This window comes from Dermacentor variabilis, chromosome 11, assembly GCF_050947875.1.
Source record: "Dermacentor variabilis isolate Ectoservices chromosome 11, ASM5094787v1, whole genome shotgun sequence".
Taxonomy (NCBI): domain Eukaryota; kingdom Metazoa; phylum Arthropoda; class Arachnida; order Ixodida; family Ixodidae; genus Dermacentor; species Dermacentor variabilis.
Window position 1 is genome coordinate 77,869,606 of NC_134578.1, and position 72,089 is coordinate 77,941,694.

The following is a 72,089-nucleotide window of genomic DNA, read 5'->3' on the forward strand; positions in this document are numbered from 1 at the left end:
GAAGTTGCCGTCGTAGCTCATTGAATGCATCTGCTTCTTCACTTTCCGAGACGAAAGGCATATCTTGTTTCGTTGATCGCGTTAACGGCTCGGCAATATTTAAAAAAAATTTTGACGAAACGCCTGTAGTAGGCACAAAGTCCTAGGAATCGCCTAACGGCCTTTTTATCAGTTGGTCTAGGAAACTTTTCTACTGCTGCGGTCTTCACAGGGTCAGGACGGATGCCTTCGGAGCTAATCAGATGGCCGAGGAAAAGGAACGTCAGACTTGCTGAACTAATAGCTTTGTGCACAGTCCTTAGTCGTTCCACATGCTCAGCAAAGGTGGTAGAAAAAATAAAGACATCGTCAAGATAAACCAGACAGGACTGCCACTTTAACCCGGAGACCACAGTGTCCCTCATGCGCTGAAAGGTGGCAGGAGCGGAACAGAGGCCGAACGGAAGTACTTTGAATTTGTATAGTCCGTCTGGTGTTACGAATGCTGTCTTCCCACGATCTCGTTCGTCCACTTCTATTTGCCAGTATCCGCTTTTCAAGTCGAGAGAGGAAAAGAATTTCGCATTCTGTAGTCTATCGGGGTGCCATCGATCCTCGGAAGTGGATAGACATCCCGCTATGTGACGAGTTTATGCTTCCGATAATCAACGCAGAAGCGCAAAGTCTGATCCTTTTTCCTTACTAGCAACAAAGGCGAAGCCCACGGCTTGGTCGATGGTTGCATTACGTTGTCTCTAAGCATCTCTTCGGCTTGTTTGCTGATGATCTCTCTCTCCTTCGGTGACACTCGGTAGGGATGCTCGCAAATAGGCCTCACAGCTTTGTCGACAATGATATGGTGTTTGGCGATGGATGTTCTCTGGACTTTCGATGTCGTTGAGAAACACGAGACGAATTCTCGTACAAGGTTCTCTATTGGCTGCTTCTGACTCGGTGATAGTGCTGCTTCGATGTTTACGGATGCGAGTATGGAGTCTACGTTGTCACACTCCAGTAATGCAGCATCGGAAGAGCTCAAATTCGTAATCTGTTCATAATCGTTAAGGCGGGCAATGACCGTTCCCTTCGCAACATGCTGGACTTCATTTCTAAAATTAGTCAGGAAGAGAGAGAGAGAGAGAAAAACATTTATTCGGACCATCGAGGTGGTTGCTCTTGAGGTCGAGTGGGTGGTGTCCTCATTCCAGGACTCCACTGGCCATGGCTGCTCGACGTACTTGCTGGACGAGAGCTTCTTGTCCCGCCAGGGTATCGCCGGTCAGCTGTACCTCCCACCGCTCAAATGACGTGCTAGGAGTCTTTAAGTGTTGAGGTTTGCAAGACATTTGAACACATTCCTCCATAGTCGCTGAATACGGTGCTTCTTACGGCGACAGCTACGCTGGATCTTGGGGGTATCGTGAAGTCGTCGTCTATAATGTGAATCGCATCTAATTGTTCTTAACCCTCGAACGTTGTGACGGCGTGCTTCGTTGCGAACGACACACAGGATTCCTGCAAGTTGATAACTGTACCGCTCGTCTGCAAAAAGTCCATTCCAATAATTAAATCCCTTGAACATTCTGACAGGACAATGAAACTGGCGACGTATGTAAAACCGCGTATTTCAATTCTAGAAGTGCACCTGCCCACCGGTTTGCAAAGGTGTCCTCCGGTGGTTCGAATTTGCGGTCCTCTCCGAGGAGTCAGCACTTTTTTCATTCTTCTGGCAAGTAATTTACTCATGACGGAATGGTCTGCGCCTGTGTCTACTAAAGTAGTAATTTCGCAGCCGTCTATAAACACACATAAATCGGAAGCAACGTCGCTCTTTTCGCATCTGCTCTCGCGTCCGTCGTTATATTTCAGAATTAGCACTGGAGGCTCTGTTCTTGCGTCGACAGCGGCCTCACCTCCACAGGTCACCGGTATTAGTTTTCCGGACGTGGGCTTTGAGGGCGTCGCCTTGGGGAGCTTGAGGATGGACGCGGGCTCGGTGATCGATACCTCAGCGGTGCTGTTGACCGAGGTTGATGTTGCTGTTAAGTCTGCGGGCTTTGGCGCCTTGACAAATACTCCTAGATCTCGAAAGGGCGTTCACCGTTTCTTGGGCAAGGAGCATTTACGGAAAACCCCCGAAGTACCGCTCTGCGGTATTCACACATCCTGTAGAGATGACCAGCTTCGCTTCAGTGGTAGCACAGTGGGATTCTATCAGGAGTGCGCCATATGTCAGCCTTCCGGAATCACGTCTCCGGCGGAGACGGAAAGAACCGAAGTTCAGGTACATGCGTAGTTGCCGCGACGAAAGTACGTCCTGGAGATCCTCTGAGTACCTCGGCTTACGATACCGTCGGCCGTACCGGTGACGACGCTTGCGGCTGTGCTTGCGGATGCTGTTCACGGACTGCTTGTCTCACTTCTTCGCCAACCACTTCTGCTAACGAATAGACCGCTGTGGGACCGTTGTTCAGCTGTTGTCTCTGGAGCTCTTCTCGAACCACAGATCTTACGAGTTCTCATAAGACCTCGACGCTGTTCCCGAACATTGCCGACATAGCATCCATAGAGGCGACGTTCATATCGCGGTTGTAGAGTTTCGCTCGCTGTTGAAGAGTCCTTTCCATAGTTGTCGCCTCGGAGAGGAATTCGGCGACGCTGCGTGGAGGGCTGCGAACCAAACCGGCAAAAAGCTGCTGCTTCACACCGCGCATCAGGTGCCGAAGCTTCTTGTCCTCGCTCATTCTCGGATCGGCCCCGCGGAATAAGCGGGGCATATCTTCGAGATACATTGCCACGTTTTCGTTGTTTCGTTGGCTTCTTGCTTGCAAAGCCGCTTCAGCTTTTTCCCGGCGGTCTGTGCTCGGATACGTGGCCAACAGCTCCCGTCAGAGGTCATGCCACGACCGGAGGACTGCTTCATGGTTTTCAAACCACGTTCGCGCACAGTCTTGCAACGCGAAGTAAACGTTGCGGAGCTTCCGGTTTTCGTCCCATCCATTGTAGTCAGCGACGCGCTCGAAGCCATCCAACCAGTCCTCGGCGTCCGCGAAGGTGTCGCCGTGAAAAGGCTCGCGTGTCCGCGGCTGATCAACAACGATGCGGGTTGAGGCTGTCTGGGATGTCATTTCAGAATTGTCTGCTGCTGCTATTACAGTTTGCTCCGGCAAAAGAGGACACTCAGGCGGCTCACCACGTAGGCGACGGCTCGTGCGCTGGTTGACAGGCGTGAGTTCGTTGGGTTTGAGATGGCGCGGTTTTGGACTGCTTTCTCCAACTCGAATTGGGCTGTAAATCATTACCCAGCACCTCCACCAGAATTGTAACGGAGAACTAAGGGAGTCCAGACACAACTATTTATTGTGGGCTAACTTGTGCCCTGGGGGTAAATAAAAAGCACTGCCGCGTTCTGAACAGGAGATCAAGAATGCCTTCTTCTTCTCTCCCGAGCGTCGCTTCACCTCTTCTTCTTGTAGACGCTGACAACGAGCATGTACGATGCGAGTGCGTGCGGCGAAAACAAGTGCGATTATTTCACAGTCTTTTCCTCCACTACGCCGTTGTCCCCTTGAGCGGGCGCACGAACCTGCGCGCGTTGTTTAAATATGTTTCTGCCTCTTATCAATATCATCATGATCGTGCAGTGCTCATCGTGCTGTGGTCAATCCAATGTGAAGACGCCGTCGTTGTCATGTCGTTCGTGGTTTATGTCGTCGTGATGCCGTCGTGGTCGTTCTATCCATGTTCCCTCCAGCTTTGCCATCCGACTGTCGCCATAGCATTCTCTTCATATCACATACTATCGCCATTAAGTCAGAAGGTTCCTTCATTCGTCATTCGTCGAGATATCGCCCTCGTGATGCCATTCTCTTCATTCCGTCATCATCGCCATTACGGGCTCGTCGTTCGATTGTTGCCGTGCCGTGGTCGTCAAGTCATTACCATCATACAGTTATCACCTGCCATTGTCGTCACGCCGTCATCGTCATGCTATTGTCATCAATACAGATTCCTCATCGTATTGCGGTCAGACCAACGCCATCGTAACGTCGTCGTCGTATCATCGTTGTCGTTTCATTGTCTTATGTCATTATTCGTCATTCTATCTCTGTGATGCCGTCATGGTCGTTCAGTCGTCTCATTTAGTGGCAGCTATTCTGGTTTCGTCCTGCCACTGCCGTCCCGCCATCATTGTTATACCAATAAAAATGTGTCCAACTTGGTCGTGCGCGTCCAAATTGCAAATACTAGTTGTTGTTTTTTTTTTCGCCAACCCCAATGAAACTTAAGCTTAACCTGGTTCCCACAGCGCGTAGGATCTGCAGTTTTCAATCATTCTTACATAGCCATGAAAAAGTGTTTATTTGGGAGAGGAAGTAATACCAGCAGTCATCACCCACGAGCGTTGTGCTCTGAGAGGCGCATGTCTACCTTATACGACGGTCTTTCGGGTTGGTTTGAGTAAAAACGTGGACTCCGTGAAGTATTTTCCATTTCTACAACTAAAATATGCCTTTTTATGTTGCCGGGCTTTAATACAGTCCACCTAGAATAAAATAAAGCTGTACCGGAAGCGGCCAAGCACAAGAACAACCAACCTGACCGTAAAAATACACCAATACATAACACGAACGATTCGGAATTCTTTGCGATTGTTCCCTTGTAGAAAAAGAAACGATAATTGTTTTGTACATTGGACAGTGTGGGCAAATGCCAATGGAAATAAGATAGCGTTGCGATGAAATGGCTACCCACTACGTTATTTTCGGAAAGTTGTATGTAGACTACACCTTATATGGAAAGTAAATGCCACAAAAAAAACAGCACTGCCGGAAATTACAGCATTTATTTTGACCAAACTTGCAGGTGTATGTAAAGTAAAAAAATAAACTACTGTATCTGCTTTGCTGAAAAGAGGAAGCCTCTCAGTGATGATGATGACAGTAATACCGTAATAAATGTTATTATTATACTTTATTTTCATGAGTGCTCTGTTATGCAGGAGCTGAAAACTGGCGCCTCTTAACTCCCATACATATAAGGAAGCACGCATTCTTTTTACAGTCGTATTCACTTTGGAAGGCGTTTATAACCTAGAATAAAATAAAGCTGTATCTGGAGCTGCCAAACACAAGGCGCCTTGATGACCTAAAACCAACGTGCGCGTTAAAGTTCGAAATAAAAAAGAACTTCAGACGAACAGCATGTATTGGTTGGCGATATATCGCCAACCAATACATGCCGTTCGTTCCTTATTTATTAGTTACCTTATTAAAAAAACGAACGATAACTTTTCTTTGTAGACTGGACAGTGTGGCCAAATACAAATGGAAGCAAGATAGCGTTGCCATGAAATGGCTACCCTATACGTTACTTTTCGAAAAGTTGTGTGTAGACTACATCTTACATGAAAAATAGGTGCTACAGAAAAGGCTGCGGTATTTATTTGAGAAAATTTGCATGTGTATTAAGAGTAAAAAAAACAAACAAAAAAACACTGTATCTGCTTTGCTGACGAGTGGAAGCCTCTCAATGATGATGATGATTAGGATGATGATGATGATGGTAATACAGTAATGAATGGCATTATTATAATATTTTATTGTCGTCACTGCTGTGTTATGGTGGAACTGAGGACTTGCGCCTCTTAGCGCCATTGGGTATAAAAGGGCATGCATTCTTGTTCGCAGTCCCATTCACTTTCGAAGGCGTTTAGTACCGGCGAGAGATCTGCCCTCGAGACAGCCGAATCTTCTACTTTGACGCATTTCTCCGTTTGAGAGTCATAGTAGTACCATGGTTTAATGTCTCCGCCGTACCTCCAACCTTTCTTCAAACAAGGCGATGCATCTGCCAAATTAGAATCAATGTGCTATTTATGATGGAAAAAACATTTGTTTGGTACTTAAAATGACAATCAAGAGAAACGCAGCATCTTTGCGACGTCTATTTCTCGTTTTTTTTTTTTTTTGGTGTGTGGAAAGAAGATTGCGTGTTAGGTAAGTGCAATATCGTTTTCGCAAGAAGTTATCGCTTTAGACACTGAGCGTCATCGCACCAATAAGGCTCACCTCGAAGCCCACGTTTGCAAACCATGTAACAAGGTATTTTTTGGAGCAAGAAAAGGTAAACAACGTCTATGAAAGCAGAAGTTCACAATGCCACACAAGTAACGTTCCTGTCACCTGAAAAAAATTCTCGGTGTATACAATGACATTCTATAGATCAAATGCATTAGGTACCTAACCGTGGTAGTCAACCAGAAAAGTAATTTTTATTGACATTATATTATAGTTTTTACCGCCATTTACAGGTGCCATCGACGTTAAATCGCTGGGAAAGAAAAACAAACGTGTCGACAAATAGTGAGTCAAATCAGAAAGCAAGAACGCAAAGTTGCGCATATGAGCCGAGGAAGCCATAGGAAGTTAACGTACGCAATCGCATAAGGACATACAAGGACTTCGTATTCTACAAGAGGATACACAAGAGCAATGTTTTGCAAACGAGTGCACAAAATGTAAGTACACATACATACGTAAAACGTAGTGGCTTGACAACATGACAAGCCTACACTGAAGTCCCACATATATGTTTCAAAGAACTGTCAAATTTACTGCAAAAGAAGGATATTAGTATATGACATGAAAAGTTTTAAAGTGACAAGCGATTTTCTCTTAGACCCAATGTTGGCCATGGAAAAAATATTTTTTCAAAACCAATGGCCATTGATATAAAAGCGCTAAATCATTCTCTCATTGTTAGCTTTGCAGCTTCATATGCTAACCACTTGAGAAGAAGGCGGCGCACATCTTCCTTAAGGTGGCCACAAGAGCGCGGCAGGCCCGGGGCCCGTTTTAGGCAGCTCAAGTAGTGTTGAGTATACGTTGCTTCAAATATTTTGTTATCACTTAGAATTGATTCAAGTCATAGTTTTTTCCATAGGTCGATAAATAATATTTTGGAATTGAAGAATGGCACATACCTACTCGTGTCGTCACACAAGCTGGCAGTCAAGAGATTCATAGATCAGCACAGACGGATTGACACTGTACGCAGTGCTTTAAGTCGGTGTCAAAGAGATACCGCAGCTACAGTGACACTTCTCGGCGTGAAGGAAGGAAGGAAGGATAGAGAAAAGCAGATGGCAGGGAGGTTAACCAGAATAACACCCGGTAGACCACCCTACACCGCGGGAATGGGAAAGGGGAAACAAAGATGAGTGGGAGAGAGCGGAGGGTAGGAAAGAAGGAAATTAGCGGCGAGTTCGCTGACGCATGTGGGCTAATAGTAATTGCACAAATAGTAACATACGTTCACACAAGCCCGTCGTACTCAAGAAGCCCAAAAGTGCCTTCACGGCTTTATGAGCCGACGAGCGATGGCCCCCATCGTTCGTCGGCGAGAGAAGCGTAGCTTCACGTCGAGGAAGTCTGAATGGAGGTCGGAGTTGCAGTGAGGGGTTTAATCGATGCAGTCGTGTAAGTCTTAATTTTGGGGAGTTCCATTCGGTCAGTGAGAGACTGCGCGCCAGGTGTTGAAGCTGCCTTGCGGCGTCTCTCTTCGAAAGTGGAATTAGAACGCTGTGCTCTTCTTGATGTGATGTGCGAGAAGCGTTATCGGCGAAATGATAGCCACTGATTCCACAATGGCCAGGTACCCATTAAAAGACAACCTCGTAAACTTTTTGTTGAGCGTGATGGTGAAGTTTCACGATTTCGTATGTCAGCATGTCATCCGCGTTGGAGAACTGACTGCGTACACTATAATGCCGGTTTTGAGTCTGAGAACGCAACCAATTTTCTAGTTTTTTCAGTATCAATGAATTCCAGAGCACGACGCAGAGCCGTTAGTTCTGCCACCCTTGACGTTGTGACATGCGATGTCTTGAACCGCAGTGTTCTTCCTGGCGTTAGTATAACCACCGCACCTCCAAAACTGATTGACCTAGTCGAACCATCGGTTAGAAGTCCACCTTGTTGCTGTATTTTAATGCAAGAGGGGCGAGCTCAGTTGTTTTAGAACAGGGGCCGGTAGATCTGAATCCTTCTGTAGTCCAGGAATCATTAAATGTATTTGTGGACGGCTGAAACACCATGGAGGAAACTCTGGCTTGGCCGCAGGTGCGTACCCTGAAGTAAACGACGCACGATATGCACTAAGAGTTGCGCTAAATGTCGAGCAGGGCCTTTCCGGAATGAAGCTCGCCAGGTGGTGGGAAGGTGTCCTAGCATAATGTCGGACATGCATATGCATTGTCTCAAGAATGCGCGTCGTGATTGGGTAATCCTGCGTGATGGCAATGGTTTCAGCCGCTGACGCACTGTGTGGTAAGCCAAGACATATCTTAAGGGCTTGGGCTTAAATGCTCCGAATCGTACGCTGGTTAGTCTTGCAGGTGTTGGATATTGGAAGCAGGCAGCACCGGAATCCAAAGAAAAACGCCATGTACAGCTGAAACATAGCGTGTACAGATACTCCGCAACTTTTTCCTGCAAGGCAGCTGAACAGGTGACAGATAGCAGTCAGCTAATTTTTCACGTAATTCACGTGCACAGGCCGCCATTCGAATCTGAACCTGGTAATGTTTAACGTTAGAACGTTATCTAGTGAGGCGAGTTTAGCGGTGCTATTGGAGGAACTAGAGGGCAGTAAACGGGATATAATAGGGCTCAATGAAGTGAGGAGGACGAAAGAAGCATATACAGTGCGGAAAAGCGGGCACGCCCTGTGCTACCGCGGTTACCGGAGACACGAGAACTAGGAGTTGGATTCATGATTAATAAGGATATAGCTGGTAACACACAGGAAGTCAATAGCATTATCGAGAGGGTGGCATGTCTTGTTGTGTTGTGAGGTAGAAATTCACGGTCGCACAGGTCTACGCCACTACATCTAGTCATGATGACCAGGAAGTCGAAAGCTTCTATGAAGGCATGGAATCGGCGATCGGTAAAGTCAAAACAGAATACACTATGCTGATGGGCGACTTCAATGCCAGGGTAACGAAGAAGCAGGCTGGAGACAAGTCAGTGGGGAACATGGCATCGGCTCTAGGAATAGCACGGGAGATTTATTAGTAGAGTTTGCAGAAAAGAATAATATGCGGATAATGAATACCTTCTTTCGCAAGCGGGAATGCCGAAAGTGGACGTGGAGGAGCCCCAATGGTGAGACTAGAAATGAAATGGACCTTGCACTCTGCGCTAACCCTGGCATAATACAAGATGCGGACGTGCCCGGTAAGGTGCGCTGCAGGGACTATAGGATGATAAAACGCGAATTAGCCTAGACTTGAGGACTGGTCCATAAGAAGCCGCTAATGAGTTAGCGGCAAGAGGGAAAGTAGAGGAATTGCGGATCAAGCTACAGAACAGGTATTCGGCTTTAACGCAGGAGGAGGACCTTAGTGTTGAAGATATTAACGACAATTTTATGGGCATCATTAAGGAATGTGCAATAGAAGTCGGTGGTAACTCCGTTAGATAGGACGCCGGTAAGCTACTGCAGGCAACGAAAGATCTGATGAAGAAACGCCAATGTATGAAAGCCTCTAACTCTGCTGCTAGAATAGAACCGGCAGAACTTTCCAAGTTAATCAACAAGCGTAAGACAGCTGACATAAGGAAGTATAATATGGATAGAATTGAACATGCTCTCAGAAACGGAGGAAGCCTAAAAGCAGTGAAGAAGAAACTGGGAATAGGGAAGAATCAAATGTATGAGTTAAGAGACAAAGCCGGCAATATCATTACTAATATGTATGAGATCGTTCACGTGGCTGAGTTCAATAGAGATTTATACAGTACCAGTGGCACCCACGACGATAATGGAAGAGAGAATAGCCTAGAGGAATTTGAAACCCCACAAGTAACGTCGGAAGAAGTAAAGGAAGCCTTGGGATCTATGCAAATAGGGAAGGAAGCTGGGGAGGATCAGGTAACAGCAGATTTGTTGAAGGATGGTGCACGGATTGTTCTAGAAAAACTGGCCCCTCTGTATAAGCAATGCCTCATGACCTCGAGCGTGCCGGAATTTTGGACGAACGCTAAAATAATCCTAATTCATAAGAAACGGGGCGCCAAAGACTTGAAAAATTATAGACCGATCAACTTACTGTCCGTTGCCTACAAAGTATTTACTAAGGTAACCACAAATAGAATCAGGAACACCATACACTTCTGTCAACCAAAGGACCAGGCAGGAATCCGTAAAGGCTACTCAACAATAGACCATATTCACGCTATCAATCAGGTGATAGAGAAATGTGCGGAATATAACCAACCGTTATATATAGCTTTCATTGATTACGAGAAAACGTTTGATTCAGTCAAAACCTCAGCAGTCATGGAGGCATTACAGGATCAGGGTGTAGACGAGCCGTATGTAGAAATACTGAAAGATATCTATAGCGGCTCCACAGCCACCGTAGTCCTCCATAAATAAAGCAACAAAATACCCATAAAGAAAGGCGTCAGGGAGGGAGATACGATCGCTCCAATGCTATTCACAGCGTGTTTACAGGAGGTATTCAGAGACTTGGAATGGGAAGAATTCGGGATAAGAGTTAATGGAGAATACCTTAGTAACTTGCGATTCGCTGATGATATTGCCTTGCTTAGTAACTCAGGGAAACAATTGCAATGCATGCTCACTGGCCTGTCGAGGCAAAGCAGAAGGGTGGGTCTAAATATTAATCTGTAGAAAACTAAAGTAATGTTTAACAGTCTTGGGAGAGAACAGCCATTTACGATAGTTAGCGAGGTACTGGAAGTGGTAAGGGAATACATCTATTTAGGACAGGTAGTGACAGCGGATCCGGATCATGAGACTGAAATAATCACAAGGATAAGAATGGGCTGGGGTGCGTTTGGCAGGCATTCTCAGAACATGAACAGCAGGTTGCCATTACCTCTCAAGAGAAAAGTGTATAACAGCTGTGTCTTACTCGTACTTACGTACGCGGCAGAAACCTGGAGGCTCACAAAAAGGGCTCTACTTAAATTGAGGACGACGCAACGAGTTATGGAAAGAAGAATGATACGTGTAACGTCAAGGGATAAGAAAGAGCAGAATGGGTAAGGAAACAAACACGAGTTAATGACATCTTAGTTGAAATGAAGAAAAAAATGGGGGGGGGGGCATGGGCAGGACATGTAATGAGGAGGGAAGATAACCGATGGTCATTAGGGGTTACGGACTGGATTCCAAGGGAAGGGAAGCGTAGCAGGGGGCGGCAGAAATTCAGGTGGGCAGATGAGATTAAGAAGTTTGCAGGGACAACATGGCCACAATTAGTACAAGAACGGGGTAGTTGTACAAGTATGGGAGAGGCCTTTGCCCTGGAGTGGCCGTAACCAGGCTGATGATGATAATGACGGGCGGAGTCCAAGACAGGTCTCTGTGAATTATGACTGCCAATAACCTGTGACTTCTGCTGTATGGTATAAGTTGTGTGTTAATTGAGATGCCGTAAGCAAGCATTGGCTTCTTGGTGAATGCCACCATTTCGCACTTTCCGCATGAAATTTCACGTTTTTGTTGACGCAGGTAGCAAGAGATCATTGTGGCTGCCTTCTGAAGCCGAGCGCGAAGCTGAAGTCGTGTTACACCTGATGCCAAAATGCCAATGTCGTCCGCATAGATGAAAAGTCGTGCGGTACTTGGCAGGTTGTCAGCTAACCCAAAGAGGGTTAGGTTGAAAAGCGTCAGGCTAAGCACTCCGCTTTGAGGCACTCATCGGCTACCGTAATGCTGGAATGTCAGGCAACTTTCTGCATGCACGTAGAATGAGCTCTTCAATAAGTAGTTGTACACCCACATATATATCTTTCCACCTAGTCCTACAGCTTCTAACGCGCTTGAATGTCTAGAAACAGAGCAGCAGATAGTAGTTTACAGGCTTTCTGGTGTTGCACCTATGTTACCAAGCCAACAACGTTGTCTGTCGACGAACTGCCACGCCTGAATCAGGCCATAGCATCTGGGTAGATTTCATAGTACTTTAAGTATCATTCCAAACGTGTTAAAATCGTTCTTTCCACTGTTGTTCCCACACAGTTGGCCAGTGCGATCGGACGGTATGAGCGAATGTCCAAAGGTGACCTGCCAGCTTTAAGAAGTGGAATGAGGCGATTTGACTTCCATTGTTGCGGAACCGTACCCGTCTACCAGGAGTCGTTGTATAAGAGCAAGTGTGCCTTCCGAGCTTGGTCTCCTAGGCTACACAGGGCACGGTATGTATTGCGTCAGGTCCTGACGCTGAAGAACGCCTGCACAAAGCCAGCACAGCTTGTAGTTCATACATAGAAAAAGGGCATTCCATGCGGGGATCGCGGGAGAACAGTGGGTGGTCGAGCGTTCCCGTACCCGTTCCAGGGGAATTTGCTTCGCGAGCAATATTGCTGCAGAAAGATTCAGCGACGTCAATATCTCTAGCTTGTAGATGGAGTCCCAGAGATCTTATGGCTGGCACTGAGCAAAGGTTGGGCGAAGGCCACAAATCGTCTGCCATATAAGAGGCGAAGGTTTTCGTGGATCCAGGGACTCATAAAACGATACCCATTGCCGCAAAGCCAGCTTGTTCATGTGGTGGTGTATGTTCTTTTGTGTTCGTCTAGCCAATCTTAAATTATAATTGGACTTCGTGCGTCTATATTTTCGTTCTGCATGACGCCGAATCGCTCGACATTTTTCTAGTTCGATGTCGAAATCAGTGCGGGCAGAACTCTTCAAAAGCGAATGGGTGGTTCTTTGTATGGCATCCTTTATCGCGCCCTGTAGTTTATAGGAGGTGCTGTCACGACAACAGCCTTCCATGATTATTTTGTATTTAGGCCAATCGGTGCACTGGACGGTTATGGAGGACTGGGAGCTAGTAAAGCCTTCGATCTTAAATTAAGTTGAGGTAATCGATATCACGCGTTTCTAAATCGGAAAACCAGTGCACTCTTCTCGATAGCGAGCGTGAAACGAAGGTCAGGTCCAAGCAGCTACTACACACTGATCCGCGCAGATACGTAGATCTTCCATCATATGACAGGCAAAATTCGCGTTCTGAGGCAAAAGACACCAACGTTCTGCCTCTAGAATTTACTATGGAGTTTCCCCGTAGGTAATGGTGGACATTAAAGTCGCCAGTGTTCACCCATGGCTGTGTAGTCAACATCAATATTCCCCGTAAGCGCTCACAATATAGACTTGTTGGAGATAAGTAGGCTCCAAGAATTGTGAACGTGAGCTTTTCCTTCTTCACTGTTAAGCAAACGTATTGATTTACTTCGTCAGGAGGCACTGGGTGATGCACATAAGTCAAGTCACGGCGTATAAACACAACTACCTTGTTGCACTCAGTGGGCAGAGGACACAAAGCACTCACACCCGGACAGTCTGATGGGAGCTTACAGGTTGGTCTCGAAAATTACGATAATGGGGAATTGGTACGTAAAGACAGGCTATCTAAAGTCGGACATGCGTGACTTAAGTCATCTGGCATTCCACTGAAAGACAGATACATTCTTTACCTTACCTTGAAACGACGGCATCTCTCGGGCCGTGGTTTTACCCTAGAGCCGCAAGCACCAGACTCAAGCTGTCTAGCACCAGCAGTGCGCTCTGTGTCGACGGGGTTTTTATGTTGCTTAGTAGAATGCGCATGGCGTCCATAACTGACTTCAACATCACTATGACTTGGCGATCCTCAGTCGCCGTCGCATCAGTGGTTCGTGAGGTCATCGATGGCGGCGCAGATTGGTGTGACGCCGAAGGAGGTTGGGCTCGTGAAAGTGTAGGCCACTCTTCAGGAGGGGCGAGTCTTATACCTTTCTTCGTTTTCGTAGTGTCCGTCTTTGTGGAAGTCGGCGTTGACATGGTAACCGCTCTGCCGGAAGATGGCGTATCTCTATCGGTAGAAGCAACGCTTCGTGATGCTCTTCGGTTTGCGATGTCGTCGTCGCCTTAGAGTAGCGGAAGCCTCTCTGTGTGTTGAATGGTCCCGTACTATCCGTTTGAGTAACGCTAGCTTGTTCCTCTCCCGTGGGCAATCATTGGATGAGGCCTCATCAGTACCAAGGTAGTTAGGACACCTCAACACAGTGGCAGGCATCTGCTGAATGAGATTCAGCGCACCATGGACGCACGAGGTTATTCCTACCGACACCTTTTACGTGTCCCACCTTGCACATTTGTAGCATTGCAGGGGCTTCGGAACGGATGCACGAACTGGATGGCGAACGTGACCAACTTTGACCTATGAGGGAATGTTGTCTCCCTCAAACCCAAGCTTCAGGCAACGTGTGTTGCCAAGTCTTGTGATGTTCGTGATAAGAGTGCCTTCTGTAGTTGACTTAATAATATTGGCAAGTCGTCTTTTGGTATAACAATATCGACGTCATAAATGACGCCAACAGTGTCAATGCAGCGTGTAGGAATCATGGATCGCACTTTTATTTTGTCGATCTCCGTTACGTGCTGCAGGCTTTGCTGCGCACTACGTTGTATAACGTGTGCTGCGAGGACATTCTTGCGTGCGTTTATCCTCACGTCTTTTATCTCGTTTGGCGCACTTCCCTCGAGAAACGCAGAAATTATTTGCCTGTTTAGGAGTTGCCGATTGGACACAGGGTCCACAGGCATAAAGAGCATAGCGTACGGCCAGCGCTGTGGTGTTGTCTTCACGGTGGAGACACTTGCCGACGATGACCTCCATAGCAGTCTTCTTTTTGTGATTCGGCCCATTATAAGCATGAAAGCGTCGCCTGACGAGTCGACGCTGTCCGAGCACAGCTCGGTTGCCTCGCTGCCCGTGTCACTTGACGCTTTCCACGTTTCCTGTACCCAACCCGACGTGATGGTTGGGCGCCAGGAAGGTCCTCGAGGGCTTCTTCATCCATTGCCACAACAAAGGAGCGGCAGCTCCCAGAGTTTGGAGAGAAACAAAGCAAGACAATGGTTCAAGCGTTCTATGAAAGAAACATTTCGTCGTCGTCCCTCTCGGCGTGATATACTCCAGCATACCAATAATGCTCGTTTTTCTCGCTCCGCGACAAAGAGATTCGTTGAAGAACGGCACTTATGAAAACATTTCCACATACTCAGTGACCCATGTTGATCTGATGGTTTCGAACCCTCTTCCCTTTGCGCAGAAGCCCGATGTGCTGCCCATTGGACCACAGACTACCCAGTGACCCAGGAAGGCGGGTTAGATAAAGACATGCATAGATAGACCCAAAGAAGCATAGGTAACCAACGAAATGTGAGTGAAGTGCTATAAGAGGGCTACTGCAATCAAATACCCCTTAAGTTTTTCCGACGTCGAACGGAATCGAGCCTACATCACATGGTTCCTCAATGATCACAATCCGATACTTTAACGGGTTGCACCGCAATATCCTTGGGTACGTGCCGCTCTTCAATGAGCATCTCACCAAAGTCACTTGGCCCGTTCGATCCACCTCCACGACTTTGAACCAGTTCACGGCGGTTCACAAGAAGTTCAGAAATTATACAACTCGAAATCTGCGGTGCAGGCGCATCACAAAACTCTACACCAACGACAATATACAGACGCATTTGCAGGCCTAATTTTTTCTCGACTAACGTGCACTGAATGCTTAAGTTTCAGAGGTCCTGAACTGCTGGTATGAACCGCTTCTAACGCGTAAGTGCACCTGCGCTTGCATACACACGGTAGAAATTCTTAAGCGGGGTTTTAACGGGGTTTGCGCATGTGCGCTGTGTAGCCTGCTGCGCTGCTGCTTCGCCCATGTGCACCGAGTCATGTACCAAGTCGGCACAGACAGAAGAGGGGGTGCACCAAATTCGTGAACCAGCTCTGCAACTTTCGAAACGAACTGCGTGGGTCGGAGGGTACCATTGCTGTACAGCTAAAACGAGTGGCCGGGTGAAGCATCTCGTGAAGTTGTGCAGGTGGGGCAGGTGAATCGAACGTACCTTCGGACTATGTACCAAATGGTGTGAGGAAAGCAACCTCCGGGCCTGGAGGTTGTTTCCCACCGGCGTTCCACGCTTCTCATATCGGATGATACGCGCGTACTTGGCAGTGCCACTAGATAAAGCAGCCTGTCCAGTAAGAACCGCGATAGAGAAATGTATCTGTATAGTGCAACAAAACAAGGATACAAGAAGAAACGAAGACGAAGACAAGCGCTAACATAGACAAGCGGTTGTTGATAGTGGGCGCTTGTCTCCGTCTTCTTTTCTTCTTGTGTCCTTGTTTTGTTAAGCTATACAGATACCTTTCAATAACGACCGACCAACAAGCCCTTATCGCTACCCTCGGAGATAGACAAGCCTGGTTCCCGTATAAAGCGTGAGACACATGGCGCGATTTTTCGCGCGATCCATCGCACGACGCATCGGAGTCCGACTTTCCGCATACGATGAATCGGGACACAGAGTACGAATGAGCGAGCGGAGCGTAGCTCAGCCCAGAACCGGCGGCTCTGCATGGACGCTCTGAATAGTGCGTAACTCCGCAAAGAAGTGACAAAAAACCTGTTTGCACGGTTCTCTCGTTTTAAACAAACGGTCCTTACGTGAATACGTCTGGGAGAGCAGCGTTAACATGTTTTCATAAGGCGGTGTCTGCAGTGCGGCTCAGTTGGTAGCCACCGATGGCTAGGAGCCAGCAGGCCTAGCACGTGTGGCCGTCGAATCCTAGTCCAGTGGCGCTTGCGACACGACCGCATGCAGTTCGTAATAAAGCGCCTATATTGCTCAGTACAACGTCTACACAATTATGTCGCACTTAAATTGCAATACATTTGATTTTATCCATGCCGGGTTACGTTCAACCTGCGAAGGCTGGCGATCTTCGGGGAAGCGACAGTCACCAACCGAAGGGCGCCGCCATGTCTACTGCAGGGACTCGCATTGTAAGGACGACAATACGACAGCCCAGCCTGTCGACGCCACCATGTTAGGCGCGGTCGGCGGACCAAGTATTGTTAGTGGATTCGCCGTCACATTCACTGTTTGTTTGAAGTGGTGGAACTCCTGGAAGAAGGTGTTTTGTGGCGCCGTCTCACGGGTCCTACAAGTTGTCAGTCAATAGACAGACGCGACAGCCACTGCCTGTGGGGTCAACTGTGGGACCAGGAGGCGCCTGCTCAGGAAAAGACCCGTGTCTGAGAGAACCCTCTCCCCTCGGTGTGGTTAGTGAAACCTTTGCGCAAGAGAGGGTGTAATCCCTCCCCCTCGAAGGCGGGTCGGTTAAAAAGACTTTGGGCGCTCCGAATCGGTCGACGGTTGAACGGCCGTTTTCCCTCAGCTGGCGATCTAGGAAGAACAGAGTGTTGATAAGCAGCCGTGGCGCTGCTGCTGAGTGTGCATTCTCTCTCAGTCGTGCTAGACTGATTGACTTTAACGTTCCCATGTAGATACTCTAAATAAATTCTGTATTCCTCTTTCTCGATGAGAACAAGTCCCTCCTTTCAACAACGTCCTCAGCGTGGATTAGTTGGGCCGCGGCATGGGCCAGCTACCATCTACTTTATTCCCGACCCCAACCACTACAGCCAACGGCGTAGCACCTTGCCCGTCGTATCCGGGGCCGACAGCTCTTGCGATATGTCCGCCACTCTTAATAAAGCTACATTCGTCAGCACGATCAATGTCTGAATATCTAAGCTGCTATTCACTGAAAATAAATTTCTTTTTCCCTACGGTATTGGTAGTGAGGAGAAAACACGCCAGTACCGTGAGCGAATTCGCCTCCCGCTCTTCGCATATTCGGTTGCCGCGGCGTCTGCGCTGGACGCTTCGGGGTCGAAAACACGATAGCTATTTACTATTTCGCGCAGCGTTTTATAACATGCGCGCTTTTGAGGTCACTTTATTCTTAATGTAGTTTCGTTCCAGAAACAAAGTGTAGCAGATTTATGTGCCGTCGCCGCCGTCGATGACGAGAGAGACCGAGAGAAAAATAAAGCAGCAGGACGATCATGGTCCCGACAAACATACTCGCCGACCCCGATGGATCTGCCACATGGTCATGACGTACACGATAGTGTACTCCATTCGCATTAGCACCTTTGAGCTGGAGAAACACAGTTCGATACGGTGTCCGATACGGCCTCTGACGCGCCGGAATGGCAGCTGGAATCGAGAGGTTTTGCTGTGCAGAAGTGGCGAAACGGACGTCTGGCGTCTTAAAAACGGTGGAGGTGTATATGGCTAGGGTACCATAGAGTTTTTGTGCCCGGACACAGAACCATCATCATCAGTGGCTCATACCCCCGTAGGCACTCATGACTTCGTAAGCAAGCAAAAATGTGATGGCTCATTACATCAAGGCGCAGGTTACAAGAACTCAGCAAAGTTGAGCGAACAGTGCTTACATGCTTTCGAATCTCGCATACGACATACAGAACAGCATGTCGAAAACTGTGAGCATCAATGACTCATACACCCGCAATCAAGCAAAAAATTCAATGGTTCATAGCCCCGTAAGGTTCTGGAATCTTTTAATCCCATTCCCCATCCCTATACAGAGTAGCATGTCAGCGGTTATATACGCGCCAGCAAAATTCTGTTTTTCTAATAAAGAGTCTCTCTCTCTCTCTCTCACTTTGGGTGGGTTAGGGGCGATGACCCTACCCCTGTAATCGTTGTTGGTGATTTCATTATTGATATGTTGCGACCGAAGAAGGAGTGGTTTACGCACTTCGTGTAGGAGAGATTTCGCTTGCGATGGCGCACCGATCCGGCCCAAGCGACCACCCAATGGTGTACGTGCACATCGATTTGACATTCTCAAGGAATGTGTCTGCAGTTTCGAGCATACCGATCAGTGCATATCGCAGTGACCACAAAGCCATTGTGGCCGTCGTTAGTTAATTAGGAGCTGTTATGATTGACAATTTGCTACATCTAAAATATCACCCCTTAAGCACTCCGCACAGATGGTTAAGCAGCGAAGCTGTAACATGCGGCCTCGTTGTTTATCTCTGAGTTATTCCTGACGGTTCACTAAATGACGGCTTGGTAGGCTGCCGGATCTTCGATACGCAGTTACTGCTTGCGCTCGGCTGCATAAGCCTGTTCTTGTACTCAGCCTGCAGCATCAGCACGGTGCCAGCGAGCTCGTTATTGTTTCTGCTCGCGGCGTTGCTGATTGAAAGCTGCCTACTCCTCAGCAGAATGTATGACGCGTGGCCTACCGATTTAGGAGCCGTAGAGCAACTACTGAACGCGCGCTCGGCGGCGTCGGAGAGCAACGACGTCACTACTGGCGCAGCCAATCACGCGGTACTCGTTCTCTTCTTGTTTCGCGCGTCTGCATGGGGTTGCGCTGGATGAGTTTTCGGCGTACAGGCGACAGACGGGAGGACAGATGGACGGACGGACGATTCGGCTAGCCATATAAAGCTTGGCTGTATAGGCTAAGCGAAACCTACAAAGTCTGATGCTCCTTTCCCGCTCCGCCAAAACATGACTGAAAAATTCCTTTCGCAAGACGAGCATAAGCGTAAAATATGTCCCTGTGTTAGCGCTATGCGCCCTGTTCTTTTGAATGGATAACATTGCGTTAGTAGTTTATTCATTATGAGCTTTTGTTATCGGCAGTTTTCTACTAACCAAAAGCATATTCGGTTGGATAGAAAACGACTTCCTCTACCAGTCACTGATCGGCAAAGGAGTTCATTTGTCGGAACTGACGCGGATTTGTGGGAACACCACGTGGATTTAAGAAGCAGAAAACAACCAAACTGACACTCATGCTTATAATATCTACAGTTATCCATAACATAGAAAAGCAACTTTCGGGATTGGCTATTTCCTAATACTTAAGCAAAGCACTTGGTTCCATTGAACACGGTATCCTACAGTCAAAGCTTGAAGGGTAATGTTTTCGAAAGATAGCACCAGGACTCCCTCAAGACTATTTAAATTCTAGTTATCAGTTAACGTCTTTCTGTTTTTTTAGGTCAAACAAAAGTTCAATATAATATGGAATTATACGGGTACCGATACTAGGTCCATGGTTATGCTGATGTTACATATCCGGTCTTTTATTTTTAAGCTAACAGAAAATAGAAAAATCGCCTGAGGCATATGACCCAAATATACTTATTGAGCTAAATTATTTGAACGTGCGGACATCCCTTACACTAGATATCGATGCGAGAATTTTACTAATTGGAAAGCTTCAATAACCAAAGCCACTATATTTAGAAGGCCAAAATCAAGAAAGGGGCTGACAAATGGAATAGCACACTGTGGTATAAAGTTTATAAACAGAGTTAAGGTGCCTCAGAAAGGCTGGCCAACGTTTCGATAGGAGGACCTATCTTCGTCAAAGGCTTTAGAAGGAACACTCGCTTGGAAAGAACTTGAAAACGAATGTCAGATTTGACTTACGGGCTGTCCAACTTGCGGTTGAAACACACGGTTGTGCAATTTACTTGTTTAACAAATGCCTCATTGTGCATTAGAGCTCGAAAAGTGCTTGAAGACCTATGTATGGATGGCCTTGGAGCCTTTGAGAACGCGCGTCTTAAAACTACAGTATGATCCTGAGAATGCGTTCCAAGTTGCTACGACTTTAATTAAAAGTCACAGGCTGCAATTCTCAAATTCGTATGTGTTGCTGTAAATGGATTAGTCTGAAAGTATTTCCGCAAACATTTCTTAATTAGTGGAATACTCACCATGACATAACCGCCTACCGTGCGTTTCTTTAAGGCTCCCTTTTCTTTATTTGCCTATGGTGGTAACACAATTATAACTATTGAGCTAAGTTACTTCGTGGGGCCATTACTTGTATGAGATATGAAAATTACTCACTTACATTATTACAATGCTTTTTTACCAAAACAATAAGTGTATGTCATGCCGTTTCCAAATTGACATGTGGGGAGCTCGTAAATTAGAAGCAACCGCTTCAGTTATCGGTTGCACTATGAGAATGCAAGGGAAAAATAACATAAATGTAACAGCCCGTACGTAACTGTTGAGTTCGTTTGAAGGAGAGGTATAACTGAACACGGCAGATTATTTTACAGGCATTAAATGAGACGTCGTGAGAGTGGTCAAATGTAGAACAGCTTTGCCTAAATCACTTTGCAGCATCAATTTTCGGCAAAAAAAAAATGGAATATCCTGGGAGCTTTTATGCGCAATCCGGGAAGTGGTGTTAACAAAATCGCTGGCAACGATACCACTATGACCCAGAAGGAACTGAAAAGTAATGTTGGGCCATTATTTGAGAGCTTCGTCGTTCAATTCACATATGTGGGATACCGTTTGCTAGTATGTTCAATTACGTAAAGTATGACATATAAGGACGTGATAGTGTCATAGGATGCGTTCGTAAAAAAAGCAGCCGAGAAGCTTAGAACGCATATCCTGATATTTTGTGGGCGGCGCAGTGAGCGATCTTTACAATTAAGTGACCTGTATAACGAAGGATATCGGAAGGGCCAATCATTTCCTTATAAGGGTGTTCGACTATATGTTGTGAACAAAAAAAAATAAAAGAAACACAGGCACATTCTTTGGCAGCCCGTACAAAAATAATGCTAGAAATGTAGTGAGCATTGCATCGGGTGTTCTTGCCAAAGTGTTTAATATGCTACTTGCAAAAACACACCTTGGCATTGTTTTCGATTAATCTTTCTCATTTGTTCCTCACATCGAATACGCAGCTAAACGACATTTAGCAGTATGCGCAGTCATGTGTGAAATCACATTAATATGTTATCTTAGGTTAAGAAAACACATTTATAAGTTCCTATGCGAGACTGTATCAACGCATGGTATCACTGTGTACGGACTGGCTTCGCTATGAAGGCTAAATGTATTAAACAGAAGTATACAGAAAGTAAAGAATAACAAACATAAGGAAAAACAATAACACTTCCAACCCTAATGAGACGGTGGCAAAGCAAGGTGTATTCAATGATTAAAAACAGTTTCTCTCGGTAGAGCACACAAAGGATGTTTTGATTATATTTTACAAAAAATAAAAATCAAATATCTCAAAATTTGTGAAGTGTGTGCGACTGCATGAATGGTTCGAGCTAACACCTTCGCGAGCTATACTCACTTTTTTCGGTTCTTTTTTTAATGGTACACTTAGCAAGAGTCTCTGATAAGCTCAGGAGGAGATAGCTGACGAATCACTAATACACGGCATGCTTGGATATTGCTCACCTCTTGAGGATATGAGCGGCGACTTGTTCCCCACCGTGGCATCGGTGATAGTAGCAATTAACATTCCTGTAAAACAATGTTCATTAAATCCCATTACAACATTCTGATACAGTCGTGTACATGATGAATTAAAACAAACACTCGCCAATAACGTAAAAAATAACACAAAAGCGGGACGCTGTGGGAAGCCTACGGGGCCCGAAATGTCGTTTATGTCGATTCAGGCTCCGTGTTCCTCCTTTACCTGACGGGTTGCCGTCAAACTTGACTATAGCGCGTACATGTAGGCTTGAAAAGACTAAAAGGCTATCTATTCTAATGCCACGGTAATGTGCACCTGCTACAGTTCTCAATGGTGTACCATGATAAAAACTTTTTTTTTCAGTAATGTCTTCCGTAAGCATTGTAAGCAACGCCTATCGCAAATCACGTTTTTGGTAGACCGCAAAGGAAAAATCACAACAACCTACACATACTTCACTTTAAGTCAAGAATAACTGAAAACCAAGGCACCTTAGATCAGAAGCATCAAAGTAATACCAAGCCATCGAATATAGTAAGCCCCGTCTGTTTCTATCTAAGGGTTTTTCCCCCACATTTTAGCATTACACGTGGCTGTACCTCGAGTTTGCGGGCATCACACCGCCACGAGGCAGCTTTCCATTGTATTTTTCGCATAAAAGAATGTGTTATATCGATTCTTAAAGCTCAAGTGCTCATTGCGCCGTCGCAATCATCATATTGAACCTGTCACCCAAAAGTGTACACTTCAGCCTCACGAAACCGACATGCCCCGTTACATTCTCAGGCAAAGAGCCTCATAGAGAACGCGCCATCGCAATAAGTCCAGTGTTGTCTATGATGCAATACATACTAAAATTGCTCACCTTGTCCAGCTCTATTCAGTCCTGCACTTTGAGTAAAGAGTGCTGATGCATTATAACACGAAAATGAATATTCGTAGAAAGGTTTTCACAAAGTCCCTTTACACATGTCTCGAAAGTATGTTTTAAAACAGATACTAGTAATGCAGTTGCTTCATCACAAGCGCGCGTAAACACGATAACACTTCAAGCGAAAATGACACGGCAGTAGAAGTCATATCATGAGAAGCCAACAAACAAAGACACCAAGGAAAACATAGAGGAAATTTCGGGTACTAACTAATTCAAGTAAAGAAATGATAAATTATTGGCAAGGAAAGTGGATGAAAAAACAACTTGCCAGAGGTGCAGAACGATCCCACGCCTTCGCATTACGCGTGCTATGTCCTAATCAATTGAGCTACCATGGCGCGGTTTCTCCATCGACAATCTGGGGTATTTATATGTCACTACTAGAACTAACCTTGGGAGTGTTAGCCAGCGCCACCACTCACAAACCTTGGCGGTGGATGTGGAACACATTTTCTGCCGCAGGCGTCATGAGTACGTTTTCTTTCTGGGTGAAGGCAACTGGTCAATAAACCCGCACATGGCTACCTAAAAGCATCAACGTTGCCGGATTCGAGACGCTCGTTGTGTAAGAACGAGAAGAAAAGTGGTTAACCAAGGGTCCTGATTTTTATTAATCATATCATGAGAAGCCAACAAACAAGGACAACAAGGAAAACATAGGCGAGATTATTTATACTCAGTAATTGAATTAGGGAAATGATAAATAAATGGCAACAAAATGGCGATCGTTCCCCACCTGCGGCAAGTTGTTTTTTTTTTTCAGCTGCTTTCCTTGGCAATAATTTATCATTTCTTTAATTCACTCCGTAAGTTCAATTTCCCTTATGTTTTCCCTGGTTTCTTTGTTTGTTGGCTTCTCGTGATATGTTTAACAAAAACCGGGACCCTCGATCAACTCCCTTTCTACGGCAGTAGAAGAGGCAGATAATACCTAAGCTGATAACCAAGGCAATCTCTACAAGCAAACAGCATAGGAGTAATTGCAATTTTTGCGGTATCCTTATGGACAGCGTTCTACTCATTGGTTTCAGTCATACCTGTTGGATCGATATGATTACTCGCGCGCATTCTTTTCTCAATATAAAAGCGGCTCTTTACGCTAACTACACCCTACCTTACGCCAACTACTCTTTTGAGGGCATTCGCTTGATATGCATTGTCCTCGCTAGCATGGCCCACTCAAGAGTGAGACTGTACAAGACTTGAGGAGATGCATTCCAGGCTCATATCTAAGCTCTTATGCCGCAAGCGAGAAGTTTGAAGAATTAGTACTGTTACCACCAATAATCCTGGAAGAGGGAATGCGCCAAACTTTGGCAGCACCGAAGCAGCTGTTGCTACATCTGGATGACTTCACGCCAGCATACGGCAACAGTATCGCCGCTGTTTCTCCTCCTCACACTCCGGCTCTTACCGTCTCGCACAACGCCTATATTAACACGCATCAAGGCAATAGACGTTGTCTTGGCCCAGGCACGACTGTGTATGGTGCGGATTCTTTAATGGCGACGAGGATGGCATGACAACGGGCCGCCCTCTTAGTACGCCGCAGCCTTCGCCACCATGGGAGGATATGCCAGCCCGCCGCAGTTTGACGAGACGAGCGGCAAGTGGCTAGTTTACCAATTTCGACTTGAGGCTGTCTTAGAAGGCAATGACGTCACGGATGACAAGAAGAAGCGAGCCCTGTTAGTTGCAGCTCTGACGATCCACACCGTGGATCTACTTAGTGGTCGGTGCGCGCCAGACAAGATCAACGAACTTTCTTTTGCCCAAGTGGTAGCTTTCTTGCAGCAGCACTTTTCGCCCCAACTAAATGAGATAGCAGTATCAAGGTCGATCCAAATAGGTCGCGAAGCTTCGGGCGAAAAGCTGTTCAGTACAGATTGTCACCGACATCAGCAAGGGGGGTTATGGGAGCAGCGATTGAAGCGCGACTAGGTTTGGAGGGAACAAACATTGGGAAAGAAAAAAGCGTTTTTTTATTTCAAGCGAGACACAGTTAGATTCATTCAACGAAAATAATATTCCTGGTCAATTTTATATATTCGTAACGTGTTAAGAAAATACAAGTTTATGCAATTTTATTATTATTAATAAATGCATTTATTTTCGGCGCCCATCGTTACAGGGGGCGTTGACGCCACAATCACTCGAAATGCAATACACGTCTTGAAATAGGCAGAAAGGCGCACTCGCAAAGTTCACCTGTTGAAACACGCCCCCCTCACAGTTTGTGCTTTCTTGCTTGTCGAAGTTTGAGTTTGGTGACGCGGGTAGCTTCATCGCTTCTTAATCTGTTCAGTAAAAAGTAGCGAGTTACGACCGCCATATACGATATCGCCAGTTACGTGTAGTTGTTTTCGTGCGACTGCGCCAGCCGACGAGCCGACGGCGTCCGACGACAGGATCAGCACTCTGCACCTAAAGCTTTCGTCGGCCTCCAAAGAAAGTATGTTCTGTGCAGGGGCGCGATTTCGACAACCGTACAGCTGGCTTTTCCTGCATCGCTTTCCGCGCTGAAAGCTCGAAACGCCCATCAAGTCGAATGGCGGGGCATTTGAATGTGTAGCTCCCAAAGCAGGCCAACAAAACAAATTTCGCGCCGTCGGAAACAAAATGACGTCACTTCTGCTTTTAACGGACATGGCGTCGCATTATTTTTTTTTCCGCCGGAAGTGTCCCATGGACCATGGACCGCCGATGGACCGCCATGTTTTGAACGTATGGGCTCCTATGAAAGCTTCGCTACCAGGTATATTTACCTTGGCAGTATTACAAGTTCTTTACACGCTACCAGCTGCCAGGCGAACCTGTCAATTTTTTCATAGTTACCATTCGTCACATAACGGACTCATGCAGTTCCGGCGCAACGTTGGATTGAATGCTGTGAGATTGCACCGTCAATTGGCTGCAAAGCTCAGGAGTGCGTCGGCAGTTGCTTGCGTAGCCGCAGCTGACGAGGATTGAAGCAGAAGAAATCGTGCTATTAGCCGAAATGGCAGAAGCGAGCGCGCAGCAGATAATGATCCATGCCGCAGATGTAAGCGTTCATGCGATGGGAGGACAGTCTTATCGCCCAAGAAATCGGCACCGGTTATTTCGTGCAACCGCTCCGAAGCGAAAGGACATGAACGAGAGGATTGGCGGTTCCGTTCGGCGACGTCCTTCAAGGGCCAACACCGGAGTCATATCGCCCGAGCCTGTTTCCATCGGGAGAGAGGGTTTGTTGAAGGGCCACCAGGGCTGTTGCGTCAGGAAAATACCCTGTCGTCTCTGGAGGAAGGCACATCTGTGGGCACCTTCGGTATATTCGCGTTGGAAGCAGCAGACAGTCATGTCAGCCACGTCGGCATCACGCAACCCATTGTACGCACATTGAATCGTGTGGCCATTCCAGTGGACATGCAGGTGGATACATAATAATAATTATATTTGGGGTTTTACGTGCCAAAACCACTTTCTGATTATGAGGCACGCCGTATTGGTGGACTCCGGAAATTTTGACCACCTGGGGTTCTTTAACGTGCACCTAAATCTAAGCACACGGTTGTTTTCGCATTTCGCCCCCATCGAAATGCGGCCGCCGTGGCCGGGATTCGATCCCGCGACCTCGTGCTCAGCAGCCCAACACAGGTGGATACAGGGTAACGGGTGTCGGTCGTCACGTGGCCCACCTATGAGCGAAACAAAACGGTGTGGCCCAAGCTGCGTGGTTCGCCATTGAAATTGACTTGCTTCCTGGGAAGGCTTCCCGTTCGGGGACAACTCAAGCTCAAGGTTCCTTGAGGAAACCGGTAACGAACGGATCCCTGAGGGTCCTCGGTTGGTCCGGCCCAACCTGTGCGGACGCGACAAGGTAAATATGTCTGGTAGCGAAGCTTCTATAGGAGCCCATACGTTCAAAACATGGCGGTTCATCGGCGCTTCATGGGGCTTAGCGGCATCTGTACGAGGGAACAGTTCCGGCGAACGAAAAAAACATTGCGACGCCATATCCGTTAAAAACAAAAGTGACGTCATCGTGTTCTCAAAGGCGCGAAATTCGTTTTGGTGGTCTGCCATTAATGGTGTGTACTTAAATACCCCGCCATTCGACTTGATGACCGTTTCGAGCTTTCAGCGTCGAAATTGATGCAAGGCCAGCCGTGCGGGTGTCGCAATCGCACCCCTGAACAGAACACACTTTCTTTGGAGTCCGACGAAAGCTTTATATGTAGAGTGCTGGTTCTATCGTCGGACGTCAAAACCGTTGGCGTGCGCAGTCACACGAAAACAGCTAAAGTAAGGAATTATCTGGGGCTCGTAGCTCACTACTTTTGACTGAACAGGTTGAGAAATGAATAAGCTAACTGCGTCACCAAATTCAGATAAACGTCGACAAGCAAAACAGCACAACGTGTGACGGGGGCGTAATGTAGCAGGTGAACTTCTCGAGCGCGCCTCTCTACACACTTGAAGAGCTGCTTTGCAAGCAATAGCTGCGTCAACGCCCCCTCCTACGATGGGCGCTGAAAAAAGGTATCCAATCATTATGATAAAATAAAATAGAGTTGTCTTTTCTTTACTCATCACGCATAGATAAAATTGATAAGGAACTTTATTTTGGTTGAATAAATCTGACTGTGTTTCGCTTTAATTAAAGATTGTTTTTTCTTTCCCAATGCTCTTCCGTCCAAACATAGTCACGCTTCAATCGCTGCTGCCATAACCAACCTTCCTGATGTCGGTGACAATTTGTTCTGAGCCGCTTTTCACCCGAAGTTTCGCGACCTACTTGGATCTACCTTGGACGCGACCTGATCCAGGCGTTCAACATGCTCGAGGCGCCAGTAATGAACGTGAACACGACAGGTGAGCGAATGCTTTTCGTCGGGACGGATGATGTTAACGTGCACCGTTTGGTAACGGAACTCGCTGATGTGTTCGCGCCAGGCCTAAGTCTCATCAAGGGTCCGCCCGTACACTTTGAGATGCGGGGCAACGTAGTACCGAAATTCTGGAAAGCACGCCAAGTTCCGTACGCCTTTCGTCCAAGAGTAAACGCTGAATGCGCCTTTTGGCCGCGGGCATTGCCTCTGTGCCTCATTCTAAGTGGGCCGCTCCGGTGGTGCGGATAGTAAACCGCAATCGCCACATTCGCCTCTGCGGTGATTTTAAACTCGTGGTAAACAAAGCTTGTCACACTGAGCAATGTCCGTTGCCCTGGGTAGAAGATATCCTGTCAACGTTGAACCGCGGTCAGGTTTTCACCACGATAGATATGCGGGAGGTTTACAACCGGCTAACGTTGTTCGAGGAAGCCATGCTACTTACGGCCATAAACACGCATACAGGACTGTTTAGCTTCACACGCCTGTCATTTGGAGTGGCTTCCGCGCCGGCAGTGTTCCAACGCCACATGGAAACCATCTTGCAAGGATTTCTTGGGGTTCAGGCCTACTTAGAAGACGTCATCATCGCAGAAAAACAAAATGTCTGCATCACACTGCACGAAGTATTGCAGCGGTTTCGGTAAAATAGCGTGCGCTTATATGCGGACAAGTGCAAGTTCCGTCGAGCACAGGTGAATTTCCTGGGACATTGAATTAGTGCTCAGGGACATTAACGAAAGTCGGAAAACGTGGATGCCACTCTTCAGAAGCAGGTGCCGCGGCACCTCGCAGAATTAAGGTTTTATCCGGGCATGGTAACATACTACCACAAGTTTCTTCCCAATGAATCTGCTGCTATGGCGCCACTCTATCAACTGCTCCGCAAGGAAGCTAAGTGGGAATAGGGTCGCAGTCAAGAACGGGAGTTCAGCGAGGTAAAGGACCTCCTCAAGTCCGCTGATTTTCTGGCGCATTTTGACCCACGCAAGCCTTTTGGGCCTGGAATACGATGCCTCCCCGGATGGGATCAGTGCAGTGCTTTCTCACGATTCCGGGGCCGGTGCGTCGGCCCATAGATTTTCGTTCTCGGTTACTGACGGAAGCCGAGCGAAATTATTCACAGCTGGAGCGCGAAGCTCTGGCTCTAGTTCTTGCGGTCTCGAAATTCCGACAACACCTACTCGGTAAGCCGTTCACACTGTTGACTGACCATAAACCGCTTGTGGAACTATTTCGTCCAAGTAACGCTGCACCAGTGATCGCCGCCGCCCGAATCCAGCGAGGGACCCCTGCTGTTGGGTGCATACGAATACGTCATCAAACACCAGCCGGGAAAGGACAACGTTCCAGCAGATGCCCTGAGCCCACTCCTGATGTCCGCAGCGTCTCAGCGAGAGACCCTGGAAAAGCCGGAGATGGTGAATATGATTTGCTAACGGAAAATCCGAATGACGGTGTTACGTCCGCGAAACAACTGGCCGCTCTCACCTCGCACAATGAGGACTTAGCAAAGGTGCAAAAGATTGGCAGTGGCTTCGCTCGGCTATGCCAGGATATACGTAGCGAAAGCTAAGGCGTAGCATGGTTAGCCTTGATTAATCTTGGTTAATCTTGATTGAAAGTCCAGGTTAGTCTGGTCGCCTAGCTATGTTGCGGCGTTTAGCCAGTCCCTCGGCGCGCTGTTCGTCTGTTTCCTGGGCGATTTGTTTCCTCGTCATCTCGTTCCGATGTCGATTCTAGGCCTCATCCTGCTTATCAGAATTGTCGCCGTCCATACTGCCGCCTTGGTTGCGGCGCACGCGAGCTCTCCTTTTCAATCTTCCGACATGTTATCAGGCATGCGACGCGGCTGGCGTAGCGAGCGTAGGCGAGCGCAACGAAGAGGAACACGTTGTGACGTCATACCAAACGGCGGCGGTGAAAGGCGCGGCGCTGCGCAGCGGCGGAACACCTGTGGCTCGGTGATACTAGTGGCGCATGCGCAGTAGTGACTAGGGAGCGAGAGAGAGAGAGAGAGAAATGTCCGCGGGGAGTCGCGTGTTATAACGTCATGTGCCTCCTCGCAGCACCACCACGGCGAAATCGCAAGTTCGTGGCCAGTAAAGTAAAATGGGTGCAGGAAAGATGGTCAAGAAACTTGGGGACCAAGGACCTGCATTCGCGGCTATATTTCAACCGGTAGGCTGAGATACCGTGGAGTCAGAGTCATGGGCTTCAATACTGGGGCCATCGCGTAAACGTGCCTTACAGCGCAAGAGCGGGAATGTTACGCCTGCTGGATCATACCCATCAAGGTATTTGCTCAATGAAGCGGCTAGGCCGCTCCCTGCTGTGGTATACCGGGACTGATAAGGAGATTGATAACATGATTAAGCCCAGTTGCCTACTGGGTTAAGTCCCAGTTGCGTAAAAGAAGCGCATATGCCCGCCAAGAAATCCTCAATCGCATGGCCAGAAACGGGCGAGCGTTGGTTCAGGCTGCATATTGACTTTGCGGGGCCGATCGATGGACACATGCTACTGATCGTTGTGGATTCACATAGTAAAATCATTGAAGCAGTACCGCTGAAAAGCACCACAGCGCACACCACCATAGAAGCCCTGCGCAACTGGTTCGGCATGATCAGATTGTTCCGAACGCTTGTATCTGATAATGGCCCGCAATTTACAAGTGGTGAATTTCGGGCGTTAATGAAGCTGAATAACATAACACATCTCCGAAAGGCACCGCATCATCCGCAGTCCAACGGTCTTGCGGAACGCGCCGTACAAACTGTTAAAGAGTTTTTGAAGAAGAATGTGCATGAGTATATTAAAACAGGCTTGGCAAGGATTCTGCACAGGTACCGAAGGACGCCGCAGGCCGGGGGCAGCGCCCAAGAGACACTCCTTATGGGCTACGAGCTCTGTTCCAGACTGGACAACGCAGTGGCACCATCGGGGCTTCTCGCCCCACAGTCTCCAGTTGACCGCCATGTTCCTGGTGTGTTGCAGCCGGGTAACCTGTCTGGGTAAAGATCTTCGGGCGAGGCGAGCCATGGATCCAATCCGAATCATGTCATCAGACGGCACTCGCATAGTGAATGCTGGTGGTCCAGAGGGGGAGAACATTCGTCGAGACAGCGATCTGATCAAGCCATGAGTGGAGGAGCATGACCAGGAGGACGGATCCGAGCCTGTGACCCTGAGCGCCAAGAAAAAACCAACAGCCCCCAAGTAGGCGGGACACCCGGGCAGGGGCCGAGAATACGCGAGGCTGCCCCGAGCATCCCGATACCCGTGCTGCGCCGGTCAGGCAGGACGCGAAAACTCCCAGACTGCTATATACCATAGGGTGAACGAGATACTACATCGGGAAGAAGTCACGCCAGTATACTTCAACAGCATCGCCGCTGTTTCTCCTCCTCCCACTGCCACTCTAACGTTCTCGCACAGTGCCTACACTAACGTGCATTAAAGCAATATACGTTGTCTTGTACCAGCCACCGCTGTGTATGGTGCGCATTCTTCACCTGTAATTTCTACGACTTGGAGAAAGAAACCTCTTTTGTATTTAAGAAGTGATCGCTAATGGGGGGGGGGGGGCATGACGTTAAGGGAAAAACATATTTCATTACTAAGTAATGTTACATGTATAATCGTGTTAGAAATAGTTTAAACTTACAAAACATTATGCTTTCAGGCTGCTTTCAGACATCGTTTTTACGCTGAGGAAAGCACTGGAGGAGAAACGCTTTTAACATCGAACTGTTTCAGAAACAATGTTTTGGAACATGAACACCAGGGGGGGAGGGTTGCAAAGTTCGTGTGCAGTAAGTCTATACGGGCGGCACTTGTTTTGAATTCTTAGCTTATCACCAGATATGTAATTCTATACGAACTACGTTGTATGTTACACAATTGGGATAACGGAAGGCTGGTTTATGCAGTGATAAAGAGAGCCAGGGGTAAGCGACAGAAACGTTCTGCTCATAAGCGAGCTGGAAAACGAAGCTTGGGAGCTAACGCGAAAGAAAGGGAGGCGCAGCACAAAACAAGTGGGACAGTGCGGAAGTCAGCAAGACCGATCTGGGCAGGTTTACTAGGTGAAAAACATAAATAAATCATCAGTTGCTAGTTGACAACTGGGTCGGTCTACGCTTTGAGTGCTGCGAGTGTGCCGAGTTTTCGTTTCGAACGTGAGTGCATTTTTTCGTGGCACGACAATGGGGCCCAGCGCCGCCGAAAATGAAGAGTGCCACGTCCACACATGTAAGCGCAGGGAACACGCGAGTGCGCCCGTCATGAGTGGTCGCATTCACTTGCCTCTCCTTGGAACCATCGCCACCGTGGGAGGAATGCGCCAAAAAACCATGGCCATGGCGGCTTCCTCTCCTAACCCGCGTCTACGCGGTAACTAGGCGACGAGCAAATCCCTCTGGTAACGTTCTGTTACCAAGATGTTCTCCGCAACTTTCTCTGTAAGCGTATTTTTCTGTTCAAGAATTATCACTGACAACAGGCTGAAGATTGGTTGTGAGGTTCCTCTTCGTATAGCAGGAAAGAAGAAATCCCGGGTGTTTGACATTTTCTAATCATGAACATAAAAAGCCAACAGACAGTGAAGCCAAGCAAAACAATGGGGAAATTACATGTCGCTGTAACTGAAATGTACAAATATATGAAGGAAAAGAAAAATGGAAGTGGACGTAGATATAGCTTACCGCAGAGGGAAGACGAACACAGAACCTCAGCGCTACGCGTGCGTTGCGCTATCCCTTGAGTTACGGCTACAAATGGCAACCCAGCCACTATACCTTTGTCGTATACGTTTGCTAGGTCTAGTCATGGGGGTATTAACCTGCGCCGCGCAAGGCCATATCGGGTGGATGTGCAGCATCCCTCTTTTTCCAGATGACGTCAGCTAACACGAGAGCTTAGCAGAAAAGGCACTTAATAAATAAAGCCTCGTATGCTGCCTATTGACATAAAGGCTGCCAGGTTCGACACCTTTTCTAGCAATGAACGAAAGAACGGAAACCGAGCGTTTCGATTTTTGTTAATCGGACAGAAAATGAAGTTGAAGCAATTATTTTCATTATTTTCAACACTTCATTTACAACCACAGCCTATTTCTCCTATACATTCCGTAGCTTCATTGTCTATCGACGTTATATGGTCACGCTTTCACACTGAAGGCAGTGACACTATTAGCTATTTTCCAGAGTATGACAAGTGCGGTGATACTGAATTTTTACGTGTTCTAAGTCTATACTGCTTCTTCAAAGAGTAAACAGACCTGCTGATATTTCGTCAAATTATGGCCTTGATGTTGCAATCAAACTTGTAAATTTTGAGAGGCGACCAGAACGTACTTTGCTTAAGCGAGAAATCGAGCATAATTTTCAATATTGCGATGAGATTCCTACTCCCTATTTTCTATGTCATAAAAACTAGCTTAAGACGCTATATTTCAAGAACATGTAGGCAATAATTATGTGCACTTTGTCTCTACAAACCGCATTTCTAAAACGTACTACAGGCTAAAATACGTTGGCCGGCCAGGTGGTTAGGATTCATGATAGAATGTATAAGCGCGACTGAACGAGTACGTAGAAAGAAAGGGACAAAGAGAGAGAGTGCTATTTTCAACCATAGATAGCTGAACGTTGACAGCTGACAGTTGAAGTTGACACTATACATATATAGAAAGATATATAGTTTAAAATAGCTCTGTCTCTGTGTGTCTGTTTCTTTCTACGTCCTCCTTCAGTCGCGCTTACACATTCCATGGTACTGTAATGTCTGAGAAGATCAGCCTACCGAAAGTTACTGCTTGGGTTAAGGTGCACTCACCTGTTAACAAAAGTACTGGAACGGGAAACCCAAGCTTCATTTTTTTACTTTTGTTTTGTTTGACACCAACGGCGAAACAATAAGTTCTTCTGCTCTGTTAATCTATGTAGAACAAAAAAAACAAAGGTAATGCAGTAACGTAGTGCAGAAAACCGAGTATAAAGTTACTTCAACAAATAGAAAATGCTGCTGTAAGATGCTCACTGCCTTATCTACATTGGACTTTGTCATCGTGAACTAGGAACACACAATCTGCTTTTAACACATTTCCACTTACTAGACAATGAGCAGTATTAGAAAATAAAAATGTCATTATAATGGGTGATATCAACATTAACCTACTCAACGACACATCATCAACAGTTATTTCTTACACCAGCCTGCTACAAAGCTACGGATATGAATGCTTAATTGATGTTCCTACACGACAGGTTCCTAGTGGCACAGGGACGCTAATTGATCATGTCCTATCTAACTTAATAACTTCACCAGAGGCAAAAGTTCTTGATATAGACATAACAGATCATTACCCATTGCTTCTACGTTTTAAACATAACTCGAGTCCTTGCCCTCTTCCACACTTCAAATATGTTCTGGACAAAGAGAGCTTCATAACTGCCATTGCTAATATAGACTGGTCTGAAATAAAAACTTCTAATGATCCTCAGAAAGCATTTTCTAAATTTCTCACAGTAATTATATCACTTATTCATAAATTCACTTGTAAAATGAAATGTAAAAAAACCATCGCATTCTCTCACAATCCATGGATGTCTAAAAAGTTATTAGCAGCTTTGCGTAAACGCGACAACCTGTACAAAAAAACTAAAAACCAGCCTTTTAATACCAAATTAATTGCCCGATATAAAAGGTTACGTAACTCTATAAACAACCAGTTAAAAGCGGCAAAACGATTATATCTTGAACAAAAAATCTTACAAGCCGGCAATAACAGCAAATTGAAATGGAACATCATCAACTCTTTTCTAAACAGGAATTCTAAACCAGAACAGCTATCAAAAATTATATACAATAACTCAGAGTATAACTCCCCTAACCAAATAGCCAACGCCTTCAGCTCCTATTTTTTCGATAATGACACACCCTCTCCTTCACAAGTAACTCAACTTAATCGTCTCCCTCACACATTTTTTATTTTCCCCACAACGCCAGAAGAAATATATAACGTTATATGTCACCTAAAACCCACCAGTGCTGGAATAGATGAAGTCCTACCTGCTACCATTAAAATGATTGCCCACCTAATTTCTGATATCTTGTCTCATATTACTAATTTGATATTCAAGACTGGTGTGTTTCCTAACGAGCTTAAGCGCGGTAAAGTCATTCCAGTTCTAAAAAAAGGTGACAGCACATTAATACATAACTACCGCCCCATTTGTATTTTACCTTTTTTCGGCAAAGTTCTAGAGAAATTAATCGCATTGCGTCTAACCAAATATCTCACAAAATTTAATATTCCCTCTTCATGCCAATTTGGCTTTCGTAATGGATACTCCACAGATTTGGCACTCATACATCTAACTAACCAATTAAAAAAAATAATTGACGATGGTCTATTCGCAGGTTCAGTTTTCATTGATCTAACAAAAGCATTCGACTGCTTAAACCATATTATTCTTTTTGCTAAGCTTGAGGCTATTGGCGTTCGTGGTCCTGCGCTCTCATTATTCAAAAGTTACTTATCAAACAGGGTTCAAATAGTGTCTGTGTCTAACGTCTACTCCAGAGAACAAACCACTAACATTGGCGTCCCTCAAGGATCCATCTTAGGACCACTACTGTTTTTGATTTATATCAATGACCTACCTAACTGTTTGACGTCTACTAAGTGCATTCTGTACGCTGACGATACTACCATATTTTCCTCTGATAAACACATGTCACTTCTTATTAACAAGCTAAACACTGATCTACAAAATGTTTTAAGTTGGTGTAATGCCAACCTGTTATCTATTAATGCCACCAAGACTAAATTTGTTGTATTTTCCTCACATCAACAACATTCGGCATTCTCCCCTTTAACTTTCGGCTCACACTCCATCTCTCCCAGTCCATGCTCATCTTTTCTTGGTATTTCCCTTGACTGTAGCTTGAAATATAAAGATCACATTTCTCACATCAAAAAGAAAATAGCATACGGTATTCGCGTTCTAATTAAAACTCGTCCCTTCTTCACACATAACACATTAATCTCGCTATACCACTCATTCATTCACTCTCATATTAACTACGGCATACTATGCTGGGGTAACACTTATAACACTCATTTGGCATCTCTCCAGGTAATCCAGAACCAATCCATAAGAATAATCACAAGGAGTTCACGCTTTGCTAATGGAAAATCCCTTTTACATGAAAACAACATCCTAACCATTTCAGAACTCACCAAATATAATCTAGGAATTTTATTTTACAAATATATGACTAAGGAACTACCATCACTCTGCTTCTCACCTTGTGACCTAATAGCTCATAGTCACGCTAGATTTGCACTCAATAATAATTTTCTTCTACCTAAAGTACGAACTAACTATGGTAAACAGACTGCGGAATTTTCCGCAATATCGCTTTGGAATACTCTACCACCTATCATCAAAAATGCAAAAAATTTATACCAATTTAAAAGAGAACTAAAATCATTCATAATAAATACTTACTGAAACTCTCCTTGTATTTTTTTTCGTCTTGTTTTTGAGTTTTTTTTTTAATTTTTTAATTTTATTCCGTTTTTTTTATACCGTCTTGCTGTTAACAAGTGTTCTTATTACTCATATGATATAAACATGTTTTGATATTACTCTTCGCTCTCATCTGTACTACTGTTGCTTTATACATTGTATAACATCATGAGTGTCTTTAGCAGGAGGTCCCGATACAGTCTTTGACTATGGGACCTCCTTATGTATACTACGCACATGCAATTATCTGTATTTTTACTAATAAATAAATAAATAAATAAAATAAAAAAAAGTATCAAGTCCAATTCAGAGACATAAGAAATCGAGTAGAGAAAATGACCTAGTAGAACAGGCGACAATTGTTAAAGCAACAAGAAACTTGCACAAACAAGGAAAAGCACCTCAAAAAATACGCACAATGCCTTTACAGTTCCAACATATAATAGAAAAATACAAACTTCAAGATATCGAAGGGGAGGTTCAAGAGTTTGACAGGGCAGTAACTGCGTTTGTCATCTTCATATCAGCTACCCGCTTTTCTCAGTGTTGATTCCAGGGCTCCAGATAGACATTATTCTGCTTATTTTTTTACAGTAATGACTTTTATGAGTAATCACATGATTAAATATAGGTGCAGTAGTGGGGCAAAGGTCGTCATCAATATAAGCTGAATGTTAATGCGATGGAAAACTGCACCCTGTCTGCCATTAGTTCCCATATTTGCTGTATGACTCTGGTCAACAATGCTACACAATAGCTCAATATGTCGCATGAAGCCTCATTGCTCAGTTTTGTTTATGTCGCACCCGCGGCATTTGTGTTGCAGCACGCTACTCCTGCCTTGAAACATCACGTTAATAAAGTGTCGCGCTAGGCACATCTGATGACGTATAATTAAGATATTAAGCGTGTAACAAGAAATGTAAAGAGCCATAGGCCTCAATAAAAAGAATATACATAGTGAGATACGTACACAAGTGAAGGAAAGACTAGCTATAACATTTACTAAGATAATGTCTCGTGCAAGGCGAAGCAGAAAGCGGCGATTTATTTATTTATTTATTTATTTATTTATTTATTTATTCAAGAAACCAACAAAACCTCTCATTACGAGAGTATTATATAGGAGCGAGGGAGAGGCCTTGGCCACAAATGATACTTGTACATCGTAAAACTACAAAAAAAAAGAAAGCAGAAAATAATAACAGATTGGAAACACGTAATATACAAGATGAATAACATATATTGCAGAGGAAACATTAGTATATATTAGGAGAAGATAAGATAAATGCAATGGTAATATTGTTGAAAAATATTAGAAATATAAAATTTTTATGCTAGCTTACTCGGGCACAGTCTAGTGGGTATCGCGGTCCGGGCAAGAAGTGCGAGCAAGTGCACGTCGCTACCGAGAAGTTCTAGTCGCATGTCGTTCCATCTGGACATAAATACTAGTTCCTCAGGTGCCCTCATCAGAATTACTATTAATGAACGTCGTAACTATAATTATTGGTATTAGTTCAGGAAAGTTTCTTGAACGAGGTGTTTATATGGCTTCTAATAACATTTATTTTAGATGGCAAAAATTTTGCACCTGTAAATGCGGAAGTTCAGTGAACGGTTCTGTGTGCCTTGATATTTCTGAAGAAATGTCTAACCACGTTGCTGTTACTGCAGTGAAGTATGATCGTTAAAAATACAACTTTGTTTGCTTCACATTTCACAATAATAGGTTGGCATAGTTTGCAGCATACAACCACGGAAGCTTGTTTCTTTCGCACTTGACTATTATTTCAATTTCATCGTCATGTTTTGACACGAATGTCTTAACGTTCGGGCACCAATGAGAAAGACTAGCGACCACGTCATGGTACTCGTCGAAAAATCATTCCTGACTAATGTTTATTTACGCTCTGAACGTCACATAAATTTGTGTTCTCATAATTTTTCTCCATGCCTGTAAGTGCTGTAAGCGCTTTTTGCGCACGCTGTTCAAAGTATTAGGAGATTGCGGAGGTTTTTTGAAATGAATGCGATACATTATCCGATAGAACAGACAGAGATATCAAAAACTGCAGAAATAACTTATCTGAGCTCTGTAAGGGTGGTGATAATTAAAAAGCAGCCATCGAGTGCTTTTAGAGTAGTTTCTCTGGGTCAAATATTTGCCCCCCATGTATCCTCATATGTTAACGAAGATTGGGATCTAGAACTTCGTCTATGCAATTTAGGAGGTCGCGCCATCTGTTTTTCGGTATCCTTGGTGAAATTTTGAGTATAATCGTCGCACTTCGGTAGCTCCGCTATATCTCGCAGCCACACTCCTGCATGTCCATCGCTCTATGACTAATAGCAATAATAACGCTGACTACCATCTAATGTGCCAGTATTTCCTCCGCCCCAGCCCAATTTTCTCTATCTATGGTCAATGCTGTGCTGCGCATATTTTTTCCAAGCGTCATCGTCATGTTTGTGTGTGTTTTTGGAGTTTATTACGCCGATTGAAGCCTTTACTGTGGAAACAAATCATAAGAACGTTATCACAAGCAACTTTTAAGTCTTCTGTGTTTATGACGAGACGGCACCGTATGGCCCCAGCACCCCTTGTGAATTATATGGCACGTTCTCTTCAATTTCTTCCTAATATTACCTCGATTGCAATTACTCGAAATAGTCATCTAGGATGTGAAGTTTGGTGCATGAGGAACTGTATGGATGTGGTTTACTCCTTGCCAGCCGATCGGAAGAATTCGGACACTAAATCCATCTAGACTTGTGTTCAGAATCCAGCGGCAGTATGGCATTGTACTACACGTAGTCCTAACTTCATACATGTGTTTGCGCGATGCAATGCAATTTGACGATGAGCGACTTGAGGTGATGGCTATTTTTTTCACGTACAGGGAGATACCACTTTTGGCATCTAAGCATGGTATAAAAATAAAAAAAACGCCTTTCGCGTCCGTAACTTAACAGGAGGCAATAAAATCCAACTTCAAAAGCAATTACGCCCCATAGCTATATTTAGGTCTCACAGGGGCATAGATCGGCGCGAACACGTTCCATGTACACTAATCAAGAGATAAATGGGCTTAGGCTAAAGGGTAAGCGTAAACGCGACAGGTGTTCCAACGCCTCAGTAATAGATGCACTCCTTTGTTCTCTACCAATCATGCGGGAAGTGTTTTTTCGCGCTCCAGAACCAGCAAGGTAACGCCATAATAGGGGTCAGCTCTACGTGAACGTTATGGTCAGCAAACGCTATGTTATCTTGTCTTCTATTGTAGTGAGAAATGGAACGACTGCAAAACGTATAAGTTGTAAAAAGAAGGGCGCTTAGTACGTTCCATGCCCTCCTTTTTCATTTTTACCAAATGATCCCTTAGCCGCGACGTGAAAAGGGAAGCCAAGCAATGTGACCATGCGCAAATGCTAAACTTTATCTGGAAATGTGGCCCATTACCGATGACGATCAAGTCATCGTATGCTTGTATTTCTTTATTATTCTTGTTTACAGTAGGATCTAAGCCTTCTTATTGCATTCTTAAATTCTCCCGCAGAAAACAGAAAATTTCTATTCGTAATAACAAACCGTATATGTATCTGCCAGGAAAATGAGGCGTACGAAGAAACAAACTAGCATAACAGGCAGGCATATTTACGATGTGAAGCATAATGCACGCTTTATACTTTGGCTAGAACGCATCCGAGACAATAGCCTGCATATGTAATGGATTTGTATGTGTTTACATGCTTGTATATTTCTATGTATACCCACCCTGCTATGATCTGATTTCAAATCGCAGTATTTATAAATAAATAATAAATAAATAAAGTTAAAGACAAGTTCCAGAAAAACGAGACAGAGTGTTGTAAATAGGACGATTTGAGAGCTTTGGCAATGAGCATTACTTATACAGCCTGTTTTTTATCTCGAATACTTTAAAAACGGTCTCTTAATATACTTCTCAAATAGCGTCACTAAAGACGAGCTATCTGTCAGGCGGACAACATTCAACGAAAAAGATAGCACTTTATTCGCTAATTAAAGTATTTTTATTCCATGCTTGTTTAGTTACAAACTTTACGTCACGTGCTTTCATAGGAAGGGAATCGTCATAAAAGACTAGTTTCGTATCTCTGCATTTTAAGACGGCCGTGTAAAGCGAATTAACGGGCGCCAAGTTGTTCGTTCAATTTTCCTTAGACCCGCCGTGGTTGCTCAGTGGCTATGGTGCTAGGCTGCTAAGCACGAGGTCGCGAGATCGAATCCCGGCCACAGAGGCCGCATTTCGATGTGGGCGAAATGCGAAAACACCCATGTACTTAGATTTAGGTGTGCGTTAAAGAACCCCAGGGGGTCCATATTTCCGTAGTTTCCCACTACAGCGTGCCTCATAATTATAAAGTGGTTTTGGCATGTAAAATCCATAATTTAAAAAATTTCCCGATTTCGTGCATAGCACAGCTAAACGTGGTCTCAATATGCAGTCCCCTCTGACGTCTGAAGGCGGCATAACAAAGCTTGCCTAAACGGCGCGATAAACTGGTTCTATTCGACCCTGCTGCTGCAGAAACTACGCATCCAATAGAAGTTTGTGCAGAGCGACAGTCGGCGCTCTGCGCAGCACCATGTGCAGAGGTGAGTGCGACCTCATTTCTCACCACGCTTTTACGTCACACAGGGGTTGCTCAGAGAGCCGCGGTTTACGGTAGCGCGTGCATAATTAGGATAAATTGAACGAATACGTTGACCCCAGTAATTTAAGTCTACATTGCGATGTTGAAATGAACAAACATAGAACTAGACTTAGGCGCCGATTCCCCAAGGTTTCAAATATAATCATGTGCTATAAAATTGGTAACTGGGAAGCTGAATATCAAATTTCGTTTAATTATTAAATTTATTATGTGTTTTCGGTAACTGCTCTCCTGCTGGGTAGATAATTCGTCTGTAGTGACATAATTCGAGTAAAGTTTGCAGCTTATTTTTGAAAGAAGTGTTCGAACAAAAAGATGTGAGTTTACCCCGAAGGTCAACGCACTGAATTTCCTGAATAGCAAGGTTTAGCGTTGCGATCGAACTTGTCGGGCGGCCTTTTAAATTTAGGCTAGTCCGAAAATGCGGACGCAACGTACGCGGGCGCACCAAGATTTCTGACACTCTTAAAGCATCTTCAAGCCGCGTAGGGCCTGTAATGACATCCCTCAGGGCCACTGCGTTTACCGTACCAAAATCCATCACTACAATTTCCTGAATTTCATGTTTCAGCACTGAGTCTTTAGCAGTTTTAATATTTAATAGTCCCGCAAGATTAAAGGCGAAACCTACGTGTTCTGACACTTATGTTTCACGCCATTTGTTTGTGGGCTTCCATGGTGAAAATTATAAGGAATAATTGAGCGAACAACGTGAGACGTCGTATTACAAACTTTAGTGATTCAATTGCGTTGCAACATAACCCGCTTATACGGCATGTATACGCATACAGGCTACACATTCTTGTATATGTAAATGTTCATGGCGACGTCCACGTAGACGGTGAAGCTGAGGGCACAAATTCTTTTGGAGTGTTGAGTCGATTGCAAAAAAAAAAAGAACGTGGATGACCGTTGAGCTTCGTCTTTAAAAATGAAACACTATAGCATTCAAAGATCCCTCACTGTTTCCCACACTTCCCGGCGACTGCAGCTCACCTAACCATAATGATTTCCTTTAAACGTTGGCGGTGTTACGTTTGACCGGCGGGGGCTGGCGATCTTCCGGGAAGCGGCCAACGGAAAGGCACCACCAGGTCTGCTGCGACGACTCGCTTTGAAGGGACCACAATACGTTAGTCTCAAGCCCATCAGTGCCATCATGGCTGCGCCGGCGACTCGAGAGGACAATGCGCCGCTTGCCCAGCCGTTCGGCGCTGGGATGTCTGCTGCTGCGACAACCGGCTTGAAGGCAAGAATGCGCCGCGTCAACCGGGGGACGGCGCCGAGATGGCTAGGCGCAGACGGCGGAGCAAGTATTGTTAATGCGAACCGCATGGCGCGATTTCAGGCACGATTGAAGCGCGGATGGTGGGACGCGGGCGCCATTTTGACGCGTGCCCAGCATGATCCGTCACGAAATCGCGCCGCCGCGTGGTGCTGCTCGGAGTAGAAAAAAAAACGCGTCGCGCGGCGCGTCCACCAATCAGAGTTCAGGTAAGTCACGTGGCATTTGTTCACGTGGCATTTTGGTTTTTTTTTTTTCGCCACCAGATGGCCCTGCTCTCTGCGCATCTCGACGGAACCTCCTTGGATCATTTTTTTTCTCTCGGCAGAACTGGCGCGTGCGTCAGAGAAAATACGTGCTACCGTGATTTCGTTCGCGCATCGTGTTCGTTAGCGAATCGTTTTCACCTAAAATGGACAAAGCAACCTTCAACGAGGCCCTAATAAATGAAGTGGAGAATCGTCGCGTCTCATCGCTAATGCTGGCAGGACAATTTGCTAATAATATTACCAGTGTATGGTACTCGCTCTCTTCTCAACCATGCAAGCCGCACCCACATATACCTCCTGACCCACATTTTTTTTTGCTTTAGTATCAGCAGCCCCCTTAATAGCAGCAATCGCCTTTTCTGCTCGGTAGTAAGCGGCCGACACTCCTTTCTATATGCGTTTTATATGTGAAGTTGTAAACAAGCAGCGGCCTCTCAGCATGCGGAAGGTACATAGTCGCAGTTTCGCACACAACATTGCTGCTTGAAATTATTCTTGATAAATACACTTCGGAAAAAAATGTTGCTGTCTAATTACACTAAGATTACTTTTATTGTAGTGTTCTGTAAGTTTCAGGGCATATTATATATGCGGTAACAGAGACAATGCATGTCGTCGAGAGTTATGTTGTGCAACCCGGAAAACGCGGCGCGAAAGCGCCGCTCCTTTTTTTGAACGGTGCTCGTGCGTCGGCGGCAACGCAGGCGTTTGCCGCGCATCGCGTTTTTCGCGCGCGAAAAACTCGCCATGCGGCTCCAGCTTTAGTGTGTACGCCGCCACCATCAAGGTCTGTTTGAAGCAGGGGAGCACCTGGAAGGTATTTTGCGGAGCCGTCTCACGCATCTCAGAAGTCGTCAGTCAATGGAAAGACGCGACGGCCACTGACTGCAAGGTCAACTCTGGGATAAAGAGGCACCTGCTCGGGTCCGGCATCGTGTCTGCGAGAACCCGCTCACCTTCGGCGTGGTCAATGCAACCAGTGCGGAAATGAGTGTGTAAACCCTCCCCCTCAAAGGCGGGTCGGCTTCGATGGCTTTGGAGGCTCCTATTTGGTCGGCTGTGAACTGCCGCTTTCCCTCACATAGAAATCTAGGGAGGATAGAGTGTATTTAAGGAGCCGTTGGCAGCTCCTCAGTGTGCATTCTCTTTCAGTCATGCTAGACTGATGAACTGTAACGTTCTCATGTAGATACTGTAAATAAACGCCCTATTCCTGGTTCTCGATGAGAACTAGTCTCTCCCTTTAACAACGTCCTCAGCGTGGATAAGTTGGACGACGGCATGGGCTAGCTACCATCTATTTCATGCCCGACCCCAACCATTACAGCGACCAACAGCTATGCACGAAGGCGAGCTCTATGGAATGCATTATGTAACCGCGAAAAAGACAACGGACGAGGAAGGAGACACACAGTACAAGCGCAGAACTTCAACTCAGATTTACTCCAGGAAAGTCACACATTTATACATGTATCAAAATAACACTTGGTAATCATCACGCATTCATCACTCGACATTGGCATGCGGGCCTGAGTGGCACAAATTTCTATGTAAATAATTTAACTCTTTTTCACTAAGTGACATTCAAGAGCTGCTTACACAGCTGCCAGATTGCATTTATGAACAGTAAGCTTCATATACTTCTCGGCTCAGTTGTGACGCAGACATCTTCAAGACTTTTGTGTCACGGAACCTAGGCGTGCAATTACAACAGTTGCGACAATGGTGAGCCAGTTTCCGACCCCCCGCCAATCCTTCCACCCCTTCGCGGTACTCGTGCAGTCTGACGTTTAAAGACCGTCCCGTCTGCCCTATGTAACTTGCCACAACAGAAGGGTATTTGGTACACTACCCCTATTCTGCATGGGACGAACCTGTCCACGTGCTTGATACTGCATTCATTTCCTTTATTCCTTCGCTGCACCACGTTGCACATGCCCGCCAGTTTCTTGGGCGCCGGAAGAACCACAGGGACATCACATTTTTCAGCCACCTTCTTGAGGCGGTGGGAGATTTGGTGGTAGTAAGGGATGGTAGCAGGTCTCGGCGTTGGGGCTCTTCGCTTGAGCGGAGATCTGATGGGCCCCGCTCTTTTTTGTCAAGGGCTAATAAAGAAACGACAAAGAATGAAAGTGTAAACTCAAGAGATGGGATACAATTCACGGAACTATCAAAACTGATAAACAAGGGGAAAATTGGTGATATTGATAGGTGACATGAAAATAGGTGAATAGTCGCAGCCTGAAATCGATGAGAAGAAAACCTGGCATAAGACAAACCAAGCCTTTGCACTGAAAGATAAGCAGGGTAATAACATCAGCAATCTGGAAGATATTGTAAAAGCAGCGGAAGAATTCTACGCTGACCTGTACAGTACCCAGAAGAGTCAGGATACCTCAATTAGAAACAGTAATGAACAGGATACAGAAACTCCTTCTATAACTAGCGATGAGGTCAGAAGTGCCTTGCAAGGCATGAAATGAGGAAGAGTGGCAAGTGAATATGGAATAACAGCCGATTTAATCTAACATTGAGGAGACAGAATGCTTCGAAAACTGGAGGCTCTTTATACAAAGTGTCTATCGACTGCAAGGGTACCAGAGAACTGGAAGAATGCAAATATTATACTAATGTACACAAAGGGAGACGTTAAAGAATTGAAAATTATAGCCCCATTAGCTAACTACCAATATTATATAAAATATTATCAAAGTATTATCCAATAGAACAAAGGCTACACTGGACTTTAGTCAACCAAGGGAACAGACTGGCTTCAGGAAAGGCTACTCTACAATGGATCACATGCATGTCATTAATCTGGTTATTGAGAATTCAGCAGAGTACAATAGGCCTCTCTATATGGCTTTCATATATTACGAAAAGGCATTTGATTCACAAGTGATACCAGCACTCATAGAAGCATTACGTAATCAAGGAGTACAGACCGCTTATGTAAATACTTTGGAAAATATCTACAAAGGTTCCACAGCTACCTTAATTCTACACAAGAAATGCAGGAAGATACCCATAAAGAAAGGAGTAACACAAGGAGACACAATCTCTCTAATGCTAATCACTGCATGCATGGAAGAAGTATTCAAGCTATTAAGCTGGGAAGGCATAGTAGTGAGGATCGACGGCGAATCTCTAAGCGACCTTCGCTTTGCCGATGACATTGTTCTGCAACAATGCAGACGAATTACAACAAATAACTGAGGGCCTTTACAGGGAGAGAGGGAGATTGGGGTTGAACATTACCACGCAGAAGACAAAGATAATGATGAATAGCCGGACAAGTGAACAAGAGTTTAATTTCGCCAGTAAGCCTCTAGAGTCTGTGAAAGAATACGTTTACCTAGGTAAGTTAATCAGAGGGAACCCTGATCATGAGAAAGAAATTCATGTAACAATAAAAATCGGTTGGATCGCGTACGGCAGACATTGTCAGACCCTGACTGGAAGCTTATTATTATCATTGCAAAGGAAGGTGTACAGTCAGTGCATTTTACCAGTGCTGACATAAGGGGCGACTTGGATCTGACAAAGAAGCTTGAGAACAAGTTAAGGACCGCGCAAAGAGAGATGGGACGAATATTGTTAGGCATAACGTTAATAGATAGAAAGAGAACGGTTTGGATCAGAGAGCAAACGGGTGTAGCCGATATTCTAATTGACATTAAGAGAAACAAAATGGAGCTGGGCAGGTCATGTAATGCACAGGTTAGACAACCGTTGGTCCATTAGGGTTAGAGAATGGGTTCCAAGAGAAGGCAAACGCAGTCGAGGATGGCAGAAGACAAAGTGGAGTGATAAAATTAGGAAATTCACGCGTGCCATTTGGAATCGGTTGGCTCAGGACCGGGGTAATTGGAGATCGCAGGGAGAGGCCTTAATCCTGGAGTGCACATAAAATAGGCTGATGGTGAGGATGACAATGTAAATTTGATAGTGTTGTCATTAAAACCGCACGAACTGAAGTTACATGCTGGTCTCTAACACAATCCTACGTATTCATGCTAACTAAAACAGTGGTTAAGAGAAGGTGCATTTAACCGTGAGTTCATACCGATCAAATGCAGCGTTTCCTGTTTGTGAAACCCGTGGGTCATTGGAATTAAGCGACGCTAAACTTTGCATATTTTCTTATTAAGCTTTTAAATATCCTTAAAGTAGCCGTTAGGGAAAAGTCTAATCTGGAAATCCCATGTTAGCTTGGTAGACGACCTTAATGCGAAGGACATTGACCAAGATGAACCCAAAAATCATAGGTTAAGTTTTCGAGACTGTTTTTAACTTTGTGATCTTTGTAGGTCATTCGCGAGGCTACAAGAGGAGAAAATGTTTCGGAGATCGTGCTTTGTTTGTTTGCATTTTGTAAGTCGAATGTTAAAAAAATAAATTTTTACCCTAACAACCATCGTTTCCGGTCTGAAAATAGTAGCACGGATTTTGAATAAGCTTTCCTTTAGCACTAAATTTAAGGCAGTGCACCTCGCGAAATTTATTAAAGCACATAGGTGATGAGCTTACAAATTCCTTCATTAATGCTATCTGCGGAGCCATTTCTGAACTTTCTGCGCCTGTCCACCTGAATCCTTGGCCATCAATGTATTCAAGTAGTCGTTCTGACGATATCTAAGGATTTAACGCTCCCATTCCAGATACAAGTCGACATACATTATGTATAACGAAGTCTTAACAAGTTAACTCGCCGTGGTTGCGCGGCAGCTGTGGTGTTGGGCTGCTGAGCGCGAGATCGCGGGATCGAATACCGGCCGCGGCGGCCGCCTTTCGATGGGGGCGAAATGGGAAAACAACCGTGTACTTAGATTTAGGTGCACGTTAAAGAACCCCAGGTGGTCAAAATTTATGGAGTGCTCGACTACGGCCTCGCAAATAAGAAAGTGGATTTGGCAAGTTAAACCGTATAATTTTTTCATGTTAACAACGTAAAAAAGTAGAAAAAAAGGAAGTGCATAAGTTCAATACCAGAAATCGACCAAAATTCTGCAAGGTCAATATGGACAATCGCACGTAGGAAATGAAAACAGAAGTATTGCGAGTCAGTTCGGTGGTTGCATTATAAATTTCGTAGCCCGACGCCTCAGAGTGATCGTTCCTCTGCTGCGTTCAGCGATGATAGTAGTTTTTTCTCTTTTTTTTGCTGAATGACGATTAAGAACGTTCGGCCTCTGAAATTTCTTCAAAAAAGTATTTACAGTGGTTTACCGCATTCTGTCGCCTCTCTCCTATATTTCAGATGCAATCAGTGAGATCAATGTCACAAAGGTGTTCTCGAAACTTTATAAAAGAAAGGCAATAATAGATGCCTTTTGAATCCTTAATCATTTTAGTGCCCGATGTAACTCGCGAAAGAAAAAAAGAAAGCTACACTCGAACGTAATGGGCAAAACACAGGAGCATTTAGCGGGCGCACCTAAAGAACGATGACGCAAAGCCTGCGCATTACCTACTAAAGCTTCTATTTTTTATAATTACGATGCAACTATTACTTGTTCCAAATGTTCAAGTTGAGGGTAATTTGTTCACTTCTGACATTTTGATATGCAAATAGGCCGAATTTACCCTTACTAACCGCGTATTTATTGGTTTTCTAAAATGCGACGCGTTGACGTACATGGCTTTTCCTACGTGTAGTGCACGTTGTCGCGTCTCCATCTCCCATCCATCTTTGCCAGCAAGTAAGTAACGAGATTGCGCGTTTGTGCATGAGTACGATTTCTTGTGTGTGCTTGCTCGAGAACGTTAAACACAGTAGGAAGGAAGAGGACCAGGTGGGAGCACCACGTGGCTGTCGGGAAGTCCAGTTGTAAAGAAATATGAATCTAAAGCAAATAAGCAAGGTTCCCTTGGCACTTCATAGGAGAACGGTAATTAGTAGACACCGAGCACGAGGGTAGTGAGGAAGAGTGTGTAGTGGAGCGGAGAGCGGGCGATAGAGGCCCGCCACGACGAGGGCATCATTCAACGGTGTACTACAATCCAATGAAGGCCTTGAAATGTCCGGCCACCATGGAGAGCCTGCTACCGAAGAGTCAACGCGCAGACCGTCTCCGAAGAGAGGGGGTGTCAGTGGATGGTAGTTGGTCGAGGCTAACTCCCTGACGTCATGCATGCTGTTAGTCTTTTTTTTTTCTTCATTACGTCAGTGAAGTGTGGTGAGTCACGCATTGAGGGGAGAGTGGCTAAAAAAAGAAAACAATCGCCTCACTGGGACAATGCGCAAAATCGATCCGTCCTTTCTCCAACATCAATTCAAAGAACTTTCGATGTCAACAGCGCTGTCAGCGCTCGTGTTGTACGCTTGCTTTCTATTGTCCCTTGTTTTAAGGTTTGCTAACTGTCAAGGACGCGGTCGGCAAGCTTTCAAACTGCGACCAACAATCCACTAAATTTTATTTCCTATTTCATGGTTTACGCTCTACTGAGTGGTTGAAGATGAAGTAGTGCGTTTAAAATGCGCAATTTTCGAGTCTAACTTAATTTAAATATTCGGACAGACGGACGGACCGAAAGAACTTTAATGAGCAAAGCACCTGCGAGGTTGCCAGCCCGGGCTCAGGCAACGCGGGCATTATGTGCGTTGAGGCATAGCCTTTCCGCCGCTGCCTCGGCCCGCTGGATAGCCCATAGTTGGTCGTGTAGTTCCGAGCTAGTCAGAGCGCTTAGCCATCGCTCCTCGAGAAGGTCCAGGTCAATGTTGTCCTCTACATATATTGATCTGATATTTGCGCACTTCCATAGGTTGTGTGCCATGTGTGCGTGTTCGTGTTTCCAGAGCTTGCAGCTCGCGTCTGGGTATTGCGTTAAATTTACTCTGTTTAAATGTACTGGGTTTCGGAACGTTCTGGTTTGCAACCTTCTCCACGCTGTTTCTTGAAACCTCTCGAGTTTGTTGTGGGGTAGGCTTCTCTTTGTTTCCTATAGTGTGTCAGTATGTCTTGGTACGGAAACAGTTTGTCCCTGGCGAATTTTATCGCTACGCCGCTGTCGTACCCCCTTCCCCGGGGGTTGCGTGGTGTTGCGCCGTCACTGCCCGAGCAGCGGTGGGTTAGTTCTCGCGCGGCTCGGTGGGCCTTCTCGTTGAGGTCGGGAGGGACATTCGTGTTTACTTCTCCCATATGTGCCGGAATACATTTGAGGTATTCGGGTGTGATTTTGCCGTTCTAGAAGTCTTCTGCTCTGCGGTTCAGGCTTTTGGCTGCCTCGGTGGAGACCCATCCCTTTGAATAGCCGTCTTGGAGTCACTGATGATTGTTCTGTCTTGTTGCCGACCGTTGATTACAGCCAATGGGATTGCCGTTTTTTCCGCTGCCTTCGACGATCTGATCCTTACGGGGCCCTCAGTCATGGTCTTTCCTTTCGTGCATACGACCACCATTGCGAATATGGCGTTACCTTTGTCAGCGCCGACACCACCATTGTCGTCCCGGTTTCTGGGGTACCGAGCGGCGTCTACGAAGAGCACGCCCTCCGGCGCGCCGTGGTTTTTGAGAATCGTTTTCATGCGGAATTTTCCTCTCTCGGTATTGTGCGCAGGGTGCATGTTCTTCGGAATATTTTCCATGTTTATTGCGGCTCAGACATCTGGGTGAATATGCGTTGGGGGTTGTTCACTCCGTGGTAGTTTATGCCAATCTTTTCCACGATTTCTTTGCCCGCCTTGGTTCCAGAGAGTCTTTCGAGTTGCGCTATCCTGTGTGCTTCCGCGATTTTCTCCAGCGCGTTATGTACCCCGAGTTGTAACTTTTCGTTTTTTGTGTATTGGGGGGAGACCCAGTGCCCTTCTGTACGCTTTTCTAATGAGCGCGTCGATTTTGTGTTTCTCAGCTTTGTTCCAGTGGACGAATGCCGCCACGTACACCACGTGGCTGATCGCGAAGGCCTGAACGAGCCATACGGCGTTTCTTTCTTTAGTGCCCCTCCTGTTGTTGGCGGCTCTCTGTATTAGCTGAACGATCGCAGTGACTTTCTTTTCAGGGCGGGTTATAGTTTTGACGTTTGTGCTCCTGGCTTCGATGGGGCCAACATGCAGTGGGGCCAACATGCGCCACGCTTCTCAATACTGGGCCGCCATCATGCCATCTTCAACGTGCTGATGAGGAACGGGATGTTCGCCGCGAATGAGGTACGGTGGCAACGGCGTCACCGTGTACTCGACGGCTACGTCCGCTGATTACGCAAGGCAGGACGACAGACGTGGGCTCGAGGTGCCGTTGCACGGACACCGCGCCCTGTTCGCCATTAGCCTGGTCACCTGCATATTCGACCGGGATTCACCACTGCGCCACCGGCGTTGAAGACCGCTTCTTTCTGGCGACGCGCCACATTCGTTCCCAGCAGCCAGATGACTCCGGGGCAGTTCTGCGAGATGGGATGCGCAAGGGATGCCCGACATACTCAGGCGGCTCACCAGAGCTGGCGTCCCGTCAAAGGTCCGGCGATCTCAGCTCTTCATTGACAGCGTTTTGCCCTTCCTTGTCAAAGCTGCCCTAAATGCTCATATGATGTCTGTGCACTCTCCGCATGCCATCGAGACGTGCGTGCCCGTTTACCGGGGAGGCAACACGCACAGCGTCTGCCGGATCGACCCCCTTGGATAATAGTGCCCTGTGCACGTCGTGCAGAACGTGACCACAGGTGCCTTTGAGGAATACCTTCTTGGCTAGCCAAATGAGGGCACTGCGAGGACGTCCCAATTGAGCCGACATAGCCCTATCCCAGATCTAGTCGGCAACGGACGACCCTCCACGTGCCTGTGTCCTGATCTTGATCTTTCATTGACGAGTGCAGTATCGCTGGGCGTTCCCGAACCATTTCTACTACGTCACTCTCGGTTACCCCCTCTTCAGCGGATCGTTTGCCGGACGCTTTTGCTAGACCTTGAGTGTAGCACCAGCAGTGGCAAGCTTACTCGCAACTTTGAGAGAAGTAACCAAACAAAGACGTCGACGCAGATAGGAAGGAAGGAAGGAAGGAAGGAAAAGCTTTATTGCTCTATTTAGAGCTGTCAGCGGCCAACAGAGGTATTCATGTTTTACTGAAGTCTCCGTCGTCTTGTGCGGTCGGCGCCCCTATTCCAGAGCACCGCTGACCCTGGCCACTTTGAGAGAGTGTTGCACCAATCCTTTTTGGACTGTGAGCACGCCGCTGGTGAGCAGGCCCTCCCAGTGTTCCGCACTGGGTTTTTTTTTCTTTGGGAGAAGAGAAGTTATTTCTACACTCCCATGTGATGTGACATAGAGTTGGGATGGCCGCACACTATGGGCAGGTGTTACTGTATACTGGGAAACATTTTATGTAGGATGTGTAGATTGGAGAATGTTCCTGTCTGCAGCCTTCGCCAGCCGACTGCTTCGTGTTGTGTTAAAGATGGGTGGGGTAGTGGATATATTATCCTTTTGCCTCTTTGATGGTTTAATATTTCCGCGTACGTTGGTTCCACCGTCATGGTGGTATCCGGGTCCATTGACTGTCTCACTCGGTATGTGAGCTCGCGAGCTAGACTGTCGGCCCTCTGGTTACCCTCTATTCCGGTGGGACCCGGCACCCAGAGCATCGTATGCAGTAGCTTTTCGTTCGGAAGCCCTGCCTCGAGGAGGATTCGCAGCGCCCCTTTGTTGATTCTACCTGCCGTGTAATTTCTGCATGCTTCTTTGGAGTCTGTGAGTATTATCAAGGATCTGTTTCTACGGTAACCCTCCGCCGCTGCTAGAGCAACAGCCGCTTCTTCCTCCTCTGTTACCGTGCAGCTCCTTAGGGTTGCGCTGCTTATCAGCTCTCCCATATGATCCACAGTCACTGCCGCAACTCTGTTCTTTGGCGTTGTGGTCCCACGGGTATAGGGCTGCATCCGAGTATACCACCTTGTTTTTAGTGGCCAGGTGTTTTTCTAAGTATTCTGCTCGCACCTGTTTTCAGGCCGCATGCAGATTCGGGTCCATTCTCCTCGGTAGGGGGCTAGCTTTCAGTGTCTGCCGAAAAGAGTCTGGTATGTTAGCCATCCTATCCTTCGTTGCTTCTATGTATTATAGCCTAATCTTTTAAGGAGCGCCCTGCCGGTGGTTGACTGCTGGAGCCTGTACAGCTGCGCACCCAGTTGTTCCTCCTTGAGCTCTTGAAATGTGTTGTGGATACCTAGCTTGAGTAGCTTGTCGTTCGACGTGTTTCTGGGCAGATGCAACGTCGTCTTGTATTCTTTCCTGATGAGAGTCTCGGCTTGTTCTCTCTCTCTCTTGTTGCGTTATGCTGTGGTACGGGAGTGAGTACGTGACCCTGCTGACCACCAGGCTCCTGACCAGCTTGATCGTGTCCCCCTCCTTCATGCTGCTCCGTCTTGGCGACACTCTCGTGATCATCCTGCTGACTTGCTCCGTCGATTGCTTGAGCACGCCTAGCATGTGTCCGCACCGTTTGCTCCTCTGGATCCACATGCCGAGGATGCGTATTATGTCCTTCTCTGGTATGACTTGACCTTCCAGATAAACTTCTATCTTTTCCTTGGTTTTGTTCCTTCCAATCCTCAGAATTTCTGATTTCTCGGTTGAGCACGCGAGGCCTCTCTCCTTGACGAATTGTTCGACGCATGTTGCCGCCTTCTGTAGCTTTTCTTCTTTTCGGCCCAATGATCCCTGATTTACCCCGACCGTGATGTCATCCGCATACATGGCGTGCTGGATGCCCTCGATCTCGTTCAGTTTGTGGACTAGCACGGTCATCGCGATGTTAAAGAGAATTGGCGAAATGACCAAGCCGTGCGGAGTACCCTTGTTAAGCGTGTCAAAGGTGTCACTCCGCAAGTCTCCAAGTCCTACTGTCGCCGTGCGCTTTGACAAGAATGCCCGCACGTAATCGTGGACTCTCTTGCCGCATTTCGTCTTGTTTAGCCCTTCCATGATGGCTCCTTGGCTGACACTGTCAAAATGTCAGCCAAGCTGTAGATAGTGTGTGAGTCGTACTTTACAAATTTTCTTAGGCATTTTACCTGAAGAAATTCGATTACTTGAGTAATGCCTCTGCGCCATGCGGATGACCTGTGTTCTTCAGGATGCGTGTTTCAGGATGATTTCTGTGTGATGGACAACGCAGCCCGCACTGACACCGGATTTTCTACGACACGGGTCCTTAACACTGTCGCGTTAATACACACTATCTGGGCGTAACAGAACCCGGTGCTTCGTCTGTACCACCTCTTCAAGCTTGTCTTAGGTTTAGTAAGGAATTGTACTTATGGAAAAATGGATTGGTTGGTCGGTTTCAGTGTTCGGATATGATGGCAGTCGCCGTTCTAGAGCACTACGGTTTGATTTCCGACGCTTGAATTGTTTAGCGTGGAAGCAAAGCATTTATCTATGTAGTAATTCGACTCAAAATACTAATGTTAGATATGAGCAATGAAGTCCTGAAGTGCAGTGTTTCATCAGGGATTCAATCTTTCGATCTCCGCCCTGAAATCATAAAATGGAAGTAGATAATTGAAGATCCCGAAAGAATAAAAATTATGAGGTTTTACGTGTCAAAACCACTTTCTGATTATGAGGCACGCCGTAGTGCAGGACTTCTGAAATTTCGACCACCTGGGCTTCTTTAAAGTGCACCCATATATAAGCACACGGTTGTTTTCGCATTTCGCCCCCATCGAAATGCGGCCGCCGTGGCCGGGATTCAATCCCGCGACGTCGTGCGCAGCAGCCCAACACCATAGCCACTGAGCAACTACGGCAGGTATCCAGAAACAATGAACTTAAAAAAAATCGTGTTCCTTAGAAGCAATCACTTGAATAATTGGACACAGCTGAGAGATAATGAGGAACTACTAAGCATTTTGACCCCGGGCTCCATCAACGTTCAATAAAGCACGCTAGATGAGCACGTTTTTCATTCTGCTGCTACACGAACGCTGCGATGCTGCTGGAACAAGCTCAGTGGCAAAACGGAAGAGCCCACACGACAGGTTGACATGGAAAATAATTGTCGTATAAGCACAAAAATATTCGTTATAATTTGCATGTAGCATCCAGTAAGACCTCGAATAGCACTGCCTACCTCAAGATGCCTATTGCAAGGAAAGATGGGTTATGTTAGATAAAAAACGGCGTCCTGTAATTGTAAAATAGGCATCAGAAGTAACAATGAAATGAGAAGCACGGCAACGTTACTAGAAAATTCGTGGTACGCATTTGGAGGAGTTTACCTTAATATACAATGAAAATTCGCTAGTGTTGTCATAAAAACCGCACGGACTGAAGTTACATGTTGGTCTCTAACTAACTCCTGCGTATTATTGTGATCGGCAGTTCGCCCCGCGACACCCTTCGGTCACGGCTCGCGCGATTAGGGTGAACTGGCCGACGACTTCTTCAAAACGTTTCTCATAACGGATGATTTATGACCAGTGTGAGAGTACCTCGGTCAGTAGAGCTTTCGGCAATTATCAAGGATACGGCCATCACTTGTCAGCCGTACAAATTAGCGCGTGCAGGCCGAAGAAAGGGCCATTGCATTGATAGTGTCATCACCTGCGAGCCGCCCAAATTGGCATGTCCACGCTGGTGACGGAGTCAGTGTACGATCGCAGCCAGCGTACATTCCCCTCCTTTCCCTGTTTGTGCCCAGTGAAGTGTGTGTGTTTCTGAGCAAGCTCTCTTTTGAGCGAAAGTGCAATCGCCCTCCGGATTGGTGGCACCTGATGTCATCGGTCCGCTGACGCCGGAGTGAGGGATGCTACTGAACAATGACCACACGGGGCATAAAAGCAGCAACGGACTGCGGTAGGATCGGCTGCTGCAACTTCATGAACCTTTCTGTATCACTTTGCATTTTCTTGTACATATCTAAATATAAACTCGTTCCTCAAACGTCCTGAATATCAAGCCCAACCTCAGGTTCCCTTACTCCCTCTCCAGCAACGTGAATTCCAGATCTTCGCACCTACAGTAGCAACAGTATTCATGCTTATGAAAAATGTGGTTAAGAGAAGGCGTATTTAACAGTGGGTTCGGACCAATGAAATACAGCATATTTTGGGGGAAATCCGTGAGTCATGGCGATTAAGCGACACTAAGCTTTGCATTTTTGTTAATCTTTTAAAAATCCTTGGAGTAGCAGGTAGGCAAAAGTCCAATCTCGAAAGCCTACGTTAGTGAGGCAGGTGACCTTAATGCGAAGTACATTCACCTCCCTGAACCCGAAAATTGTCCGCTAAATATTGCTGACTGCCTTAAACTTTGATTGTGATCTTTGTAGGTCATTGGCAACTAGAACAGGAAATGTGTCGGGGACGATGCTTCGTTTCTTTGTATTTTGTAAGTGGAAATGTTAAGGAAATATCTTTTTACCCTGACAACCACCATTTTCGGTCACAAAATAGTAGCACTGATATATATAATAAGCTTTCCACTAGCACTAGATAAGGCAGCGCACCTCGCGAAATTTCTTCATTGATGAAATTGAAATGAGGAGCAATTTTTGAAGTATCTTCACCTGTCCATCTAAATCCTTGACCATCAATGTATTCATCTAGTCGTTCTAACGAAATATAAGAATGCAACGCTCCCCTTCCAGAGGCAGTTCGAGATACATTACGTATACAGGGATCTTAGAAACCTAACCCGCCGTGGTTGCTCGGCGGCTATGGTATTGGGCTGCTGAGCACGATTTCGCGCGATGGAATCCCGGTCGCGGTGGCCGCATTTCGATCGAGGCGAAATGGGAAAACGCACGTACGCTTACAATTAGGTTCACGTTAAAGAACTCCAGGTGGTCGAGATTTCCGGAGTCCTCCACTACGCTGTGTCTCAGAATCAGGAAGTGGTTTTGCGACGTTAAGCCACAGGACCTTTCAATCTTAACAATTTCAAAAAAGTTGAAAAAAAAAGGAATTGAAAAAGTTCAGTGCCAGAAATCGACCAAATTCTCCAATGTCAATATAGACAATCGCATGTAGGAAATGAAAACAGAAGTATTACAGCTCAGTTCAGTGGTTGCCTCGTGAATTTCAGAAGGCGACCACTCGGAGCGATCGTTCCTTTGATGCTTTCACAGATGACAGTTCTTTCTTTTTTTTTCCTCGACCCCGCTTGAGAAGTTTCGGCCTCTGAAGTTTTTTCAAGAAAAATTTACCGTTGCTTACTGCGTTTTGTCACCTGTCTGCGCTTATCTGCCCGATATTTCAGATGAAATCAGTGAAATCAATGTCACAAAGGTGTTCTCAAAATTTTATGAAAAAAATAGAAAAAGGGCAATAACAGAGGCATTTTGAATCCTTAATCATTTTACTGCCCGAAATAATTCGCGAAAGGTAATCCTGTGCCTCACTACACTCAAACATAAGGCGACAAGCACATGCACATTTATTGGGCGCACCTGAATAAATATGACGCGGAGCCTGCGTATCACCTACTATAGCTTCTTGTTTCAATATTTATGAGGCAACTGCTACTTGTTGCAAATATTTAAGATTAAGGGTTATTTGTTTCGTTCTGACACTTTGATATGCAAATGGCTCGAATTTATCCTTACTAACCACGTATTTATGGGCTTTCTAAAATGGGATGCGTTCACTTCTGTCGCCCTTTCTATTTGCATTGCACGTTCTTGCCTCGCCATTTCCCATCACTCTTTCCAAGAAAGTAAATAACAGAAGTGTATGTTTGTGCATGCGTACGATTTCCTGTGTGTTTCCTTGAGAACGTTAACCATGGACGAAGGAAAAGTACCAGGTAAGAGCACCTCGTGGCCGTCGTGAATCGAGGTTTAAAATATTTGAAGATAAACTTATAGGAAAGAGCCCCTTCCCCCTTCATATGAAAGCTGTAATTAATAGCCGCCGAGCACGCGGATAGTGAGGAAAAGTGTGTAGTAGATCGGAGAGCAGGTGACAGAGGCCCGCCATTAGAGGGGCATCAATCAACGGTGTACCACAAACCAAACAATGCCTTGAAATGTCCGGCGACCATGGAAAGCCTGCTACCCAAGAGTCACCGCACATACCATCCCCGAAGAGCGGCAGTGTCAGTAGAAGGTTGTTGGTCGGGCCTAACTGCGTGACATCATGATTCCGGTTCGTCTTTATTTTTTCTGCGTTACGTCAATGAAGTGTGGTGAGTCACACGTTGAGGGGAGAGTGGCTAAAAAAAGGAAAAGAAACAATCGCCTCACTGGGACAATTCCAAGGACTTTCGATGTCGACAGCGCTGTGAAGGCGAGTGTTGTCAGCTTGTGTTCTGCGCTTGCTTCGTTTTGTCCCTTGTTTCAAGGCTTGCCGAATGCCAACTATGTGGTCGGCAAGCTTTCAAACTACGACCAACAATCAACTAAATTTTATTTCCTATTTCCTGATTTACGCTCAAGTGAGTGGTTGAAGATGAAGTAGTGGGTTTATAATGCATCAATTTTCGAGTCGAACAGAATGTAAACATTCAAGAAAAGGACCATCGAGTATTGATTGTAATGCCAAATACATCCCAATTCAAATATTGGAGTTGCATGAGGTGCGTAGGCAGTGATGCTGCAGGCACAGCACCACCCCATCATCTCGCTCTCACTTTCGGTCTCATTTCTTGGTGAGTTAAGTTGAGTTGAGTTGTAGGCTACTGGTGAGATTAGCCTTGCAGCTGCTGCCGGCAATTGCTCCACCGTAGCAACACTTAAAATAAATAACTCACATGATCAGACACAGGCCTCACAATTACATATGGGCATTCCTCAGTTCACCATGTGGAGGTCAAATCCGTGTCCTGTAGGTAATTTAAAAGAAAGCGAGAGACCTCCTTCCTACACAACCGGTTCCCGCGCGGGAAAACAATGTCCTGAATAAAACTGTGAGGAACTCCTGTCTTCTTGAGGGACCCGAATAACACCCTCCTTTCCGCGTTATACACGGTACAGCACATTAGGGTATTGTTATATGTCACCGCACACACCACACGTCGAACATGATGTTGATAACGCCAGGCCAGTCTTATACATCCACGCAGGGGTACGAGCAGAGCCAGTCTCATTAGAAGTGTGGTAAAGACGTGCCACACTTCTGAATACTGGGCGCCGATCATGCCATCTTCAACGTGCTCATGAGGAACGTGATGTTCGCCTCGATGAAGTACCGTTGCAATGGCGTCACAGTGTACTGAACCGCGACGTGCGTCGATTACGGAGGTCCGGACGACAGCGACGTACTGGAGGTGCTGTGGCGCAGACACCGGACCCTGTTCGACATTAGCCTGGTGACCTGCATATTCGACCGGGATTCACACTACGCCGGCGGCGTTGAAGACCGCTTCTTTCTGGCGAAGTACCACGTCGTTCCTAGAAACCAGATGACTCTGGGGCAGTTCTGCGAGATGGGATGCGCCAGGGATGCCCGACACATTCAGGCCGCTCACCAGAGCTGGCGTCCCATCAAAGGTCCGGCGATCTCAGCTCTGCCTCACTGACAGCGTTTTGCCCTTCCTTGTGAAGGGTGCCCTAAACACTCAGATGGTGGCTGTGCACTGTCCGGATACCATCGAAACGGGCGTGCCCGTTTACCGGGGCGGCCACTGGCACAGCGTCTGCCGGATCGACCCCCCTGGATACTCGTGCCCTGTGCATGTCGTGCAGAACGTGACCATGGGTGCCTTTGCCGGATACCTTCTTGGCTAGCCAAATGAGGGTTCGGCGAGGACGACTCAATTCGGCCGCCATAGGCATGTCGCAGATCAAGGCGGCAACGGACGACCCTCCACGCGACTGCGTCCTGCTCTTGAACTTTTACTGACCAGTGCACTACCGCGACGCGTTCCCGTACCATTTCTACTACGTCACTCTCGCTTACCCCCTCTCCGGCGGATCTTTTACTGGACGATTTTACTAGATATTGAGTGTAGCTCCAGCAGAGGCAAGCTAACCCGCTACTTTCAGAGTTGGAGGCCGAGCAGAGACGTCAACACAGAGAGATTCCTCCCTCGTAGGGTGCCGATAGACATTTCCAGAGAGAATTCCTCGACCGTGAGGGCGGCCACAGCTGCTAGCGGTGTGATAGTCAGTGATTTTGTTCACAACCTCACGCTAGTGAAGAATGTGCTCAATCCCATACCGAAGCTCGAATCTAGCAAAACGACGATAGCGGGATAAAAAACTTTCATAAAAATCACGCTAATCACAGATTTACACTTCAGAAAATGGCCACCAGCTTCGCAATTTCGACAGCTTTCACTGCGTGGAACTGGTTTTACTTTTTTTTCTTTCCGCCCACGGCTCTTATAGCCACTGCTGCTGATGCGCAGAGGTGAGCGCCATCTGGATGGTGTAGAAAGAAACAGAGCGAGGCATGGCTCTCCTGGTAAGACATTCCTCAAACAGCAACGGGAAAGGGGGTTTGCGTTTGAGCTCACGCGTAAGAGAATTATGTTTTCTCATATATTGAAAAAGCAGCCGACGCTATCCTGCCTGTAGATAGTGTGTAAGTTGTGGTTCACGTATTTTCTGAGGCATTTTATTTGGAAGATTTCAATTACTTCAGTAATGCCTCTGCGCCATGCGGATGGCCTGTGTTCTTCGGGATGCGTGTTTCAGGATGGTTTTTCTCTAAAGGACAACTCCGCCGACACTGACGCCGGATGTTCTGTGACACGTGGCCCTTAATGCTACCACGTTAAATATACATTGTATGGCGTAACAGAATCCAGCACTTTGTCTATATCAACTGTTCAAGCTTTGCTTACTTCTGGTAGGGAAGTGTACTTATGGAGAGATTGATTTATTGGTTGGTTTCAGTGTGCGGAAGTGATGAGAGTCGCGATCGTAGAGCACTACTGTTCGATTTTCGCAGCCTGCGTTGTTTAGCGTCCAAGCGATGCATTTATCCAAGGAGCAAGTCTACTTAAAACAATAATGTTTGACATGAGTAATGAAGTCCTGAAGTAAATATTGCAATCTTTCACCCGGGAATCAATCATTAGATGCCCGCGCTGAAGTCTTAAAATGGAAGTAGGTAATTGGAGATGCAGAAAGACTGAACTTGGAAAAGAAATATCATGTTCTGCAAATGTGGTCACTTCAAAAGTGCACGCACTGGAGCGATAACGAGGAAACTACTGATCATTTTGGCCCCTAGGGTTCTTTAAGGTGCAATAAAGCATGATAGACGAGCACTTTTTTTTTACTTTCGCTACTACACGAACGCCGCGGTTGTGCGGGAACGTGCTAAGTGGCAGACCGGCGGAGCTGTCACAGCGGGTTGACTTGGAAAACAATTGCCTTAGAAACACAAACATATTGAGTATGGTATGCACGCAGCATCCAGTAAGACCTCGAATAGCAGTGTCCACCTCACGAGATCTATGCAAGCAGTGTTAGATATCTCTATCCATGGCATGAAGAACTCTGATACGTTATTGTGTTATATAAAAAAAGACGTCCTGTAGTTATAATACCGGCATTAGCACGGTACCAATATAATGAAGAACACGGTAATGTTACCAGAAATGACCTGGTAAGCATCCAAATAAAATGAAGAATTCAATTCAATCTACAATGAAACTTGGCCCGTGTTCTCATTAAAACCGCACGGACTGAAGCTACATGTCAGTCTAACATAATCCTACGTATTCGCGCTAAGCATAAGCGTGAATAAGAGAAGCTGTATTTAACAGTGCGGTTGTTTCGGTTAAAAACCGCGCTTTTTATGTGCAATCCGTGAGATATGGCGATTAAGCGAAGCTAAGCTTTCGGGATTTTCTTATGAAGCTTTTGGCAATCCGTGAAGTAGCAGGTAGGGATTGACTTTTCTTGGGAGCTACGTTAACAGCGCGGAATGTACATTCTGTAAGCCGATGTAAACAAGGTCCGTTATGTTTTCGGAGCTGTTTAGAAATCGTTCGTTCTATAATTTTTGCTGGTACGTCTGTCGTATTATAGTAGTTTAACAAATATATAGATGCTTATCTGAACCATGACCTTTAACCATCTGAGGCAGGTGACTTTAATTTGACTGACATTCTCCACCATGAACTTGAAAATAGAGGGGAATATTAGACTTTGAAATAGAGGGGAATATTAGAATATTAGAAGTTTGATTCTGACCTTTGTAGGTCATTGGCGACACTACTAGAGTAGAAAATGTCTCGCAGGCGACACTTCATTTGTATTTTGTGAGTGTAAATGTTAAAGAAATGAGTTTTTATCATGACAGCCATCATCCTCGGCCATGAGACAGTAGCACTGAGGTATATTAAGGTTTTCTTTAGGACTAAAATAAATGTAATGCTGTTCGCGAACATTATTAAACAGCATGAAAGTCCTTTTATTAATGTTGCCTTATGAGCAAGTTTTGATGTGTTCATTGCCTTTGCCTTTTCACCTAAAACCTTGTCCATCAATGCATTCAACCAGACGTTCTGACGGCATCTATGAATCTAACGCTCCCATTCCAGTGGCGTGTCGAGAAGCATTATCTGTAACGAAACATCAGCAACATTTAAAAAATGAAAAAATTGAATTGCGAATGTTTATTGCCAAAAAACGACCGAATTTCTCCTAGGTTAAAATGGGAAATCGCATGCTGGAAATGAAAACAGAAATGTTCTAATTCAGTATGGCAGTCTCCTCATCAATTTTGGAAAGTGGCCACTCGGAGTGATAATTCCTTTGGTGCGTTCACAGATGATAGCAGTTTTCTGCTGGATGAATCTTAAGATGGGCTATGCCTCTAAAGTTTTTTCGCGGAAGTATATACAGTGGCTTACCGCATTGCGTCGCCTCTCTGCACTTATGTTCCCTATATTTCAGATGTAATCAGTAAAGTCAATGTCACAAACGTGTTCTCGAGACTTCGCGAGAACAAAGAAAAAATGTAGTAATAGCGCTTTTTGAATTCTTAATCGTTTTACTGTCTGAAGCCTTTCGCGAAGAGTGATTCTTTTCCTCGCTATACTCCTACGTAAGGGGACAAAGAGATTCACATATTGCGAGTGCATCTAAATAAAGATGACGAAAAGCCTGCGTATTATCAACTATATCTTCTACTTTCTACAATTACTACGCAAGTACTAGTTTTTGCAAATGTTTAAGATTGAGGGTAATTTGTTCATTTTTGACACTTCGATATGTAAATGAATCGAATTTATGCTTACTTACTAACCGCGTATTTATGGGTTTTCTAAAGCGGGATGCATTCACTTTCGTAGCGTTTCTTATGTCTATGACACGTTCTTGCCTCTCTTTCTCCCCTCACTCTCTGCCAGAAAGTCAGTAAGCGTAAGTTAGCTTGCTTGTGCATAAGTGCTATTTTCGGTGTGTGCTTGCTCGAGAACGTTAACCATGGAGGAAGAGTTTTCGTTTCGGATGACTACGTGCTTACGACTTGTGCCTCGAATCATACGGTACTTGGTTACCAGGTCTATTAATCTCTGCGTCCAATTCGCGTTCATGCTTTGATATATATTATTTGTGCAGTCTGGTTTCACATTTCTCATTGTCCATACTCCCGTGATTTTGCTCTGGATAAATTTCGCTCAGCGCTCCTTTCACATTAGTGGCAACATTCTGGATCCTAGAACATCCTGGCAATGACTTCTTTGGTTGTTAGAAAAACTAAAAAAGAAAAACGTTTATTGTATTCCTGTTGGTTTTTTGCCAAGAGCCATATCGTGTTACAAGCTATAGTTTTCAAATCAGTGATTTTTATTTGTTTTGTTTTCTGTGCATAAGGGTGTCACGATGGCGGTTTGACGACGACAAAATGACAACGGGTGTACTACGAGTGAATCAAAATGAAGGAATTATCATGACAGCAGGCTAACGAAGGAATGTTTACAACGGAATGAAGGCGATGAAATCGCAACCACGGAAAGACATCGACGTCACGACGACGACAGGACGTTGTGTTGGAGGCATGTTTATTGCAGTGTAGAGCGGAGCGGCAGCTAGCTTCGATTATAGGGTTGACAGCGGGTCGCCGATGCTGGATTCTATATAGCCCATGTCTACACTGCCTAGGTGCATGCGTGGCGTCACATTCGTGCAAGACTGTGAATGTTGCTTTTCGCGACGACGCTTGAGCAGCGCCTTCGTTATGGCAGAGCTCTCTCTCTCTGTGTGCAACAGGCAATGGGACTGTACAGCACCCGCCATCCAGGGCCGCGTCGGTTCCCATTAGATCTGCTGCCTGTTGTTTGGCACTGTGCCGGGTATCGGGCCATCATGCGAGACGCGGCCTTCTTATATGCATGTACATGCCCAATTTTTTTTGCCGAGATCTCTGCCGGCCCCTCAATACGCAGCAGCCAGCAGATGTGAAAAACACGGCAAAGTAAGAAAGTAACTTCAACTTTAAAAAAGGTAGAGAGAAACAGAGAGAGAGATGAACGTGACAGGAGAGGCAGGGAGTTTAACCGGATAAGATTCTGGTTTGCAACCCTGCCCCAGGTGAAGGGTAAAGAGAACTAAAGAGGGAAAGTAGAGTGAAGAGAGAAAGCAAAGAAACGAAAAAGAAATGTTGCGAAGGTCGTGAATGTCCATGAGAATCACAGTGTCTCCAATAGGCCACACGAACATAATAATTTCAAGAGTGCCTTCACTGTCTTGGGGTGTCACCACTGCATAGGTCGGCGTTCCAGGACTGTGCTCCGAAAACGGTCCATCGTCCAGACGCGCCAGCACGGTCTCGAGTGACTGCCTGTGTGCATCGTATCGGCGACTGTGACAAAGAACACCCCTAGTTTGCAGCACACACATCTACCTCGACTGGACCCCTGTCTGCAACTTCATCCTGCACCTGGACTCTCCCTACCCGACACAACGGTATTTTGCCGATTGTGGCTTGGCGTCGCATTTTCGAAGTCATTTCCTTTCCGCATCGGATGGGAGGCTAGTGCTGCGTGTGGCCACTGCGGCGACGAGGAAACTATTAAAAAAAATAGAAGAAACTGGTTACTGGATATCGCAAGAAATTGGTCGTGAGACGGTATGTCACTGTAGACCAGAGGGGATAGGGATCCTATTCATTACTCAACGTTGAAAAAGGGAGTCAATGCTCGAATCACAGGGCGGGGAAAAAACGTTTCAGTCTGGCAACGTGACCAGCTTCAAGTTGTGACAGAGTATGCGAGCGTCTGTCGAAAGTATTATTGTTAATATTTGTTTTGCACACATATATATATATATATATATATATATATATATATATATATATATATATATATATATATATATATATATATATATACACAATTAACATCAAAGGGACAGTGAGGAGCAGGCTGGCAACTGCCACCGGAAGGAGCATAACGCCTGCCTACTCTTCAGAAGGGAGGTGACAGCAACACAGAAATGGACGATCGGATAGTATAGGAAGGAAGACAGTGTCTTTTGCAAGAACCACGCATAGGTAACATCGCTGAGACGCCGCACAACCTTAATTGTGAGAACCGAACTAGGCACATAATAGCTCTTCCGAAAAGCCGCGCAGTCGGTTCGACAGCCCAACCCACACTGACTCACCAGTATTGTATTTGACCTCTTGACCATTTATGCTCGGTAAAAGTTATGAATTTCGCTGTTCACGATAGATTCTCTTGAGAAAGCGAGCAACCAAGTTATCGAAATGGGGCATGGGCGAGGTATGGCATCTGTACTAAACTAGCTCGCAATTTGGACTTGTGTCCTTCTCCATTCGTGCGCTTCATTCAATCCGTTTAGACAAAACGTTTACAAATTTTACCCTCTCAAACGTGTAAGTTTGTCCTGTGTGCAACACCGTTACCTTGAGTGCTTTAAAAAAATGTTACACGATAGTGAGCTCTAACTGCAGGTGCGATGAGGAAAGACGTAGTTGAATACAGTGTTAATTCTGACTACCCGGATGTAAAGAAATATATGCCACAATAATTTGACAGCAACAGTTATGAATGTTAATTTAATGTACTTTTGCTGTCGTCTGTCGTAGATATAATTTTTACCTGAGACAAAGGGTCGGCAACTAACGATTCCATGACACCGCCTTAACGTCATGGTGTTGACCAAAGGGCAACCAGACACCCTTTTTACATTAACAAACTTGTTAAAATGTTCGCCACCTGGCATTGCTTAGTCTGCGCGAGCATGGGGGAGTTTTTCGTTCTTCTCTACCGGCTCCGACATAGTTCTTTCTTGCAGCGCATTTTGCTTTTCTCTTATCTGTAGATTCGCCAAGGCTGGCTAGCATTGTGTTTAACCCCCATTGTAAACTACATGCTGTTCTTGTAGAGAGCATCGTTAGCTTTTTACAGCGAAGCCGCATATGGTTAGCCAATTCGTCGCTCCGTCCGTCTGTCGCCTACACGCCGAAAACTCCTCCGGCGCAAACCCATGCACACACGCGAGAAAGAAAAAGGAGGAGGCGCGTGATTGGCTGTGCCAGTAGTGACGTCGTTGCTCTCCGTCACAGCTGACGCGCCGGCAATAGTTTCTCTCTGGCTCCGAAACGGAAGGCCACGAGTCATACGTAGTTCTGAGGAGCAGGCAGTTTTCGATCAGCAACACGGGAAGCAGAACCGGGAACGAGCTCGATTACTCCACGCTGATGCTGCAGCCTGAACACAAGAACAGGCTCGTACAGCCAAGCGCAAGCAACAACTGCGTGCCGAGGACCCGGCAGCCTAGCAAGCCTTAGTTTAATGAACCGTCGAGAGTAATCCTGTGATAAACACCGGGATCGTACGCTTCAGCTTCATTGGTTAACCGCTTGTACGGAGTGCTAGGGGAGTTATTTTTATGTGTAACATTAGTTCACATTTTACAGTATGCCTTTGCCGTATATCTCCATTCCGCTTCTGTAATGCAACGACTCAGAGTGTGTAAAAATACTGAAGCAGTACGAAACAACAAACAATGAAAAGCAAAACTCTGGTCAACTTGTCAAAATATGAGTCTGGACACAAAATCTTGACACTTGACACCATTTCTAAATTGTAACACCTTTCTAGTCTCCATAAATACACATGTCGACAGTCTCACTCAAAAATGGCATGATATATCAATAGAAAACTGACTTCCATTGCTCAGGTTTTCAAATTCCTCGCTAAGGAAAAGATGGATATCGACAGCGACCTCTGTGTTGGGGCTGTACGCAGGGCTTATTTTGCGATTTCATAGCTACAGTCTATGCAGAGTTGCCGAATCCATGCAGCTCTAATCTGCACGCAGTTGTTCCCGTGCACACGTTTTTCTGTAGTTGCTGCTCACCTGCACAAAACCATGCCGTGGGTCACTGCACACGCCATTATTACATATGCTTAACAATCTTAAAGCTACTGCGCATGCTGCTTTTATTAGGACAGACACTCAATGCGGAGAGCCTTTAATTTGAGACAGCAAATTAACCCATAGAGATTTTACTCGTTCTTTAAGCATCTTGTTCAAACACTGTTTGTAATAAATCTTATTGAGTGGAGAGTTACAAAAGGGGGAAGGTGACCCAAAGGCGTTCACCAAAATATTGGACGCAGCAACTTTCACTCATCAAGTGCATGCAAGACAGCACCACGATGCCGGGCCGCAGCAGATGAAGAGGTGTTCAGTATTGGCGTCCCTATATGGCTTTGCGCACAACCCCCCCCCCCCAAAAAGAAAGAGAAAGAAAAAATTGTGCAGTAGCCATCAACGACGATGGCCGATGTACGCCAAAGTGAACGGACAAACGAATAAACAAACGAACTTTTCTTTTCTGATTCCGACCAACGACCACATACCAAGCACAAAAACGCGCGATAGAAACAAAAAAAACAGAGATATTCGCTTTAAAAAGAGAAGAAAACAAATTCCTGACGCCTTTACCGTTCTTTTCTACCGATATATTCGCCTAACTTTTGATCTCGTAGTTATAAAGTCCCTAAACCGGCTTTTCAAAGGCTCCCTGAGTCGTATGATATAGGGATGTTTCAAGTTTCAAGTTTATTCATGAACGATGTCAGATTTACAAGAATTGTATGCAAAATGAGCACTACACAGGGAGTCCCAAAGTTACAAACTGTCAGGGGGACTCCCATACATGAAAAAATAATTAAAAAAGAGACAATACAGATCCAGCATTGGTTACGGTGGCATTACAGACTAAATAAGAAACAGCGCGAAAAAAGAAGAATTATAAACTGTTTAGTAAGACAAAAAATTGCGAGAAAGACTTCTGTAATGAACAAGCAATGCAAATGTACAATACAATAAAAAATATGAGTAATATAACATGTAGTATAATAGCTAAGTCAATTATGATTACATTCACAAAAGTCAGTGGTTAGGACAAAGAGAGTTCCTGCATAAAGTATTTCTTAACCCGATTCTTGAATATATGCTCTGTGGGGGATGATTTAATGCTATGTGGAATAGAATTCCATAGTTTTATTCCCGCAAATGTGGTAGTGAACATATCATAGTTCGTGCGCACTTTAGGCAAAAGACGAATTTCGAGTTCAGAGAACCTAGTAGTGTTAGTATTTACAAAAGTTTCAATAACAAAGCCATCTATGTGTGCAATATTACGAAATAACTTAAAGATTACGATTGTTAATTTTAACTGAAAGAGCTCATGAAGAGGACGAATGTTTAAACTGCAATAAAGTGGCGTTGCATTCGATAGGAAATGGCTGAAAGTCATGAGGCGAATCCCCTGATTCTGCATGTGTTGAAGTTGGCTGAGGTGAGCGAGGTATGTGTTTCCGTAGGCTGATATGCAGTAAGATAAATGGCTGTGAATGTGTGCGTGATAAAGGGAATGGATAATGTGTGGCTGAAAATACGAGCGGGTTTTGATTATGGCGCGTATTACAAACGATATCTTACGGACAAGTGACTGCGCATGAAGATTGAATTTCAGATGCCTGTCTAAAACTACGCCAAGAAACTTAGTGCTAACAGATATTGGTATTAAGTTGTTTTCAAGACGCACCGATATAGAGTTCGAAATTAGTGTCGGGAAGGAATGAAAAACCATAAAAACCGTTTTTAGCGGATTGATGCACAACATGTTCTTTTGACAGCAGGAAGTTATGTTATGCAGATCAACGTTAACATTTTGCTGTAGCTCGTCGACATTGTTAGCACAAGTAAACATAGTCGTGTCGTCTGCATATAATATACAGTCCGTAGTGGTTAGAACATTAGGTAGGTCGTTGATAAATAGCAGAAACAGCAGCGGGCCAGGGATCGAGCCCTGAGGAACGCCTCGATATATGTTCTTAGCAGATGAGAGTTTGCCGTCAGTCTGAACAACTTTAGTACGATTAGTTAGGTAGCTAGAAATAAGGTGAAGTGCTGGGCCAGTTAGGCCGTAAGATTCAAGTTAATGTATTAGAATTTTGTGATTAATGGTATCAAAGGCTTTTGTTAAATCTATGAATACAATTCCAACCAGCAAGCCTTGGTCGATTGCCTTCTTCACTTTATCGGCGAAGGTTAGAAGCGCAAGCTCAGTTGAGCAACCCTGCCGAAAGCCATACTGTTTAGGTGATAGTAGATTAAATTTTGCTAGGTAGGGTGATAAACGTGAATGAACTAGTCGTTCAATGATTTTACTGAAGAATGAAAGAATACAAATAGGCCTGTAGTTATTCAGAAGTTCACGATTGCCTTTTTTTGTAAACAGGTGTTATTTTACCAACTTTCAGAGAACTGGGAAATGTGCCTGCTTTAAACATTTTGTTAACAATATCGGCTATGATAGGAGACAGTTCATTAGAAACTAACTTGATACGTGATGGGTGAACAGAGTCTAGGCCAGGGCCAGTAGACCTAAGCGAAGATATAACATGAAGAACTTCCTTTGCATTCGTAGGTCGCAAGTAGAAAGAATGAAGATGACGAGGCAATGTCGGTAATGGGTATCTTTTTGAGAATCGCAAGTACTGCTAAAATACTCGCTGAAGGCATTCGCGATATCAGCTGGGTGGCAGTATGTATGTGTCTCAGTTTTTATTTTTGTTAAATGCTCACGGCATTTATTATTTAAGAGTTCGTTAACGACCTGCCAATTGCGCCTCGTATTATTGCCATTATTGAAAATCTTGTTCTGAAAGTAATGTCGTTTAGCACATTTAAGTGCTGCTACAAGCGTGTTAGAATATTTTTGAAACGCTATTTAAGGTCACAGTTAAATGGTTCACAAATTACCCTTTTGTGGAGCCGATTTTTCTTCAGTATACATCGAAGTAGCGCTTTTGTGACCCAAGGTTTTCGAGGGGAACTGAAGAAACGAGTTGTGATAGATGTAGTAGTGCATTCATGAATGCAGCGTGTAACCTCAGCCAAGAACAACTGATAAGCCTCTTCCGCGGAAGATTCACAGAGTACTGCGGTCCAGTCATTTGACTGTATCATAGAGATAAATTTTTTAGAGTGAAAATGTACGTTCTCTTTCTTTTCAGTCGCTTTAGAATTTTCTCTACCTAAAGTGAAAAATACAGGGTAGTGGTCGGTTATGCTGTGCTCGATGACTCCTGCCGTATGATCTGTAGTAAAGTTGGTTAATATGTGATCAAATAATGTATTAGATCCTGTCATGTCACATCTAGTTGGAGAAGTAATTAAAGAAGCAAGGCCATAGCTAAGAAAACACGCAAGATAATCAGAACATGATGGACTATTAGGGTCGATAATGTTTATGTTGATGTCTCCGCAGATAATGACATTTTTGTTTTCGTTCGCAGCAGTGTGCAACAACTTTTCAAACTGCAGGCAAAACTCAGAGTATGACGATGATGGTTAACGATAAATGCACGCTAACACTGTGTTCCGGCCATCAATTGAAAAAACACTCCGATCGAATTCTAACCATATAGATTCGCAGATCAAATTAGCAAAGGCAAGATCATTGCGGCGTTTGTATGGCAATGATGACTTAATAAATATGGCAGATCCGCCGCCACGTGGCGTAGCACGATAGCAGTACTCTGCATTGTACTCTGGTAGCGCATATATATTTCTATCGTCCGGTGACAACCATGTCTCAAATAGACAGATAAAAAAGAAGTTGTGATTAATTATGGAAAGAAATGCTATGAAGCTGTCATAGTTTTTTCGTAGACTACGAATATTGAAATGTATTAGCGATAACTTGGGAGTTTCATCACTGAAATGTTTTTTAAGATCCTGACGAGAAAACATTCTTGCGCAGGTTTAAGATATGCAGCCGCAAACACTAGTAAGCTAGGTGAAAACAGTAAGATCACCCGCACTAGAAATCCGGTACACACGGCTGTCATCTGTCTTTCGCGCCTTGATTACGCAGTGGTCTGTCCAGAGGTGTTTCCAGCCTCTTGCTTTTTTCAGCTCAAGAGCTTGTGCAAACAGCCGCTTTCTTTCTTGCGTAAGATGTTCATTAACTTATAAGGGCTTCTGATCCTTTTGTGGAACCCAAGGTTCGCAGTGGTGAACCGAGCTATGCGGGCCCTTTTCAGGAACTCAGTTTTTTTATTCTAGGGAGTAAAAGCGTGAATAATATTTGTTCCTTTTTTAGCTGGTACACGATGTGCATTATCGACATCCTCAGGAGCGATTTTGCATCCTATAGCATCACCCATAGACTGAACAACCGCAAGACAACTTTCACCTTTGGTTGCAGGGACACCTTTTATTTCTACGTTATTTAGTCGGGAGTACTGTTCCAGTTCAGAAACTCTGCGCGCCAAGTCGACATTTTCATCTTTCAGAGCCCTGTTTTCAACAGCAAGATCTATATTCTGCTTCTTAACCGTCTCGAAAAGTTCATTAAACATGTTCAGGCTGTCACGCATCATAGCAACCTCAGCCTGTAAAGCGTCCATTTCTTTTGCCAACTCAGCATTGGTCGGCATTGCGTAAACAGCACGCAATTTGGCAGCAGCGGCAGCGGTATACACAGAGAAAAGTATGGTTGGAAAGCAAAGGGAAAAAAAAGACCAACCTGTGGCAAAAATAGAAGTATATTAGCGACTTGCTCGCGACCGCAACCGCCGCTGCGAAAAGTGAGCGACAGCGTCAGCGATGCCTGCTTATATGTGGGAGCTTGGCCGGTAGAGGGCAGACGCAGCAGACCAGTCACTGTCGTGACGAGGTAGTCAGCTGGGCACCGCACGTGTAGAGGTGATAGCCTTTCCTTGCTTCGACCACACGAGGAAGAGCCTTCGGGCGAAAATGCAGAGGATATGGACCAGGCATCCTTGACGGTCATATCCTACAAGAAAAAGAAAGACGTGCTGGTGTCCCTGTTGTCTTCAGACCTACTCTAGGAGAAGGAAATCTATGGAACAGCAACCCTAATATCGCGGCATCGGCGTGTGTGACGGTTGTGACTCAGCTACTCA

The 72,089-nt window shown here is 45.5% G+C and overlaps 1 protein-coding gene across 1 annotated transcript; it reads right to left on the bottom strand.

Moving 5' to 3' along the window:
- Nucleotides 1-4,936: 4,936 nt before the first annotated feature.
- LOC142563668 (uncharacterized) lies at nucleotides 4,937-38,026 on the bottom strand. The gene is made up of 5 exons (XM_075674255.1): nucleotides 37,869-38,026; nucleotides 33,821-33,922; nucleotides 22,156-22,221; nucleotides 5,699-5,829; nucleotides 4,937-5,072 (listed from the first exon to the last, which is right to left on the bottom strand). The coding sequence occupies exons 2-5, from the start codon at nucleotides 33,858-33,860 to the stop codon at nucleotides 4,974-4,976; spliced, it is 336 nt and encodes a 111-aa protein (XP_075530370.1). The 5' UTR covers nucleotides 33,861-33,922; nucleotides 37,869-38,026; the 3' UTR covers nucleotides 4,937-4,973.
- Nucleotides 38,027-72,089: the final 34,063 nt, after the last annotated feature.

What these genes read in the sequence shown, in the direction of transcription:
- LOC142563668 (XM_075674255.1), bottom strand. Translation starts at nt 33,860, where the DNA reads ATGAAGCTTGGGTTTCCCGTTCCAGTACTTTTGTTAACAG. An exon ending in TCCAGTACTTTTGTTAACAG is followed by an intron (nt 22,222 to 33,820) that starts GTGAGTGCACCT and finishes ATTGTTTTACAG; the next exon opens with GAATGTTAATTGCTACTATC. An exon ending in GCCGCTCATATCCTCAAGAG is followed by an intron (nt 5,830 to 22,155) that starts GTGAGCAATATC and finishes CTAATTTGGCAG; the next exon opens with ATGCATCGCCTTGTTTGAAG.